At 33.2% G+C, this 72,089-nt stretch overlaps 1 pseudogene; it reads left to right on the plus strand.

Annotated features, from left to right (window-relative positions):
* Nucleotides 1–19,495: 19,495 nt before the first annotated feature.
* On the plus strand, nt 19,496–38,946 carry LOC105874024 (zinc finger CCCH domain-containing protein 14 pseudogene; annotated as a pseudogene).
* Nucleotides 38,947–72,089: the final 33,143 nt, after the last annotated feature.

Raw genomic sequence — 72,089 nt, forward strand, 5'->3', positions numbered from 1 at the left:
TCCTTCTCCTGGAAGGCATCCCACCCTGAATGCCCTGGCTCTGTTGTCAGACATAATACCCAGGAACTACGGGAACCCTGTGTTTCCTGCAGTCCAGGCTGCAGTTGGAAAATATTAGTGTGGAAATGAACAATGAAAACTGACGGGCTGAAGTCCCACGTGGAGGACAGAGGTGTACATTTTGGGGAGAAGCAATGTGGTGCCTGCTGTCTTGGCTCAGGTTTTTAGTGACTAGAAGTGCCCAAAGGGATCTGACAGCCTGATGCTTTGTCCTCAAGAAGCTCCCAGTTCACCGGTGGCAGCAGCTTTTGGGCTCATGAGGGTAGAAAGCCCCTGCAGCAGCACAAGAGCTTGCTGACTACTGGAGATGTGAAGGAGGGAGAAATAAACCGCTACTCCTAATCTTTTTGCTTTAGTTCAAGCTTTTCAGGTGTTGACCTCTGCCAATATCTTGCTCCTTATTCTGCTCTGAAACTTCTTCCCATGAAGTCTCTTGCATGTTGTAGCACTTTTCCCTCAGAATTATGTTTGTTTTCTGTTTTCTCTAAAACTTTTCTCTCTTTCTGACATGATCTAGCATCTGGTGTCATTGGTTAGCCATCTTATCTCTCCTAGTATTTTGACTTTTTTTACATTGTTTTTCAACGATCAGGAATTTTTACTTTTTATGAAGTTTAATAATCCTTTTGTTCTTTTATGGTTTGTACTTTGGTGTCATATCTATGAAATTTTTTGCCTAAACAAAAAACACAAAGATTTAATTTTATATTTTCTTTAAAAGATATTATAATTTTAAATTATTTTTAGATCCATGATCCAGTTTAATTAATTTCATATAAGGTTTGATGTATACATGAAAGTTTGTATAATGTGTATTCTTCCTCTACCTTACTGATTTGTACTTTCAGTGAAAAGTGGTTATTTATTTCTGTATGGATCTACTCATAGATTCTCCATTCTGTTTAATTTATATTTTTCTATGCTTACATCAATATCATACTGCCTTGCTTACTTTAGGCTTATATAAATTTTAAAACAAGTACAGCTAGTTTCTAAATCTATTATTCTTTTTCAACCGTTATGTTTGTTTTGTCTGTTCTAGGTATTCCCATAAGGCACTTACTTATGATATTTAGAATCACTTTGAAAATCTCCAAATAATCACCTGATGGGATTACAGTGGGGATTGAGTTGAATATATGAGTCAATGTGGGGAGAATTTACATCTTAACAATACTTAGTCTTCTAACATAGGGACATGGGATGTCTCCCAATTTATTTAGGTCTTCTTTAGTTTCTCCTGTCCCTTTTTATAGTTTTCAGTATGTATCCGTCTTTCACATTTTTTGTTAGATTTATCTCTAAGTAATTCATATTTTATAGTATTACGAATATTATTGTTTTATATTTTCCTTTTTTGACTGTTCTTTGATATGTAAGATAGGAATATCAGGCCATTTTTATAAACTTATTTTATGTTTTTCAACCTTTATAAACATATTTATTTCTAGTAGACTTTTATATTTAATCATATTTTATATATGGAAAATCATATTCTCTGCTTAAAAACATGATAGTTTTATGCCTTTCTTTCTAATCTAGGTTCTTTTCATGGCTTTACCTCACCTTATTTCAATATCTAGAATATGCCATTTAATGTTGAATAGAAGTGTTAAGAATGACATCCTTCAAATTTTTCTGATGGGGGAAAAATTCAGTATTTTTCCAACTATGATTTTATTTGTAGGATTTCATAGATGCCCTTTATCCAATAGAGTAAAATCCTTTTTAATATGAATCTATTGACCTTGGATTCTGTCAGATGGTTTTTCCTATTTCTATTGAGATGGTCATATGTTTTTCTCTTTTAGTTTTCTTTTACTTTTTTATTTCTTTAATATATTAAATTATACTGATTATTATTTGAAAGTTAAACAACCTTACATTTCTGAAATAAACTTCATTTGGTCATTCTGCATTTTATACATTTACATACATGCATATAATTGATGCATATATGTTAGATTATTTTTAAAAATTTGTTGAGAACTTAGGCATCTATTGGTAAGTCTTCAAACTCATTAATATATTTTTTGTGTGACATCTTATCTGCTGGTAAGCCCATCCAGTGTATTTTTCACCTCACACATTGTAGTTTCCATCTCTAAAATTTCAATTTAGGTTTTTTTTAAATGTCTTTCTGTATTTTTGTGAACATATAAAATATAATAAAATAATTGTTTTAATATCCTGGTACGCTAAATACAATATCTGTCAATAGTGGTTTTGTTTTAGTTGACTGACAATTGCCTTTATTATGAATCATATATTCCTGCCTTTTTCTATTCCTGGTAGTCTTTTATCAGTTTTGCCTAATATATATTTTTGTATTGCTATTAGTATTCTTTAAATGTGTTCTGTGATTAAGTTAACATTCTTTGAGAGAATAAACCTTTCCAATATTGTTTTTATGATTTGTTTAACAGTTTCAAGGCAGGTTTAGTCTAGAAAAAATTGTTTTTCCCTTCTAAGGATTTTCCTAAGTACTTTATCCAGGCTGTGTAATTTAAAAGTGCTAGTTTGGCTGTTGGGAACAGACATAGTTTCCAGCATTGTGTGAATACGAGTTACTGTTCCTTTAAATCCCATTTAGTGGTTTTTACCTCAGTGTTTGGTAGCTGCATCATGCACATGAACAGATCAGTACCCTGCTTAGGGTGGCGAGTGCCACTGCATATTTCCAGGCTTCTCTGTCCTGTGTTCTCCTCCCTATGTTGTTCTGTCCTGTGAACTCTATCTCCTTTGGTGTCCTCAGAATGTCAGCTCCATCTCCTAAATTCAGAGAATCTTCTGTGGATTTCTTTTCTTGTGTTGACTGTTAACAGCTTTAGCAAAGTGATTCTGTCTTCTCTCTAGGTGTCTAGGTGATCTTCTTTTACAATAGAAAGTTAAAAGAAATAAACTCCCAAATTTATTATATGCACACCTTAACACATTGACTGCCATACTAAAAAAAAAAAAAATTTCCTTGTAGCCATGGTGTTTCATTATAAAAATAGAATAAAATTTTTTTTTTTTTTTTTTTTTTTTGAGACAGAGTCTCTCTTTGTTGCCCAGGCTAGAGTGAGTGCCGTGGCGTCAGCCTGGCTCACAGCAACCTCAATCTCCTGGGCTCAGCGATCCTACTGCCTCAGCCTCCCCAGTAGCTGGGACTACAGGCATGTGCCACCATGCCCGGCTAATTTTTTGTATATATATTTTTAGTTGGTCAATTAATTTCTTTCTATTTTTTGGTAGAGACAGGGTCTCGTTCAGGCTGGTTTCGAACTCCTGACCTTGAGCGATCCGCCCGCCTCGGCCTCCCAAAGTGCTAGGATTACAGGCGTGAGCCACCGCGCCCGGCCTAGAATAAAATTTTTGAAAACAAAATGATCCTTTCTAATTTTATGAAAAATTTGTTATATTTTATTCTTTTCTATGGTTTTTACAATAAAAAGGTAATATAAAAACTTTAAAATTAGTAATTTAAAAAGTAATGAGAAAACTTGAAAAATAGCTCATAGGGTAAAGTGTTTTTCTTGACTTGTCAGGCTTAAATGTAATTTAAAGGTAAACATAAATAAAATAATGAAATGTATTGACTTCTATTCATTTAATCCACATATTTAGAATTAAATTGTCAATATTAATTGTACCAATAAGAACATTAACAAGTATTGCAGGACTTTGCCCAGGGGGCCACCCATCATGTAACGTGTATGTGACAGCATGGCAGTGTGAGTTGCCTATGCACTGCACTGCTCCCAACGTAAAGAAATATGTGAGTTATATATGCTTCACAAGGCCCTGGGCTCAAAACTATCCTGAGTTAAATACAACTTATATGGTAGTTAATGTGTTAAGAAATAATAGTCTTACATATTGTTCTGGCAGGTAATCAAGTTACTAGAAGATTACTTTTTTTGAAATTTGTTGTTAAGTTTTAATAGGGAAAATCTGGAGTAACCTTTAATCTAAAATTAGTTTAGCCTCACTCCTAAGATGTGGTCATTCAACAAGGTATTCAACCATGAATTCAACAAAATATCTCTACTGTAGCTTATGAGAATTTATATCACTGCCAGTTCTGTGTGATTTCTGGGAAGTGACTTTAACTCTATAAATGTGCAGATTGGTTTTTCTTGAAGAAACAGTAGGACCTATATGCAGATTTGTAAACATCATTCTCTTCATTTACCCTTTCCATATGGTAATCTGCATGGTATGTGTAGCTAACCTGTCCCATTCAAACAGTTTCTATCTTTTTGATTGCATAAGACCATTGGGCTCTGTTTGGATTGTTCCTTTCTTTTTTTTCTTTCTTACTGTCTGGACAATGACTCTAAGCAATGACTCTAATGACTCTAGGCTAATTGTATAGCCACTTCATTTTTTCCCCTTTCCTTCAGGATTATAGACCAATATTATCTGTTTTCATTGTATGAAAATTATTGTTTAATGTATTTTTTTTTGTTAGTGTCCTAGTTGTTTCCTTATGGCATAAAGTAGACATCATTTTCCAGCACAAAACCTGACATTAAGCTAATTATTCGCCTAAGTCAGAAGATGGTTTTTATACTCTCTATGGCATCTTAGTGGAAAATAACACCCAAATTAAAGAATTTTTCAAATATGTAAAATCTAGGGATCACAGATGTCTACTACAATAAGTTTACATAAGTATACTTTATATCAAATAATGTACGCACTGATTTTATACTCTTAGTATTTTGAGGTGTCTATATTCAAGTGAGGATTGAAGTTACTGATTTTATTATTGTCATATTACTAATATCTCTGCTGCTGTTGCCACTGCTGATACTATTAATACAGAAATGCTCATATTTCTTTCTCAGATGTGTAATCAGTAAAATCTTTACAACTGATGATTTTCCCCAACATAATATCTTGTTTTTTCCTCAAATTTACAATTATATTTTCTGTCAAACTTGATCCAGACACTTTCTATGACTAACATGTTTCTTTACTCAGTAATGGGAAAGCCACTCTTTATAGGCAAGGAGATAATCTTTAATATTAAAAAAGTATAGAATCTAGTTATTTCTCTCACAGATATAAAAGACTTATTTGTGAAACATCAGCTTAAATTGTATAGATTTATAACATTTTAAATGTTTAAGAAGAATATGGATTATAAACTTTTTCTTATTATTAAATTTGACAGCCCTAAGAAAATGCTTTTAATTGTCAGCTGGAATCTTCCTTGTTTATTAAGTTCAAGTGAATCTAATTTTGTGTAACAAGTAATTATTTTTTTCATATTTTAAATGTTTTTACATCTACATTCCTGCTGTTACAGAAATCAAGTCAGTTGGGGACCAGAAAGAAGAGATGTTATGAGTATTCAGAGAAGTTATGGCTTATAATATTATAAACCTAATGATTTTACATTTTTAAAAAATAAAGATCAAAGCTAAGAGGATATATATATATATATATATATGCTCAAACATTGAAATGAATCTAAACAAAGTTGCTCTGTTTTCCCTCTATTTTCTTCCCTACATATTTTTGTCATTCCCTATGTACCAGATAAAAAAATAAGAGCAAACTAACAGGAGAAATCTGTTGAAAAATATATAGTTGGATTCAGAAAATAAGAGCTGGATCTCCCTATGGTATATGTTTTCTGGTGGAACGTGCATTCCATAAGGACAAGAATCTAGCTGTTTTGCTTATTAATATATCACAACTGATAATAATGGGTGTTAATATTTATTTATTTATTTATTTTTGAGACTGAGTCTCACTCTGTTGCCCAGGCTAGAGTGCCGTGACATCAGCCTAGCTTGTAGCAACCTCCAACTCCTGGGCTCAAAGGATCCTCCTGCCTCAGACTCCCGAGTAGCAAGTACTACAGGCATGTGCCACCATGCCGAGCTAATTTTTTCTATATATTTTTAGTTGGCCAATTAATTTCTTTCTATTTTTAATAGAGACAGGGTCTTGCTCTTGCTCAGACTGGTTTTGAACTCCTGACCTTGAGTGATCCTCCTGCCTCAGCCTCCTAGAGTGCTAGGATTACAGGCGTGAGCCACCAAGCCCGGCCGTGGGTGTTAATATTTATTGAATGAATGAATATACTTTACTGAACATGATTTTTCATTCTAAAAGAATTCACAAAAATCATCAATCTTCCCCTTGCCCCACCACACCAATTTTTATGATTACCAAACCCAAGTTTCAATGAGGTCATAATCTTGCCTGGTGTCATTAAAGAAGAATAGAGATACCTTGCTTAACATTGTGAGATCTTTTTTCAATAACTTTATGTAACATAGCAGTGTTGTCATTTGGTGAAAAGATTATCTGAAAAACATGTTCCTTGTATATTTTCCAAAGAACCAGAGACATATATTCATAATATAGTCTTAAAATTGTATCTTTTTGAAAAATTAGATAAACTACATTTTATATAGAAATATAAACACACATAATATTTACTATCTGTATTTATACCTACTTAGCTAGAGCTACCTAATTTCTTATCCATTATCTCTCCATCTAGATATAATTTTCACAGTAGGTATAAAAGTTAATCCATTCTTACATCTTTGTTTGGCCATGGTTGTGTTTTGGGGGTGTTGGTTTTTTGTTTTTTGTGGTTTGCATTTATTCTATTCTGAATTATTTTTTTGCCTTGTATTGTGCAGAAGAGATCAAATATTATAACATTAATTGACTGGTTTCATTATTTAAAACTATATTTAACAAAAGGTACCTTTTAGGCTTTGGACACATATAGAACAGCTATCAGTATAAGCACCTTTTCCTTCTTTGTGATATAGGCAATGAATAGAGGAAACCTTTAGAAATAATAATAGTGAGAAATTGTGGTCTATTAGGCAACCACCTATGCAGTTCTAGTACTGGATTACTTATGGATTGGACAGGAACAAGTGGAAGATCCCTTCCCTTCCGTGCCCTGACCCCTTTATTTGTATAATCAAAATGACACTTGACTTTCAGGCAAAGTAGCTGAGAAATTTTGCTTTATAATTATAAGTGCTAAATAGTATGTTTTTATAGTGAGATTCATTCATGATTTTGAATTTTGCTTGTGATGACAGTCACAGACTTCTTTTCTTTCTGCCAACTAGAGAAGTCTCTGTGTGTCAAATAGCACATTAGGGAAATAATATAATAATAATAATAATAATAATAATAATAATAATAACTAACCTTAACGGTGGAATTACAATTAAGTTAAGCAGAGGTTTGAGATGCAAATGAATAACCTCTTGGCCTTCTTTCCTGTCTCAGGGAAGCTAAGGGCATGCAATTGAGCTCCCTTTCCAAACCATCCAAAAAATAAATTTTAGTTATAAACTCCTATGTGATCTCACACTGCTTAAAATATGCAAGTACATAATGTTACCTGGCCATTGGTATTGAAAGTATAAAGTTTCCAATTTATCATTTTTCTTGGCGATAACAATTTAAGAAAAATGCCAGAGATCTTGCTGCATAAGACTATGCAAGCTATATTGTACTGTGGTCTAGAAAAATATGAAATCATACACTAAATATTTTTGATTTGGCAATATAAAATTAATTTTTATTTTCAGAAAAAGAGAAATGGTTACTTCTTTAGTCCTGACACACTTAATTTTTTCACTGTAGATTTTTTGTAACCATATTAATATGTTTCCAAATTTTAAGTCACTGAGAAATACCTTTTCCAAAGGGTAAAGGAAGAAAGAAGATATCTAATGATCAAGGGAAGCAAAAAGATATACCATTTTAAATATTTATATTTGAAAACACTAATGATTTAAAGATTCGGAAGGTATGTCTGAAGGTGTGTTTTAATATTTAAAAGATTGGAGTGCTTGATCACCCATATGAATATGCTGTGAGTATCATTATCTGGTCCTAGAAAAGGGAAGATAGTTTCTCCTGTACATGGACACTGAGAATTCCCTAGGCTATTTATCAACAGGGCATAACTAGGATGAAGCTCTCTGGCCACCATATGTTCCAATATGCTGATTACAAAGTTGTGCTAATAATTACCCTCCAGAGGAGAAAGAGGTGACTGTTGTTTTGACCATCTACTGAAGTGCTCTGAGCTCTGAATGAGGTCATCACAACGGAACTAACTACAGTGCTATAATGGGGCGGGAGCCACCCAAATCATCTGTCTATTCTTTAACAATCATATCTTTCTTCTGAAATACATTTCCAGCCCCAAAATATGTCTCTTGCTCATGCACTGATGATCTTTATTATAAATTTAGAAATAATCTAATGATATTAATTAGATAAAACTAATCTAATTAATTTATTATGCTTGATTAGATTACATTAATCAAATTAGTTTGCAATACTTAAGTATGATATGGTATTGAAGTATGGTATTGAAGTCTTATCTATCTGTTATTTACCCTTGGACTATATCTGGCTAGATTAAAAGCACTTTCATTTATTTATTAGTTCATCAAATGCCCATGGAATTCCAACTAAGAATTTAAACTTTATCAGATGGTAGCTGAGGAAGATGGATGATCAGAGACGATAGCTACCAGATCACATAAGAAAGAAAGAAAAGTTTTAGATGAAAAATAAACAAACAAATAAATAATCATAGATCAAGTATAATTCCAAGGTAAAAGTGCTAGAACCTAAAAGAGAGTCCATGAGAAGTTGTGGAACAGAATAAGAAGGAGCAAGATATCTGTAGGATTCAACTCCCAAAAGGCTTGGAGTCCAGAGAAAAGATGGGTCCAGTGGTTTGTTTCTCTCTCCCTCACATCTTTGGCAGTCAGCAGACTCCTGAGGTGCTGAAGAGCCTTTCTATGCTCATGAGCCCAAAAGCTGCCGCCACCAGTGTACTGGAAGAATCCTGAGGACAAAGCACTAGCCTGCCAGGCCCTGTGGGGTGGGTGTTTCCCATCACTACAGACCTGAACCAAGACAGCAGGCACCACATTACTTTTCCAAGAGCCATGTACCTTTGTCCTTCCCATGGAGCTTCAGCTTCTGTTTTCATCTTGCTTGTTCCCACACAACATTTCTTAATTGTAACCCAATCTATGGAAGACATGGAGGGTCTATGGGTCCCAGGGAATCTATGTGACCAAAGCACATGGGCATTCTGGGTGGGCTGCCTTCTAGAAAGAAAGACACAGACAACCAGAGTCCTAGCTGTCATCTATTCAGACACTTTCCTTCCCTGCCCATTCCCCACCCATGGATGTGAATAGAAACATGTGAGCCAGGGTTCTCAGGAGCTGCAACTTCCCCCCTTTGGGTCTTCCATAAAGAGTAGTGATCAAATGTTCCCCTTGAAGACATTCAGAGGAATAAAGGGTGCTAAGACTATGAGCTCCTTGCTCACTAGCCCTCCCTGGTGCTGCTTGCCAGGCTGCTTGATCAGAAAAGGGCACACCTCAAAGAAGAGGGACATCAAATCTGCTTTGGAATCCTATAGGCAACTTGAGACCAGCACACTTCTGCCTGATATTGTCAGGGATTGATCATTAGTGATCTGGCACAGGCCCATGGGCCTGATTCTGGACACCCAGGACCCAATTGTGTTGCTTGGGGGCATGGAGGGGAGATTTGTGAACTAATCTTGGAAGGTGAAAAAGCTCAGGTAGGCAAAACAGAAAAAAGAGTGTAGTGTGGGTCCCAGCCACAGTGCACTCAAGGAACACCCCTTCCCCCACAGGAAAGCCATGTTCCTAGCCCAGAAGCTCACAATGTGCTGCACCACCGTAGGGGAGCTCAGCTAGTTTGAGCTCCTGCCTGCTAGCAGATACTGAAGGAAGGCTACAGAGCAGGGGTGGGGGAGAAGAATGAAACATGCTCCCAACAACCAGATTGTGAATCTCAGATGGCCCTGCCTCCACAAACAGATTTCCTGTCTTGGTAGGGTCAACTCAGTTCCTCCACTGAAGTTTTCCCCAGAAGATTGGGAACAGACCTATGATCCCTACTGAAATAATCACCTTACCAGCTTTTGTGGAGCCTGGGGTCAGGCTTAACCAATTCAGGCCTACCCAGCCTTACTCTCCCATCTGCCTCTGCTGTGGCAGAGAATAATTACTCACCTGTAAGTTCTAGGGCCCTGCCCACTACCTGAGACATTTGAGTGCTTCTCCTGAGGGGCTAGAGCTGGTCACAGGCCCCCAAAACAACATTTCAGCTTGTTCCTCCTGACAAGTACCACCCATTGACAGGGAACTCAATTTGTGTAGCCCTGTGTAGCATTTACTTACTCATTCTTACAGGATGTGGTTGATTCTTACCTACAGGTACCACTTACTCTCTCAGAGATTAATTTTGGCATGCCAATACATTTCAAGACCTCAGGGCTGTGGGAAGGGAAGGGATATCAAAGATCTCTATCCTCCCTCATCTGAGAGAGACAGGTAATCTTCCCACACATATAGCTCACTACTGCTACAGCCTACAAACAACTAGCAACTGAGAGAGCCACCGCATCAAGGATATCTATAACCAAGGCATCTATCCAGAACTTAGGTTGCCATCAAAGAACCAACAATCAAGGCCAAAGTTTCTTACACAACATATGCTAAAGACACTCCCATATGAGTGCAGGGAAAGCCCCTTATAAACAAAAGAAAGTCCAAAAAGAAGAAGTATCAGATGCCCCACATGAGAAGGAATCAGCAAAAGAACTCCAGAAGTATAAAAATCAGAGGTGAAGGATGTCCCCCAAAGGGAACACCAGCTCGCTAGTAACGGAAACCACCCTAAATGAAAATATTGAAATGATAGATAAAGAATTCCAAATATGGATTATAAAGAAGCTCAAACAAATCCAAGAGAAAATGGAAAACCAACCCAAGGAAACCAGAAAAACAATTTAGGAAATGAATCAAAGATTCATTAAACAGTTCAACATATGAAAAAGAAATAGAGCTTCTGGAAATAAAAAATTCATTTCAGAAAATACAAAACACAGTGCAAAGTTTTAAGAACAGACTAGACCAGGCAAAAGAAAGAATCTGAGAGTTCGAAGACAATAATGTTGAATAAAATCAGTCAGTCAAGATCAGAGAATTAAGAGGAATGAACAAAGCCTATAAGAAATATGGGATAATGTAAAATGACCAAATATAAGAATTAAAGGCAACACTGAGGGTGAAAAAGAAAACACACAAGAGCTGGAAAACCTATTTGAAGGAATAAATTAGGAAAATATCCTTGATCTTGCTAGAGATATAGACAATCAGATACAAGAAGCTCAACACCTGGGAGATTCATTATAAAGAGACATTCACCAAAACACACAGACATCAGACTAGACAAAGTCAACATGGAAGAGGAACTCCTGTGACCTGTGAGCCCAAACATCAAGTAACTGAAAAGATAAACTATCAGGCTAACTAGAGACTTCTGAATTGAGATCTTACAAGTCAGAAGGGATTGGGCCCTCATATTCAGCCTTCTTAAACAGAACAATGGCCAGCCTAGAGTTTTGTAACCTGCAAAACCGAGTTTCATTTATGAAGGAGAAATAAAGCCCTTTCCAGACAAGTGAATACTAAGGGAAGTTTTCAAGACCAGCTCTGCACTACAGGAAATAATCAGAACTACACTGTACATGGATCAGCATAATAGACACCAGTGTAACACCACAAAAAATCTAAAGATCAGAGCTCATATAAACCAATAGCACAAAAGGTAAAACAGAGCAATAAGGTACTACCAAATTTGATGAAAAGAAACAGCACCCCACATATCAATTCTGAAAACATGAACAGTCAGAATGTGCCACACAACAGACACAGACTAGCTGAATGGATAAAAAAATGTAACCCATTTATATGCTGCCTCTAGGAAACACATATAACTCATAAGGACTCATATAGCCTAAAGGTTAAGGGGTGGAAAAAGAATATTCCATGCAAATGGAAACCAAAAGAAAGCAGGTATAGCCATTCTTATATGAGTTAAAATTGACTTGAAATCAACAATAGTAAAGAAAGACAAAGAGGGTCATTTTAAAATGGTAAAGGGAACAATTCAACAAGAAGATATAACATACTAAATATTTATGTACCTTACACAGGAGTATCCAGATTCATAAAGCAATACCTACTAGATGTAAGCAAATAGATAAAAAAAAACAGCATTGCAATTGCTGGGTACATCCACACCCCACTGACTGAACTGGACAGATCATCCAAATAGAAAATAAATAATGATATACAGGACTTAAATGGGACTCTAGAATAAATGAGCTGATAATTTTTTACAGAACATTTTCCCTGAAAACTTCTGAATACACATTCTTCCCATTAGAAAATGGTAAGAATTTGATCATATTTTGGCCACAAAACATGGCTCAACAAATTCAAAAAAAATAGAAATTATGCCATATATTTTCTCATATCACAGTGGAATGAAACTAGAAATTGACTCCAAGAGAAACAATCATTTCTACACAAAGCTATGGAAATTAAACAACCTGCTGCTGAACAATTATTGGGTCAGTAATGAAATTAAGATAGAAATCAAATGATTCCTTGAACTGAATGTCAAACAGGACACAAACTACCTAAATCTATGGGATTCCGCAAAAGCAATCATGACGGGGGAAATACATAATCCTTAATGCCTACATCTAAAGACAGAAAGATTGCAATTTAACAATCTGATGTAACAATCAGATTTAACAATCTGACACACATGATGGAACTAGATAAAGAAGAGAAAACAAAACACAAAGCCAGCAAAAGACAAGGAATAACTGATGTCAGAGCAGAACTAAACAAAATGAAAAAAAAATAATAATAATTTAAAGAATCAGTGTAACAAAAAGTCGGTTCTTTGAAAAGATAAACAGAATTAATAGATCTCTTGATAGATTAAACAGGAATAGAAGAGAACTGACCCAAATAAGCTCAATCAGAAGTGAAAAAGGAGATATTAAAACTGATAACATATAAATACGAAGTGTCATCTGTGAAAACTATGAAAATCTCTACATACATAAATTCCAACATAGAGGAAATGTACATATTCCTGGAAACACATAACCTCCCAAAACTCAATCAGGAAGAAATAGAACTATGAACAGACTAATAACAAGCAATGTGATTAAAGCAGTAATAAAACAATCTGCTAACAAATAAAAGCCCCAGACCAGATGGATTCATCAAACTATGTGAATTTTACCAGACCTGCAAAGAAGAGCTGGTACCCACACTGAAGAAATTATTCCATAATATTAAGAAAGAGGGAATCCTCCCCAATGCATTGTATGAAGCCAGTATTACCTTGTTACCAAAGTCAGGAAAGGACACAATTACAACAACAACAAAGAACCTACAGACCAATATCTCTCATGAACATAAACATACAAATCCTTAACAAAATATTAGCAAACCAAATCCAAAAGCACATCAAAAAGATAATTCTATAAGATCAAGTAGGTTTCACACCAGAAATGCAAGGATGATTAAACACATGCAAGTCAATCAATGTGATTCACCACATAAACAGAATTAAAAACAAAAACCATATGATTATTTCAATAGATGCAGAGAGAACATTCAATAAAATCCAGCTCCCTTCATGATAAAAACAAACTCAACAAACTATGCACAGAAAGAACATACCTCAAGTTAATAAAAGCCATATATAACAAATCCCTACCCAATAAAAAAATATCATGCTGAATAGGGAAAAGTTGGAAGCAATCCCCCTATGAACTGGAACAAGACAACAATGCCTACTTTCACCACTTCTATTCAACTTAGTACTGGAGGTTCTAGCCATAATTAGGCAAGAGAAGGAAATAAAGTACACCCATATTGGAAAAAGGGAAGTCAAACTATCTCTGTGTGTTGATGATATGATCTTATACCTAGAAACCCCTAAAGGGAAAATATCCCTCCACCAAAATACTCCAAGATTTGATAAATGAATACAGGTCACAAAATCAATGAAGGAAAATCAGGTTTTGTACTCTCTTTTACAAAAACCAAGCTGAGAATCAAAGCAAGAACTCAATCCCATTTGTAATATATTAGATACAAATAAAATACCTAGAAACATACTTAACCAAGGAGGTAAAAGGTCTCTACAAGGAAAGCTACAAAATACTGATGAAAGAAATTGAAGATGACACAAACTAATGGAAAAATGTCCCATGCCCATGGATTGGAAAAAGCAATATCATGAAAATGACCGTAATGCCCAAAGCAATCTATAGATTTATTGCAATTTCTATTGAACTACCAACATCATTTTTCACAGAAGAAAAAATCAACCTTAAAATTCATATGGAACCAAAAAAACTCAGAATAGCCATAGCAATTCTAAGCTAAAAGAATAAAGCTGGAGATATCACATTACCTGACTTCAAATTATACTAAAAGTCTATAGTAACCAAAACAGTATGGTACAAGTTTAAAAGTAGACACATAGATCAATAGAACAGAATAGAAAACCCACCTACAATAAACTGATCTTTGACAAAGTAGACAAAAAACCTACACTGGAGAAAGGACACCCTATTCAATATATAGTACTGGGAAAATTGGATGGCCACATGCAGAAGAATAAAACTGGTCCCTATCTTTCAACATAGACTGAAATTAACTCAAAATGGATTAAAGACTTACATACAAGACCTGAAACACTAAAAATTCCAGAAGAAATCCTAGAAAAATCTCTCCTGGTCATTGGCCTATTCATGATTAAGACCCCAATAGCAAATGCAACAAAAACAAAAATAAATAAATGGACTTAATTAAACTAAAAAATTTCTGTACAGCAAAAGAAACAATCAACAAAGTAAATAGATTACCAAATGGGAAAAAATATTTGCAAACTGTACATGAGACAAAGGACTAATATCCAGAATCTACAATGAACTCAAACAAATCAGCAAGAACCAAAAACAAATAAGTCCATTAAAAAGAGGGTAAAAGACATAAACAGACATTTTTCAAAAGAAGATATAAAATGGCCAAAAAACATGGAAAAATGCTCAATATCACTAATCACAACAGAAATGCAAATTAAAACCCACAGTTAGATACCACCTTATCCCAGTCAGAACAGTAAGAATGGCCATTACCATAAAGTTAGAAAAGAACAGATGTTTGTATGGATGTGGGAAAAAGGAAAGGCTTATGCACTGTTGATGGGAATGTAAATTAGTACAACCTCTATGGAAAAGAATATGGAGATTCCTCAAAGAACTGAAAGTAGATCTACATTTGATCCAGCAATCCTGTGTATGCCTGGGTATATACCCAAAGAAAAGAAGTCATTATGTCAAAAAAGACACTTGTATTCATATATTTATCACAACACAATTCATAAACTGCAAAGATATGGAATCAAACTAAGTGCCCATCTACTGAGAAGTGGATAAAGAAAATATAGTATACATATACCATGGAATACTACTAGTCATAAAAAATATATTGAAATCATGTCTTTTGCAGCAATGTGGATAGAACTGGAGACCATTATCCTGAGTGAAACAATGACAGATACTACATATTCTCACTTATAAGTAAGAGCTAAGTTATGGGTACACAGGGGCATACAGAGTGGTACAACGGAAATTGGAGACTCAGGAGATAGGAAGATAGAATGGAGTGAGAAAAGGAAAACTACCTATTAGGTGCAATGTAGACTGTTTGTGTGATAGGTGCACTAAAAACCCAAACATCATCATTATATAATTCAACCATGCAACCAAAAACCACTTATACCCCCAAATTTATCAAAATAGAAAAAAAGAAATGCTATTCACCAAAAATATAAAATATTGATACATTTTTGACATGATTTTCAAAATTATGCAGAGTGAACAAATTCAGGCAAAGATTAGGTATACCATATAAGGTATGATTGCATTTTTATAAAATGCTACAAAGTACAAACTAATATCCAGTAACAGAAAGCTATCAGTACTTGCCCGGGGATAGAAAGGGGGAGCAGGATGCAGGGATGGGCAGGAGGAGGGATTACAAAGAAACTGAAGAATATTCTGGTAGTGATATATATATATATATATATATATATATTTAGTGTCTTGATTTTGGAGATGGTCTTACAGAGGCACACAAGTGTCAAAATTGTATACTTTAAATATATGCCATTTATATATCTATCATGAAAAACATTAAATTTTGAGTTCCTCAATTACATGCTGAATTGAATATATGCATTTATCTCTACTTTCTACTGAGATACCAATAAAATGAGAGTGAAATATTCAAAAAGATACATGCCCACAATGAGGATATGACAGGAGGTATGGTGATGTAAAAATTTTTTGAAAGGTAGAAATCAGGGTCTGTTAATTAAGAGAAAGACAAACCTAAATGCTCACAAAGAAAAATCAATAGAAAGCCAAAAATTTGTTTCTGTTACAGAACCCTAACCCCAAATGCTCAGGAAACAACGCAATAGGAAAAAAGCCAGAATAAGGACGAGTGCTAGAAATAAGCAAATTGTTTGAAAAAAATAATAGTGTAATTAGACCTGACTTGAGAAAGCTAAATCTTTCTCTCACTGTCACAAAAACAGGCACCTAACCTTTCTCTAGCTTAGCACACAGATCTGCTGTAGGCACACTTAGACCCATCAAGAAGACACTGGAGCCCTTGCTCCTGGGGAAATGTCTGTCATGAGAGGAAAGATTAACAACTTCTGATATTCGAATATTCTTCTCTTTATCATTTTGAAATGAAGCCTACCCATCTAAATCTCAGCTTCTCACACAGAAATTCCAATGAGCAATTTAGTACTTCAATCTCAAATGTAAACTGGTAGCTATCTATTGCTAGATACATGAAGAAAACCTACATAAAGAGGATAGTGCCACTGTATAAATAGTTAAGAGATTTTGTGTGTATAAGAGACAATATTGCACTATGAAATAAGAAGAAGGTGTTATTTAGAAAAGGATCAATTGAAAACAAGGAAATCTTCTTGGGAATTAAAATTATGAGAACCCAAAATTAATGTGTGATAAACTAAATTAAAAATATTGTAAAAGAAATGAATGTTTAGGCTAAGGAAATTTCTCAGGAATAAGATTTTGAAAAAGCTATATGGGCAATATTAGAGAAATATTAGAGAATACACTAGAGGTTCAGTTTAGAAAGTACAAAGTCCATATAAAAGGAACTCCAGAAACATTGGGTGAGGGAAAAGGAGAGGAAGAAGTTAACAAAAATTAATAGAAAAAACTTCCCAGAATTGAAAGATATATGTTTCTATATTTTTAAAGGGTTCATTGATATATAAGATACACACCTGAATATAATCTTGGGAATTTTTTGAGCATAGAGGAATAGTCTCATAATTTTTGAGAGAATATATGAGTTCATATATAAAGAATTGAAACTGTAATGCCATTAGAATGTCCAGTGAGAGTAGAATACAATGGAGGTAATACCATTTCAATTTCAAAGAAACATGAGGTTCTTTCAAATATTCTATACTCAGCCAAACCATCAGTCAAATATGATTTTAAAAATTTCCATCCCATGCACTCCTTAACAATCATCTGAAGGAAAATGTAGACATGAGATCTATAAAAGTGATCTAGGGAAGAACTCTGAGGACAGTTAGAAATAACCTGATCAAAACAGCTATTCCATCTTGGAGCAGAGGAAACAAACATCTAGAAGGGATGTCTCCAAATGGCAAGAAAAATTCCTGACAAGTTGGACTGCACTGACTTGGATTTTAAACTTCTCTTGAAGGAGCATGGAAGAATTATTGAATGGCAAAGAGAAATGTAATCAACATAAAAATGCAATTACTAACCCTAGGAATAACAAAATGCTGTACAACAAAAGCAATGAATTTGTTAAACATTACTTAGCTCATCTGATCCTTAATAATCTTAAGAATATCTTTTTAATATTCTTTATATATTTAGTAGTCTTAAGAATGTAAGAAAAGTATTTTCATTTATCCAATTCTTTATTATTTCATCAATTATTAGATCTATTTTTTCCTATTTTAACATCTCTGTAATGAGAATACAATTTTATTAACCAAACAACAGCATTTTTGCAAAAGCTTTTGACTAGGCATCCTTTGTGACATAGTTGTCCTTGCCTGTACATGAAGAAATACAGTCATTAATTTTAGTGGCATGCCTGGACAAATATAACACCTGGATTTTTCAGGCAATACACTATTTACCATTTAAGGAAGAAACAAGAGCACCAGTTGTGGTCAAAAAAATGGCAAGAGGTTAGAGACTTGGAAAAAAATCAAGAGATATTAGTGAAGCAGTCTTTTACAATATGCTGTTTTCAGCACTAAATAGTACAGAGGACAATAATATTGTTTTTGAAAACATAAAAACAACCTCATGTTCAGAAGTGATTCATAAGTCAGATTATTAATAGGAAGAAATTTTCTCAAAGCCTTTGCCAATTTATTTCTATTATACTTTTCTATAGGCGGAATTATGAAATGCCATTAAAATGCACGTCTAAATAAGTCAAAAAGGGCCTCAAAATAGGAATAACATAATTTTTAATGATAAGAAACCATGTGTCATAGTTTAATTAGAAACATTTTGTTTTTCTAAGTAGTAGCATAAAATAATGATGCATCTTATAACCAGGGGCAGCTCAGACTTAAGTGAATCAATATCATAGTGGAGAAGTAGGGATAGGGAAGGCTGCTCTTGGCGGAGCTGGAGCAAGATAGAGGGTCTCCATTACTTTGCACAACTCAGTGGATTTTATTCATATTCCAATCTATGTATATTGTGCATCGGAATGGCAACCCAGAGTGAATCGAGTTCAAATGTCACATTTCTAAGGGGGAAGTGAAAACAAAACATTTAAAATTAAAATGTTAGGGAATTATAATATAAACACAATATTTTTAAATATGAAAGAAATTAACAGAAGAAACATCTAAAATACTTGAAAGGCTTCACTTATAGGCACTAAAAAGTCAGTCATTAACCTCTGGTTTTTAATTGGAAGACTTGTAATTTATTTATTTTAAGCCAAGTACATGCAGTCCTTTAATAAATTTAAAAGTACAAAATAATACAATTAAATAATTTTAACAGGACCAAAGATATTTGAATGCTTATTACATTAGACAGAATGTAGGAAAAGATAATAAACACCCATGTTTATGTGGACTGCCTCTGTTTCCTATGAGTTTTGTTTTTGTTTTTTCTTTTGGTGAAAACTTAATTGATAAAATTTCAGTCGGTTCACAAAATGCCTTATCTGCAAAGTAATCTGTATAGGACACTTACACATTTGGTATGCTATTAATGCATAACAGTATTTTATGAAAGAATAACTTTAAGGTGTTTTATTGTTAATATTAAAGATGATTTTTAGACCTTGGTAGCATGCGGAACAACAAACAAAGGCTTCAGCAAAACTGGGTGAGGCAGGATGGAGAATGAGAAGGCAGAAGAGTCGTGAAGATGTGCCGGTAGTTGATGAGAGACAGCCAGGGACAAGGACTCCGGGATGACATTGTTAGGAAATTGTCGGAGAAGGAGACGACTGCAGATTTCCCTATTTTAAAAGCAGAGCATGCTTCAAATGCCCAGAGGTCTCTTACCTACTGTAAGAGAGAGTTGGATGATCACTTTTCCTTTCCTGACAAAATTGGAGGCTGTTCGAGTGATTATCCGCCATCTGTTGTCTACAGCAGTTCAATTGTTGAAGGGTCCTCTAGAAGAGGGGAGAAAGAGCTCATTCTCGATGGAAGGTTGAATGTACATTCAGAGGTAGATTCAGCTGAGTAAGTGCCCAGCTAATCCCCTTTGCACACAGGGACAAGGCTGCCACCAACTCTAATTGATTCTGAAATGAATCTGTATAGAAAATTAGAAGGTTTTGGATTCCCATGTGAGCTTCAATAAAGAGCCAGGATGTAAGCCTGACAGCTGAATGGATTCAGAAATGAAAATCTGATAAGCGGCTTAAAACTGTACTTAAGTCCAGAAATGATTTGAATGCTGTTGTTAATGGCACATTGTATGTTGTCACCTAGTTAATTATCTCTGAAGATGAGTTCTTGCAGAGGAGAAGATATGCCATTCTTCCACAGCTTTTCCTCATCACATATTTATTAACTTCCCCCCCTTTCCCAGCTATCATTACTGGAAGGCAGAAAAAAAGGATTAGGCCACTGCAGCTCCTCTGTAGCTGTCAGTTCACTGTGCCAAACTTCAAATATGAACTGTTGCATGTACTGTCACCGACATTTCCTTTTACATCTTCATTTGCAAATGAGGAGCTGACATTTGTTAGGCCTTGTATTTGCACACAGTTCCACCACATGAAAAGCAAACACTGTCACTACTGGCTACTTTGTTTATTCCTTTGCAGATACTATATGGCCTATTTAGAAATTTTCTTCAGATTTTTTTTTTAACTAACTGAGATAGATAGTCTCAGAGCTACATGTCCTCATATTTTATTCAGGAAGCCCTCTGCAGTTTATGGAGCGTGCACTGCATTTGATAGCTATTTAAAACTGTATTTTTAAAACCGATTTGCACTTTTCTGGTTTATATTCTTTGGGTTTATTTTCCCTAGATAAATGTAGGTTCATTTCATGATTTAAGAGTTCAGGTTTCTTACTCATTGATTTTTTTAATATTAGGAAAATATTTCCCACCTAATGAAAACAAAGAAGGAAATTTTAAAAGCATAATAAATTTTCCAAATATTGTTCTTGGTTTATTAAAGTTTCATCCTTTCAAAAGTAGCTTGATAATGTCAACATACTTGAAATCATTGAGACAATCATCTGCTCATCTGTTGCTATTAAGGCTTTTTTTGTGAAACAGAGAGTTAAAAGCAATCTTATAAAGCATACATATGCCTGCAGGAGAGGTATATCCCAGTCTAGACAAGTGGGTGTCTTATTTCTTAAGGGGGCCACCTATAGGATTGCTTCTGTGCTTAATTCCCAATTAACTGAAAATACTGTAAGGGCAAATTTTATGTCTTCTAAAAACAACAAATCAAGATCACCTATTAGGACAGAGGGTGTCAACTAAGAAGAGGAAAAATGGAAGAGGTATTTCATAGTGATTAGATTATATCAATACATGCATAAAAGGCATCTGACAAAGTTCAACATCCTTTTTTGATAAAAACTCTCAACAAATTGGGTATAGAAGGCATGTTTCTCAACACAATAAGGGCCATATATGACAAATTCACACCTAATATACTGAATGGAAAAAGCTGAAAGTTGTTTCTCTAAGATCAGAAACAAGATAAGGATGACCAGTTTGACCAACTCCTTTCAACATAGCACTGGAAGTCCTAGCCAGAGCAATTAGTAAAGGGAAAGAAATAAAAGTCATCTGAATTGGGAAGGAGGAAGTCAAAGTGTCCCTGTTTGCATATGACATGACCTTATGCATAGAAAATCCTAAGAACTCCACATAAAAACTGTTAGAACTAACACATTTGATAAAAGTGGAGGATACAAAAATAGACATACAAAAACTAATAGTGATTCTGTATGCTTATAGTTAATTATATGGAAAAAGAAATTTAAAAATCCATTTATAATAGTGTCAAAAAATAACTAGAAATAAATTTAACCAAGGAAGTGAAAGATCTGTATACTGAAAATTATAAAAGAGTAAGGAAATTGAAGAGGACACAAATAAATGGAAGCATCTTATATTCATGGATTGGAAGAATTAATATTGTTAAAATGGCCAGACTGCTCAAAGTGATGTGCAGATTTAATGCAATTCCTTTCAAAAGGCTGATTGTATTCTTTACAGAAATGGACAAAAAAAAATCCTAAAATTTATATGGAACCACAAAAGACCACATATAGCCAAAGCGATACTGAGTAAAAAGAATAAAGCTGGAGACATCACACTACCTTACTTTGATACATACTACAAAACTATAGTAACCAAAATAGCATGATGCCAGTATGAAATCACACATAGACCAATGGGACAGAATAGAGCCCAGAAATAAATTCATGTACCTACAGCCAACTGATTTTTGACAAGGTGCTAAGAACATACATTGAGAAAAAGATATTCTCTTCAATAAATGAAGTTGGGAACATTGGATATCCACATTCAGAAGAAAGAAACTAGAGACACCTACCCCTTATCATAAAAATCAACTCAAAATGAATTAAATACTTAAATGTAAAGCCTTAACCTATGAGATTACTAGAAGATACCATAGGAAAAATGCTTCATGACATTGAGCTAAGCAAAGATTTTTAAAATTAGATGTTAAAAACAGAGGCAACAAAAGCAAAAATAGAAAAATGGGATGGCATCAAACTAAAAGGCTGTTGCACAGCAAAGAAACAACAGAGTGAGGAGCCAACCTACAGAAAGGGAGAGAATATTTGCAAATTGTACATCTGACAATGGGTTAATATTCAGAATATATAAGGAACTTATAAACCTCAACAGCAAAAATAAAATTGAAAAAATTCTCAACATCTCTAATCATCAGGGAAATGCAAATCAAAACCACAATGAAATATCACTTAACTCCAGTGAGAATGGCCTTTATCAAAAAGTCTCCAAATAACAAATGCTGGCGTGGATGCGGAGAGAGAGGAACACTCCTACACTGCTGGTAGGACTGCAAACTAGTTCAACCTCTGTGGAAAGCAATATGGAGATACCTTAAAGCGATACAAGTGAATCTACCATTTGATCCAGCAATCCCAGTGCTAGGCATCTACCCAAAAGATCCAATGACACTCTACAAAAAAGATACCTGCACTCGAATGTTTAGAGCAGCACAGTTCATAATTGCAAGGCTGTGGAAACAGCCCGAGTGCCCATCAATCCAAGAATGGATTAATAAAATGTGATATATGTATACCATGGAGTACTATTCAGCTCTAAGAAACAACGGTGATATAGCACATCTTACATTTTCCTGGTTAGAGCTGGAACCCATACTACTAAGTGAAGTATCCCAAGAATGGAAAAACAAGCACTGCATATACTCCCCAGCAAAATGGTATTAACTGAGCAGCACCTAAGTGGACACATAGGTACTACAGTAATAGGGTATTGGGCGGCAGGGGGTGGGGTGGGGTGGGTGGGTATATACATACATAATGAGTAAGATGTGCACCATCTGGGGGTTGGTCATGCTGGAAACTCAGACTTGTGGGGGGAGGGAGGTAAAGGGCATTTATTGAAACCTTAAAATCTGTACCCCCATAATATGCCGAAATAATAAAAAAAAACATTGGCAAAATACTTCAATAAAAATTTCCCAAAAGGGCAACTTCCGGGGGTCCCTCTCTTGGGGCCCCAGAACCTTGTCCACGAGTGTATAATAAAGCCACATGGTTTGGCCCCCCCCAAAAAAAATTTCCCAAAAACCAACATAGGTCAACAGGTATATGAAAATGATAGTCAACATCACTAACTATAAGGGGAATGGAAATCAAAACCACAAGGAAATGCCTCCCGTCACTCCAGTTAGAACGGTTATTATCAGAAACACAAAAGTAAGCAAGTGTTGATGAGGATGTAGAGAAAATGGAGCACACCCACTGTTTTAGGGAATGTACATCAGTACAGATGTTATGGAAAAAAGTATAAAGTTTCCTCAAAAAATTAATGGAACTAGCATATAATCCAGCAATCCCAGTACTATATATATATATCCAAAGGAAATCAAATCAATATATCAAAGAGATATCTGCACTCTTGTGTATGTTGCAGCACTATTTACAATAGTCAAGATATGGAATCAACCTAGTTGTTTAAAAATGGATGAATGGATAAAGAAAATGTGGTATATATACACAATGAGATAATATTCAGTCATAAAAAAGAATGAAATCTTCTCCTTTGCAACAACGTGGATGAATCCAGAGGACAATAAGCCAGACACAAAAAGACAATTACTGCTTGATATCCCTCATATGTGGAATCCAAAAAAGTGGATATTATAGAAGTAGAGAATAGAATAGTGGTTACCAGAGTCTGGGGAAAGGTGAGATGAGGAGAGGTTGTTCAAAGGATACAAATTTAGTTAAATAGAAGGAATAAATTCTGGTGTTCTCTTGCACAGTAGGATAGCTATGATTAAGAGTAAGTTAATGTATATTACAAAATAACTAGAAAAGAGGATTTTAAATGTTCTCATCAAAAGAAATGATAAATATGTGGGGTAATGGATATGATAATTTCTCTGATTAGATGATTATATAACATATACATGTATAGAAATATCAAATTTCACCCAATAAATATATACAATTATAATATATGTAATATATATTAAATATAATATGTATGTAATATAAATGTATATGTAATATATACATATAATGAGTAATATATAAAATACATACAGTGTATCATAGCAGTTGTACTAATTTGCAGTCCCACCAAGAGCATGTAAGTGTTACTTTCTCTCTGCATCTATATCAGCATCTATTGTTTTTGGACTTTTAATAAAAGCCATTCTAAAGGGTGTAAGGTGATCATGTGGCTTTAATTTGCATTTCCTTGTTGATTAGTGATATTGAGCATTTTTAAATATGTTTATTGGCCATTTGTCTATCTTTTTCAAAAAAGCTTGTGTTCAGGTCTTTAGCACAGTTTTTAATGGAGTTGTTTAATTTTTTCTTGCTGATTTGCTTGAATTCTTGGTAAATTCTGGTTAGTAGTCCTTTATTAGAGGCATAGCTCGTGAATATTTTCTCCCATTCTGTAGGTCACCTATTTTCTCTGTTGATTATTTCATTGGCTGTGCAGCAGAAGCTTTTTAATTTAATCCAATCCCATTTACTTGTTTTTGCTGCTGCTATGATTATCATTGGGGTCTTCTTCATAAATTCTTTAACTGAGGCTGATATCTAGAAGTTTTTCCAAAGTTCCAAAGTTTTCTTCTAGAGTTCTTATGGTTTCATGCCTTACATTTAAGTCTTTTATCCATCTTGAATTAATTTTTATGAGTGGTGAGAGATATGGAGCATGTCTCATTCTTCTGCATGTGGCTATCAAATGTTCCCAGCACCATTTATTGAACAGAGCTTCTTTTCCCCAATGTATAATGTTGTCTGCTTTGTCAAAGATTGGATGGCTGTATGTGGATGGTTTCATTCTGGGTTTTCTGATTTGTTCCATTTGTCTATGTCTCTATTTTTGTGTCAGTTTAATGCTGTTTTGGTTACTATAGCCTTGTATTATATTTGAAGTCTGGTATTGTGATGCCTCCCAATTTGTTCCTTTTGCTTAAGATTGCTTTGTCTTTTCAGGTTCCAAAGACAGTGTAAATTTATATTTTCTAGATTTGTGAAATATGACATTGGCATTTTGATGGGGATTGCAGTGAATCTGTAAATCACTTTGCAAAGTATGGATGTTTTAACAATGTTGATTATACTGATCCATGAGCATGATATGTTTTTCCATTTGTTTGTATCATTAGTGATTTCTTTCCTCACTGTTTCATAATTCTTTGCACAGATCTTTCCCCTTCTTGGTTAATTATATTCCTAGATGTTTTATTTTATTTATAGCCTTTGGGAATGATATTGAGTTTCTGACTTGACTCTCAGCTTGACTGTTATTGGTGTATAGGAATGCTACTGATTTGTGTGTGTTGATTATATAACCTGAAACCTTGCTGAATTTGTAAAATAAAAAATCCTCATCCTGTTTTTATCAGATCTCTATTTAGGGTTGTTTTGGTCATTCCCTGTAACATGTTTCCCACAAATAGCATTTGTCCCACATTTTTAACCATCACTACAACCCCATTTTTATCATCCCAATTTGATGGCTACTCCTCTTTGCATTTCACTGGATCCTACTAGTCCACCAAACAGAGCTAGAAAATTGCTACTCTTTGCCTCTAACCTACCCTGAAGTCATGAGTTTAAAAACAAATTAAATATTAACAAGACAGCGCATTATATTAAGTCAACACTCTATGCCAAAGATGATAGAGAGAAATGACTAACATACTAGGTGATATGTATGTTCCTGGCCAGGTGGGTGGAGGGGCTCAGGAGCGAGAGAATTAGTCTATCCTTGTATCTCATACTTGCCATTTCTCAGAACTAAATAATGATCAGCTTACTTGCATTGAAAAAATAATCTAAACATCAATTGATTATTTTTAAATGTTTCCTTTTATTTTATATTGCTCTGCTTTTTCTACTTATGAAAAAAAAGTACAGCTTCTAAAATAGTATTAGGTTGATGTTCAAAATTACAAAGAATGATAAATGTCCAAGTGAATATCTGCCTGGATATCATGTCAATGACAGAAAACTAAAAATGGTAAGGAAAAGCCAGAAGAATAGCAAGTGAAGTTTATTGGAACTCACCTCAAAATTGTCTCAATTATTTCTTTGACTCAAATTGGTGCAAAAAAGGAGTACAAACTAGGTATGTGGAAAGAAACTCCTTCTTTGGTTTACCTGTCTCATTGTGATTTATGTGATTTATTCACTGTTTTTCTCATAAAAAAATAAGGAGCTTGAATCAAGTATTATAGAACAAGTATGTCCATAAAATATGCCTGTGATTTAGATACAGTGTTTAATGAAGATAGGTAACAGAAAATCAAGTCTGAAAAATAAACTCTTAAAAATATCCCTTGGTATGAGTGTTTTCTTTCACTAATGAAAACATTTGTAAATGGCGTCACGTTGTGCCTTTCTACTAAGCATTCAAATATTTCTAGTAATCTAAACAGTTTACACATCTATTATCTCTGGTAAAGCAAGGCAAGCTTAATATCAGTGAAATGAAGAGGCAGATACCTCATTAAAATGCCACCCTTCAACAAGATACCTGGGCTGATTAGACTAAGCCACATTTGAAAGTACTGTGCAAAGTATCAATTAATTTTTATCTTTCACCATACTTGATTATTTATTTACTCATCAACTAATTTGTTACCCCTCCATGTTTTTTCATTCTAATCTTAATTTTACATCATTTTATTTTCAATAATTGGGCAATAGCTATATTATTATCATTATGACAATAATAAAAGACTGTCAATTTTACTAATCACTTACTTTTCATAATTGCTTAGGTAATTTGTTTTTATGTTTGCATAAAATACCTTTTTAACATTATAAAAAACAGAATTTTATATTTGGTCTTTCACACAATACCTGTTCTATAATTTTAAAATTCTTTTTATTTCTCTTTTTTATTAAAACATGATTTGTGATGGTATATATATGTATGAGTGTATATAGATATGTATATGTATATTTATATATGTATGTGTGCATACATATGTGTATATATATGTATGTGTGTACATACATATATATTTGTGTATATATGCATTCAATACTTGCCTTAATAAGTATAAAGAAAACAAACCAGGTCCTTTGTTTTGAAAATTATTATAAAATTTAATGATCCAGGCCTTTCTTGTATTGGATATAATACTGTAAGAAGTAGCCAATGGCATAGCTTGTTCCCAAACAAACAGATAAAAGCAGCTCTTACCACACAGGAAGCCATAATTTGTACAACATGACCTCCACCCAGACCACAATTTATTGGATTAGGAACCAAAAAGTGACTGCTAAAAGTAGGTTGGATAGTGGTTCATGAAGTAAAAGCATGAGAGCAGTGGCTAGCAATGTTATAAAATGCTAATTATTAACTGATGGGCTAATTATTAGCAGATCTTATTCCTTATGTAAAGAGTGTAGTTTTAAAATGCAGAAAAACCAGGAATATCTAACAGTAAGAGAAATAATTGCTTAGAACCAAAAGATGAGTGGTACCATAATAAAAAAGAAGGATCCTTCCACAGAAAGAAGACTGAATGACCAGTTCATTAGAGCTTTACCCATAGCTTATCTGTGTCTCTGCTAATGTTGTTTTCTGTTCTTTAACCTCGTTGTATCCATTCAATAAATATTAGTTAATGGAGTTAATATAAACATGTTTCTTCTTTTGTAATATAAAAGAGGCCAATAAAACAGGCACAGAAAATATGAAAATTCAAAAAAATGGAAAGAACATATATCTGCAGCACTCAATTTTAGAATTTTTTTCTAAATTTTGATCAGTAACATTATTGTTCATGAAAAATAAAGGGTAAAAACACTACATAAACAAAAGAGCTAAGTCACTGACCATTAAGGTTTTAATATATATGATGGCTAATTTTATGCGAGCTTGGCTAAGCCAAGGTACCCAGATCAAACACCAGTCAAGATGTTTCTGTGAAGGTATTTTTTTTAGATAAGATTAATATTTAAATCAGAACACTTTGAGTAAAGTAGATTATACTCCATAAAATGGGCGGGCCTCATAGAATCAGTTCAAAACATTAGGAGAAAAAAGACTGAAGTCCTCTGAGAAGAAGGGGATTATGCCTCTAGACTGTCTTCAAACTCAAGCTGCATCTTTAACTCTTCCCAGTCTCCAGTCTTGTCTACCTTTGAAGTTTTAGACTTATCAGTCTCTGCAATAGTGTAAGCCAATTTTTAAAATTAAATCATTTATATGATATGTAAGCAGAACCTATATATATATGTGTGTGTGTGTGTGTGTGTGTGTGTGTGTGTGTATAAAGAGAGAGAGAGATAGAGAGGGAGACAGATTCTGTTTCTCTGGACAATCCATGACTAATATATCATATTTGTATAAATAATTTTTATTGTTATTCATAGTTGGTATTACATTGATATTTAAGAATTTATAGAGCATTAATGATAAACATCTTTGAGAATTATTAAGGATTAGGATGGTTATTTTGTATTCAAAACCCCCGTTAGTTAACTAAGAGACATTGCTGCTACCTCTGTGTAGCTCTAGGGTTCCCCATGAAGGAAACAGTAAAGTCCCGGTCACCCAAGGTAATCAGAACTTCCGTGTTCCTCACGCTATAGAAACCTGAGTATGATATTTACCTCTATCAACCATTATATAAGCAGCAACAAGTGCCAATATTTACATGTGTTCTTAGTTTCAGAGAGTTACATGCCAAAAACCAAGCTTGACATGTTTATGGATCCCATTTGTTCCTGGTTATACTTTTGTAATTATGGTCACAAGCAATAATGAGAAACTGAATTTTTAAGTTCTGAAGAGTATCTTCTCTGCAAATTGAGTGAATTTTCCCTTCCCTGTTACAGAAATTGCTATTTTTTGCTCTAATTCCCATTATTCTTAAACTCACAGCTCACAGAATGTTTAAAATAGAGCCCTCTTCCCTCCTTTAGAGAAAATAAAGCATTTAGTCATAAAGCAATAAGCAAAGAAATGATCCAAACTAGATAGAGTGTCAAAAAATATTTCACATGCTAGAATGAGCAGATTACATTTTCCTTAGTGAAATCTTAGAAGGGGTTGGTAAAAACTTTTGTATCGTTAGTGTCAGTCCAGATAGGCTAGATTATTTCATGATTATAAAAGACTCCCAAATAAATCTTAATGGAATTTTAACAACAAAGGGTTCTATCTGGCTTATACTGTGTGTCCAACACAGGGTCTTCTAGGGACTCTTCTCTATATCTTCTACTTCCAAATCTCAGGCTGAGAGGGCATCCATCACAGAGAAGATTTATTCTGCAGAGCAGGGGCATAGGAAGATGGTAAATCATTCACTGGCTTTTGCAGTATTTGTCTGGAAAAGGCACAGACACTTCCACTCACATTTCACTGGCCGAAGCATTGGCTATAACTAACTTCAAAAGATTGAAGAGGCCCAAACCTCTTGAAGAGACCCCGAAGATTGAAGGGTAATAATCAGAAATATTTGACAAACAGCTTCCATGATCACCACACTCTCCCTCCATATACTTAGTGCAGGAAGGTGGCTATAAACATTGTATTTGAAGAACATCACTGAGAGTGATCTAGACCACAGGCTCATTAATAAGCTAATACTAATGAAATATCTACTAGGCAATAAGAAACCATAGTAAATCACTTACACACATTTTCTAATTTATTCCTCACAGTTCCCTACAAAGTATTGTTTTCACAATTATATGGAATGATAGTTGCCTCCTAAATATTATAGTCATTTAACCAAAATCATACTCCTAGTGAATTATGGACTCAGAATTCTAACTCAAGACTGTTTGATTTGAGAATTAAAACTATTCTGCTATTCAATAGTGCTGTCAGTGTTCATAATGAAAGCTTGAGGATAAGAGGCATGGATTAAAACTATGACTGAAGAGTCAGGGAAGATAAATGAGAAATAATCAAAATGTAAAAACACATGGTGACCTAGATAAATGGGATGATGTGCTAGCAATTTTAATTGTTCTCAATGTAACTGGAGCTCAATGAGGCTTGAGCTCCATTGATGACCATTAAAATAGTACCAGTAAGAGTGAAATATAAAGTACTTCTTGTATATGAGAATTATTACTAATTGAATGACTCTGGCAAGTCACTTAATCTCTTGTTCCTTGTGTTCCTCAGTTTTCTTATCTCTCAATCGCAGTAATAATAAAATCTAATTTAAAGACTGGTAAATGGCCTAAATTAGATAGAGTGTTCTAAAACAGTTAAAACACAAGTGTTCAGTAAGTGTAAGGTAGTGTTATGTTAAATATCTCAACCTCTAATCTTATTTCATACACACAACAACCTATAAGTTAGATACTATTATTATTGCCATTTTATAATTGAGTAAAATTAGACTAAAAAGGGTTAAATAATGGTAGAATCAGAAGTCAAATCTAGTACTCTGATTAAAGGCCTTGTAGTCTTCACTTCAAAAGACTTCTCCTATAACAGGCAAAAAGAATGACAACATTTGGGTATCAAGTAAAGAGCAAATTGCTCATTTTATGTTTATGATATAGATCATTGATTTATACTGTTTCTACAACATCACATGTGGACACATGCCTAGAAAACCTATGGGAATATAGTGGAGAATCTTAACTGTATTTTAAGTCAATGCCCCATTTTGAAAAGGCATGAAGAATACCTCCTTAAAGATTAGAATATCCTCTATCTCTTTATACCACCTCTAAGAGCCATGTGCTTTTTTCTTTTTATCTCTGGTTGAGAATACCTGATTTAAGTTTTGACTACTTTAAGCTATACTATGGAAGGTATTTCACGAGAATCGTCTTATGGTCCATAATCTTTTCATCATTTGTTTGTGTTGATATCATGAGGCATTCATTTGCAAAGATTATATGGATTGCCTACCCTCCAACTTTCCCTGCAATAAGTACTGAAGAAACAGCAGTGAACAAGACAGAGAAGGAATATGTCCTCATGGATCTTACATTCTGATGGGGTGAAAACAGACCTGAAATTAATTATTCATCAAATTTATATATAAAAATATCAATTGAACTGACTTACAAATGAAAGGAAACGGTCATCCTGTGAAATTTGGGGAAATAAAGTCTAGACAGATGGCACATTTAGTAGAAAGTCCCTTTGGTGGAAACAATGGGTGTATTTGAGGGAAGAAAAGGTGGCTAGTTCTGATGGTGTGTTGGTGAGAGAAGGATGATGTAGAGAGTAAATCAGTAGCCAAATCACCATTGTTTTGAAAGTAAGGAAAGAAATTTGCATTTTATTTCATTTGTGAGATAAGTTGTGTTGGCAGAGTATATTGGCATTTGCAGGTCCACACTGAGAACAGGATGGCAGTATACCTACCAAATCCATGTCGCTTGGCTCTTGCTCTGCCCATTGGAGTCATTGCCTAGTAGGGCTTGTCACAGCAGGCATTGTACCTTTGTCAGGACAGGGAGATCTGGGGTCATTGTCTCTTATGTCCTCATTTTTCCTTTTCTTAATAAAGTACGGCTACTACAGACAGACTTTTACTTAGCACATCAATACATTTTCATTATGACTAGCAATTTATCGTTCTTTCAATATAATCATCAGTCACTTTAAAATACTCTCACATACAACACTATTTTTCTTTGGTAAAAGATTAAGATGAATGATCTGAACGGATATGCTGTAGTTCACACTTATAGGAATTTCTTGAGGGAACCTGAATTAGTTTATATATGCAGAAAACCACTGTAAAATTAACACTTACCTCACGTAGTGCTTATGGAAGAAATCCATTGTCTTGAAAACTTGCATTGAAAATCATAAAGTTTTCAGTCACAAAGGGAGTCATAGAATATTCTTCTGTGACTCAAGGAACCTTTTGGTGATAAAATAAACATAGCCTGGACTTTTTTCCTTCTCCTAAAAGAGGCAGCCACAGTTCCTTCTCTTTGATCTGGCATATATTCCAAGCTTGAAAAAAAGGCAAGGTGGAAAAAATATACTCAGGCAGGTAAAATATTGTTTATAACACTAATAAATTTAATATCTTATGTAAAAATAAGCATTATTGGAACATGCTAACAATTCTAAGGATGGGTTATGTCCTGAAATAGCTTTAATGAACAAAGTCTGTGGTATATATTAAAATTTATTGATTGATTTTTTTCATTAAAAATATTGCAATTATAATGAATTTTCTGTGCATGAACTGAGTCTGACCTCTCTATCTATATCAGAAGCCAGCAAATGCTACTGGGACAATATTTTAAGGAGTTACTAATGCACCCTGGCAAAAATCCAAAGTTAACCTATTTCAGTAAAGAAATGTCACATTTAGGGAATTAAAGCAGGTGTTTGAATTTGTTATTGGGTAAAAGGAAGAAGGGTAAAAGAAGGATCATAAATACAACTTCTATAAAGTCCAGAATTTAAGGGATAACCTTGAAAAAAAAAGTATTGGAATATTTGGTCAATTCTGTATTCCCTTAGTAGCATTTCAGTGTTTCAGTTCAGAATAAATTAGTTACTCTTATCTTTGTTTCAAGTAACAGTCACCAACTTGGAGTAGTTCAACCAATAAAGTATTTTGATAGAAGGGTATTGAGGCAATCAAAGCCAAGAGCAAAGGGTGTTCTTGGTGAATATGAAGGAGAAACTGAAAAACAAACAAGGACCAGAGAGTACTTTCTAGTCATCCTATGCGACTCTGCTTTGTATCTCTGATTCATTCTTTTTTCTGAAGATTAACTTTCTCTATATCTACATGCAAATTTATATTATTTTACTGATACCATTATCATGAAATTTGAACACCAATCCCAAAGTTTCTTTTGGGAGATTATCTGGTTGTTCAGTTGAGAGCAGGTATATATCTTTGTTCTAATCATTGATAGCCAAGAATTTATGGTCACATCATACAAACATTGGCAGGAGACTAACTTCTGTGGTAGAAGAGTCTTTTCTCATTGAAAAAGAGTCATAAAAATAATCTCACTTTCCTATATGCAGAAAAAGATGTTATTTTCTCATATCTAATATCAGAGCGCATGTGTCTCTATGATGATTATGTGGTCACAACCTCTCCTTAGTAGGTTGATTGCATGCAAATCAAGATGAGGATGTATGTGTCATTCAAGATTAAAAAAAAAAAACAACTATTCTCACATTTGTTATATTTTAATAAAATCTTAATCTAATAAATATTTGAGCTTGCTGATTTGTCCCTTTCCTCAGTTTTGGTGCCATGTCTCAACCAGTACCAGACTCCTTCTCCTCCAGCCTGATCTGCTTGGAAAAGGAACAGTGTCTCTGCCAGGTGAGTTCTGCTTCTGTCTTGCTAAGTCACAGTGTAGCGTGGGCATTTATAGTTATCATCCTTAATTAAATATACTTCACTTAGTTTTTTTCCTTCACTTTCTGAAACACTTTTAAACAGATAGATAAGTGTGGTGTTGACATTTTGAGACCTATATGTTCATGTGTATAATGATGCTAAAGGCACAGATATTTGAATATTTGGAGGATGCTCACTAATAAAATTTAGAATTAGAAGGACCACTTTATACTTCACAGTAAGCAAGTTCATACATTCGTGAGGCATCTTTGAACAAAAAGGAAAGCAATCCTCATGAGCAGATTGTCTTCTCTGTCTGTAAAAAAAAAAAGAGACAACTTGAGGAGTAGGCTATTTTATTTAAACCAAGTATAACAAATCTTTGGTATAGGTGTTGTATGTGTGTTAATGTGTATGTGTGAAAATGAATTTCCTGCATCTAATCTTCCTATTGAAGAAAGAAGATAATTGACTTTTCATAATGAAAATTGCCCATTTATCTGATGCTGGCTCCTTTTATTTTTCTTTGGCTATTTGTTTTTGTTTCCTTTCCTACTCCTTTCTCCATCCTCGTAAAAGATTTTGCTCGGTAATCGCATAAAAATATTTTTGTGGCATTATGTGTGCAATCTAAGAATATGTGGTTTAAGTAGATAGTAAACTTTTTAAAAAACTATGTAAAAATATTAAACTGAATTTCTTTTGCCTTAAAATGTTGGTTAAAGAAAGTTAAACCTACAACTCTAGTTGAAAGACTGATATCTTTCAAACATTATTTAAAAAATATTAGCATTGGTTTACTAAAATGTGAATACATGAATTTTTGTTAGGAAAATGCTCTTTTAATATTCCTAAAAATATATAAATTGTCAAAATCAGCTTATATTTGCTTAAAGTATATCTATATCTTTCTTGATTTTATTATAAAAATTAATTTCTATACAATATTCTACAATGGTTTATATGAGACTAATGTCAAACTTCACATAATTTTTAAATTTCTGCCATGGTTTTATGAGTCAAATAAGTTATCATTGTTTCTGAAATTTATTTCAGATTTCAAATATATAAAACTGTGTTTAAATGAAATTGTAATAATAGATGTCTTTTAAAGATGTTTAATCTCATTTCTTATAATGTCAAATAATAAAGGCCTTCATGTAGTTGTAAATCATAATTTTAATGTCCTTAATAAAATTTAATAACATGTACAATTATTAAATTATATTAATTAATAAATAATGTTTGTATAACTGGATAAGTTCAAAGTAAGAAAAAATTTAAAATATTAGAGACTAAGCCTAGTTTTATTAATAGTTTTTATCCTTATTCTTATTAATTGCAGAAGAGCTAAAGTTACCAGAATTTTCACATACCTTTGGGTAAACTATAAATGCATTTATGTATTTGTAAAGGCAATACAAAATAACTGCTCTTGAAGAAAAAACATGAAGACATTATGAATTTCCTACCTTCTAGTTTTAGCCTGGGTCTGGACAAACAAATGTAGGTTATTTTGATTAAAATTAATCGTTACCAAAAATATTTGAGATTATACAAAGTATAGAAATTACACATTCAAAAATATCTACAAGATAGTGGGAATGATTTGTTATTTTTTAAGGAACTCATCATATTTTAATAATATAGAATAATGAATATAAAATATATATAGTTTCATATGATATGTTGAAAATGTTAATTATATTTTAAAGCTGAGGTCAATGTTTAATTTTATTATGTACCTAAATAATTATATTTATATTTGTATACACTTATGCACATATAAATTTATATATAGAATAAGTGTGAATATGAATAATAAAAATGACTAAAAACAATAAAATATATTGAATGTTCTAACAACTGTAACTCAAGGTGAATGGTTTTATTTATAAGGTAAAATGTTTTTAGATACTTCCCTGAAAATGATTACTGGATAAATACTCAAAGTTAAATTAGATTTTTTTTTCTATAAAAGGATCAATTTCTTCTCTGTCCAGATAGAAAAGTTTTGTTTTTATCACAGAAATCTACTATTAACTCTCACTACTTCTGGCATATTCTTGACCTGGATCATTTTTAAATGTCCTGATTTTGAGGAGTATAATTTAAACTGCTAAAATCATTGTCTATTATTGATGTCCCCTATTTCTTACTGTGAATGAATATGATTTATCTCTATGGCTGTCATGTCTTCCTGTCAGGTATTCCTTTTTCATCTTTTCCAAATTCAGACACCAAGCTCAGAACAATAAATATCTGTAGATTTCTGGGAATGGCCACCAGGTACTAAAATGATTGCCTCATTCCCCTTATGAAAGAAAGATTATAAAATTAACCAGGTTTGTTTGACATTTCAATTTTTATAGTTCATTATGAATAAGTAAGGTATATTAATATAAATAACTTTTAATGATTGAATACTTACTTCAATGCATACTAATGTTCAAGCAGAAAGACTGATACAGTATTGGTATATGAACTGATTTATGTTTTAAAATTTTATACACTAACTGTTCAGGGATAATCAGTGACTATTGTGGTATGTCTTATCCTATAAATCAAAAGGCCCTAGACAATTGTCAATGTCCTCACGATGTATAATATGTTCTCACTACTAGGGCAATCATTGACTACCTGTTTTTAAACTAATTGTGCATTATCCCTTAAGAGATGTTTCCAATCTCTTTCATTCTGATAATGCTGGCCAATAATTCATTATCCAGAACAGTTTCATTTCATCACCATAGCATAGATAAATTATCTGTAATCTTAAACCAGCATCCAGAGGGCAATTTCACTCAAAATTCCCAATGTTATTTCTGGCATGTGTCTCATCTGCCAGACTTATAACCTGGCAAAGTAGTAACAGCAAGAGCCAAAGTTCTATTGGGATATTGAAAGATGGATTTGAAGCATTCACCTTCTTAATATGAAAATTAATATGCTCTTATCATTGTCTCTCTATTTTCTGGATGGCTTATTTTCATCTTGTAGACTTTGTATTTCCAACATAGAATATACCAAGTTACTCATTCAGTGACTGAGGTACTGATTTTATAGGGATGGTAATCAAGGAGCTTTGTAAGACAGTGCCTGTTATAAAGAAACCCCACATCCATATCACCTTTAGTCATCAATTAAAACTGAAAGAACAATGGCATTTTTATAATAAAGCTTGAAAATTATCTGAAGAATTATAATTCTTCAGATAATTTTCAAGCTTTATTACCAATGGGATACCTTACTACCTTTAATGCCAAAGGGTATTACCCATCAAAGCTAAGTGCATTATTAATGGGCTAGGGAAATATCCTTAGCTTTGATGTCTTTTCTGAACTTTGCCAAAGGAAATAAGAGAATATCACTGTGTAAAGTACTCACAGATCACCCCGGAGACTAGAATAACTCCTCCCCCTAAGTGATTGTAAATATTTACAGGTATAAATGATGCATTAGTCAGCTCAGGCTGCCATTAAAAAATACCACAGACTGGCATTTGTTTATGCCATAAGTAGCATAAAAAACAGAAATTTATTTTCTCACCATTCTGGAAGCTAGGCTAAGAACAAGGTTCAGGCTGATTCAGTTTCTGGTGAGGGCTGAGGGAGCCAGCACCTTCTAAAGATGTGGTTGATATTAAGTCAGAACCAAATGATCTCATTGATGAAGACCTCAATTTTGTGCAAAAGAATCCTTTATCTCACAAAAAAATCTACAGTGACATTTACATATGGTTCTTCTCACCTTTCTATTGATATTTACTGACCTCCTGAAAGTCAAAATGCACATAGTGGTCTATTTGAACAGGTTGCAATTTCAACAGCAGCAAAACAGTATTCACACTGCAAAGAGACTCAATGTGCAAATCAGATACATGAAAAAGGATGTGTGTGTGAACCAGATGTGCTTAACAGCTTAGAAGAGACGGTTTTTTCTTCAGGAACAGCTCAGGAAAAAAACGAGTTTTGTGGAAGAAAGCTTTTGAAAAACAAAGGTGGCTGTGGTAAGTTCATTTGTTAAAGTAAAACAATTTAATCATGATGTAGAAGAGGAGGAGGAAGGTGGTTTTTAATGGCTTCTGGGAAGGAGCCAGTGGTAGGTAAGTGTCAGCAAAGCCTAAAGGGAGCCCTTCTCCTCCATGTTCTAAACAAGTTAGCAATCTAATTTTGAAGGCTGTATCTGAATAACAAGAATCTGTAACAACAATAACTTTTCTACAGACTGACCAAAGTAGACACCTCTAGTTGCTCTCAGAACTTGAACTTCTCAAGAGGAAATGCTAGCAGGAGCAAGGTAGGAACCCCCAAATCAGTACCCCCTTAAAGAAGAGGAAACAAAAGGAGATAATACTGAAAAAAATCAAGGAACTCAACAGAAGCAATTACTATCTCAACTTCAAATTAACTCAGTAATGCAGAAACACTGCAGATCAGTCAAGATTACTATAGCATGGAATTCATTGTCCATGCAGACACAAGATAATTTATTCTAAAGAATCCAGAACTGTCTAAGGAAATAGCAGTGGCACCAAATCAAGAGCTGGGAATGAAGAGTTCAAATACTATTTGGGTAGTTTTAGGACACCTTAGGCAGACACAATCTCTTGTATAACCAGGTAAACCTGGAAGTCCCAAATTTATAGTGATGCTTGATGTGTCCCTAGCCTCCAATATTAGATCAAGAGGAGAATATGTGCTTTGAAAGAATAAAAGCCATAAACCAAATTCAGCCTCATGCAGGGAACTCAGTGGTCTCCTCCACTCACCCACAGCAGTTGCAGTTGACAAGCAGGCAGCTTGATGACCCAAATGGTAGCTTTTCCAGTGCTGAGATGAGTGAACTGAGTGTGGCCCAGAAATCAGAAAAGCTTCTGGATCCCTGAAGGTACTGGCCTGTTTATAAAAATGTGGATGAGTGTGCTGACCAGCATCCCATTTCACCTTGCAAAGCCTTCCCCAATTGCTGAAAAAGTTTATTTCTTCATCCTAATTGTAAATATGATACAAAGTGTACTAAACCAGATTGTCCTTTCACTTGTATGAGTAGAAGAATTCCAGTCCTGCTTCCAAAACCAGCAGTTACGACACCAATGCCACCTTCTAGTAGTCAGCTCTGCCATTACGTCCTGGGTTGTATAAAAATGAAATGTACCTTGTATCATCCAAAGCACTATAGATTTAACATTTAGTATATAAGACCAGACCTCACGTTTTACCATACCACCATTACTGTACTGCCACAACACACCTTCGAATGGATTCAATCTCAAACCAGTGAATGGCATCTACTCCTGCCCAGCAGAAGATTAGTTTGAAAGTTTCCATGTATTGGTGAAAAATATTCTATAGAACTTGTCGAATCTTTGAAACTTGGAATATATGGTTTTCATAATATGGAGCTTATTGCTATCTGAAGTGTTTTTTATGTTTCAAATTTGTAAGTTTATTAAGTTGTTTTAATGTGAGCTGTTTATTGTTTTGTTTTGTTTTTAGTATTAAAGACAGTTTAAGAAAAGCTAAATTCGAATGAAATATTTGAAGCATGTACACATTTGTTTTAAGTATCAGCATTTATAATATAATGTTATATTATTGTTAGTAATGTTACTCCATTATTGCTTTCTACATTATTTAGGATTACATTATTGCTTTCTGTAAAGATGTAGTGAGGCAAGTGTTATAGGTTGAGGATCCCTTATCCAATATGTTTGGAACTATATATGTTTTAGATTTTGAATCATTTTGGATTTTGGAATATTTGTACTACTCATAAGTTCAAAATCTCTAAACTGAAAATCTGAAATCTGAAATGTTTTTTTGAACATAATCTTTGAGCATCATGTTGGTGCTAAAAAATTTTGGATTTTAGAGCATTTCAGATTTTGGATTTTTAGATTAGAGATATTCAACTTGTATTATTCTAAAATTGAATTACTGCTTTTGCTTTTCTCAAAGATTATATAATATTCATAATCTACCATGAAAATAGAACTGGCCAAAAGTTCTGAGGTAGCTTAAAATAGTTATTCAATTCTGCTTTTTAAATTTTTTAATGAATATAGTTTGAAAAAAGTAATAATATAGGTCTTTTGGGTTGAATGCCACTTTGGTAAAATAGCTTCCAAGTCCCTCACCTTCTGTGAAAGGACAAGCAAGGTGGACATGTAGGGTAAATACAGATAAAATGGTAAGTGCAAAAAATATGAATAATTCTTTAAAATACTTTACTACTAACATATGCTTTTAAATTTACTATTAATGTGTGCTTTATAAATAATCTTTTGGGGAAACTACCTTATCACAAAGTTGTATAAAAATATTTACATGTGTATACATAAAGTATCAGAAAAGAGACTTTATAAACTTATGAGTTTATAAATATACATATATACTCCCATTATGAAAAATAACTTATCAGAAATAACTCTACAGAAAATATACTTAGTTACTACTGAAGGTAATTTTTGAAATGTAAACATTAGATTTAAGTAGTATATTTTTAAGTGGCAGAATTATATAATTATGGATGGGTAAACCCCAAAATAGAGTGAACCTTTTGGACTACAGTATTTATTGCAGAGTTTTGTGTGCATGACTTTTTAAATTTGTGCAGGCAAGAAGTGTCATATGCTTTAGAATTAAGTATCAAATGGATCAGTGATTTCAAAGACATGATAGTATAGTAGTATTTTTATAAATTACAGCTTAAAAGGTAGTTAGAAAGGAGTGAATTAATGCAACAAAGATAATAAAAACTCAAACATTTTTAGCACAAAATTAAACTAACTTTATGAAAAATGTAAAAAAAAAAAATAAAGTCTCTCTCATCACAGGTATCTATGTCTTCCTTTGTTCTCATATATCTAATTCTCTCTCCTGGTGAGGCATAGCCTCAGTTTAACCAGTGGCTACTTGGACAGCTCTGTTTCCTGCCTCTTCTTATCATCTTATATTCCCTTTCAGATTGTTTTTTGTATTTATACTCTTTATATTATAATATCTTCTCACCTGCTGGGTATGTGTCACTCCAATATTTGTGGCTTTGGAGATCCTGCATGTTAATCAGACAGCCTGCTCTTTTACAGGCATTCAGCAACACAAATGATTATTTGGGAAGTGTCCCTTGCCCCATACACCTCAAAAACTTTTTTTTTTTTGACAAAGGAAAAATTTCTTACTATAAATACTTCACTTCCTTCAAAATGAATAGTTATCTACTGTTGTTTCCTGCTATCCCCATTCCCCATTCTTCTTATAAAAGCGAAATAAAAGGTGTTGCAATGGTGTCTGTGGTTTGCAGGACTGGTTTTGACATTCCATAGTAAGTCTTGGGAAGAGGTTTCCAAGATCATCTGTTATGTCTGCTTAAAATTAGTCTGGAATATCTCTTTAAAATTAGTATGCAGTTAACATGGCAAGTGGCAAAGTCTATTCATAGCTTGTTAAATGTAGTTTATACACAGTTAATACTTTTTACTTTTGTATAGATTTATATGAAATTATAGACATTATATTTGCATTTGTCTCCAAAACCAATTAAAACTTTTTGAATTAGGATTAATTAATTAAAACAATTAAATTTACTAAGAATCGGCTAACTTACAGAGCCATAATATAACTCTGTAAAAAATGATAAACAAAATTTCGTTCATGGAAATTGGAGATGTATTTTAGGTTAGTTTTTTAACATCATTTGACAAGATAAAGTTGAATATCGAGAAGTCTCCTTGTTTGTGTCAGATTGGCATGTATCAGGCAGTGTCAAGCAGTAAAGTAATGAGCAGATTTCAAGGAAATATATAAATAATGCAGGTTCACTGTCATTGCATAGGGTTTTTTTTCTGTTTCTTCATCATTTTGCAATTAAGAAAAATATGCTTCTCAAGCAGGAGAAAGCTCAATGAAAACAAAAAAATGTTAGAATTGAAATTAATATTTTAAAAATTTGTTCTACATTTAATTAATAAAGCCAAATAATCACCAATAATACTTGCAGAGCTCTGGCATCAAAGTAAGTGAGCTTTAGTTTCAAATCTGGGATTTAATCCCAATTCTGTCATTTACTGGTCCTTGGAGAGGCAAAGACATTCCTTGGCCCATTCTTTTATCTTGTAACAGTGAGACAATGCTATCTACCTTGAAAAAAGACTGCAAGAATAACAGTTGATACAAGTAAGAAACATGGGACAGAATGGCAATTTCTAGCAACTTTTGGTATTGTTATAATTTGAAGGTTAGATTGATAACAGAGAAGAGAATCATTCAGGGAAAGAGCTGGAGGGTACCTGCTAGCAACTAGGAATGAAGTTATAAGCAGAGTCAGGAAGCCAAATAATGGCACTTTGGACATTAAATCCAGCTTCACTCCACATTAGTGTTACCAATCTAGTTTGACCAAGATGTGCTAGTACTAGTGTAAACTACAATGTGTTCCTGTTATTTCCAAAAGTACAATATTTCTATTATCAGACTATCAGGAGCACATCCATTTTTGTAGACTACTACTTTTATAGATACAACTATTCTTTAACAGTTTTTTTTACCACATTTTTGAACCAGTCTGAATGACAGGGATTAGAAAGTGGTAATAATGAATATATCATCTAAGAACACAGCTGTTGGTTTCATCCCCAAGTTACTTTGTAAATGGTTGAATTGTGGTTCTTTCCCAGACAAAGGCTAATTTCAGGGACTCTTCTTCAGTGAAATCAAGGAGAATACTGATGCTATTCAATAATTTTATCAACCACTAGTCTCTCACCCTCTTGGTGGGTTTAAATGAAACAAATGCATCATAGAGTGAAATTATTTGGACAGATGTCAGAGTAAACCCAAAGGAAAAACCCTAGCCCACTGTGAAGGACTCCTCGGTTACCAAAGGAGTGCACAGGAGGTGTGCAGACAAATCCTATTACTGGGTAATGGGATTTCTTCACGTGTCCAGACACCGGTTTGAAAATGTGATTCTGCTCAAGACATAAGCAGAAGAGTTCTTATATGGGACAAAATTCTGTCTTCAGGAAAGATAGAATATATTTCACTAAAATCAATCTGATTCTCCCTTTAATAAATTGCTTGAAGGAAAAGACAGTCTTTGCTGACACAGAAAATGCTGAAGCCTTCTGAGCTTAGTCCTTTGAAGTACAGTCTACAGCAGGGAGTAGGCGAAAGAATAATAGAATCTTGTGAGAGGTAGGCTGTGAAACACTAGGGATTTCTGACTAAGTGGCGTCCCTTATTCTTACTAAGCAAGTCCTAGAATATGAATAGTAGAGTATTTTAAAGTATTACATATTTTGTACTACACAGTGAATACAATATTTATAAGATGCAAGGCCAGAATCTATTTACCCTAAGGGGGGAAAAAAAAGCTATGGGACTGAGCATTAACATAGTTTTCTCATTACTCAACTGTTTATCCATAATTATTTATCTAAAAATTTTATTAGCTAGAATTATGCTGTATTAGGTTGGGGATTGGCAATTTTTTTCTGTGAAGAAACAGATAGTAAATATTTTAGACTTCCTTGCCCATATGACCCTTGTCATTACTACTCTATTCTGCTGTTGTCACGTAAAGTAGCCATAAACAATTCATGAATGAATGGCTTTTGCTGGATTTGGCCAGAGGGATATAGTTCGCTGATCCCTGATACTAGCCAATCAGCATCTTTATCAAGATAGCCCTAGCATCTATTATAGTTCCTGGCATCTAATATAGATTAACAAATAAATACAATATTTAAAAAACACTTATTTTCCTGGTAGTTCATCCTTTCTGTAGTATTTTCTATACTGCTTCTATGATTCCAGTTGATTAATACTGAGACCACCTAAACATTCCCAAAACCTTAACTCTAAAATATGTAATAAACTCACACTTTTTCTGGCATCACTGATAAAACAAGTTATAACCTAAATATAATTATGAGGGAGTATTAGAATAACCCAAAATGTCAGATCTGCTACAAAAATGTGAAGATCAAGAAAGACAACGGTGGGCTGATATAATGTTCCAAAATAAAGGAAAGTAGAGAAACATGGCAAATAAATACAATGAGTTGCTCTGGAGTAGATCTCAGACAAGGAGACAAAATAGCTATAGATGGCATTATTGGACATGTGACATAATTGGGATCTACGGTGTGGATTAAATAATAGCATTAAATCATTAAATTTCCTTAGTGGAATTATGAAAATGAATGACCTCATTCTTAGGTAATACACTGTGGAGTAATTTGTGATGGAGGTTAGGGAATGATGTATCCATTTTACTTTCAAATGGTTCAGATGAAATAATATATATCCATGTAAATTGATAGAGACAATGATAAAGCAAATATAGCAAAGCAGGATAAATATTATTATATAAAAAAGTGCCTTGTAAAAAAGTTATGTTAAAAGTACTGTTGTATGATCTCTCCTTCCCCCTGGATTCTGATACACATAAAATAGGAAACATCGATATTTTCCCAAATGAGTTTTGGTTCTTACTAATATGTTCTTCTTTGAACAGATAAATGGATAAAATGGTAGCCACTTGTTAAAGTAAATGAATGGATTCAATATTTGCCAGTATTTTCTAAAAATGATCTGTATGCAAGTTTTTCTGCTAAGCAATTCATCCTTAAAGAAATTCCAATAACTGAAATTATTTTAACTTTTAAACCTTGAAAGACTCAACCAAGGAAATTCTAAATAATTCTCAAAGTACCCAATCAGCAGGAAATACTTATTAATGAAATACTTTCTTTAGCTCTTTTCTTAATTAGATTATGTTTTGCCTGTAAACTGGATTAACAAGAACAAGAACACGCTGTATTTGAGCTGATGCTGAGTAAGGGCACAACAAAATAATTTAGTTAACCCAGAAAGCAAGTTTTCAAATTGAGACTGAAAGGAGAAGTTTTTGAGCAGATGGAGCCTGAAAGAATGAAGGAAACAACAGGGTATTCAAAATTCCCCAGGGGTCCAGCTAGAAGTTGGTTGGAAAGATAAAAGTTTTTCTGGATGTGTAACTTTGTAGTTCAGAAGAATATCTCTTCTCTGGGTGATTTTAGAAGAACTTTGAGTTCATTCTAAGTGAGCCTTGCTCTTAGACAGGTACACTTTGCCTATTTCTATTTAGTATTTTTAAATTATTATAGGGCAACAGAAGAAAATGCATAACATCTGAAGTCGTTCATGCTGTTTTATACTAAGCTCTTCTAATTTAGAATACTGAACACATATGGAAAGTCTTAAATTATTTGAAGCTACTTTTGTTTTTGAGATTAAACTCTGAAACCATGGGTACCATCCCTCTTTGTAAAATAAGAAAAATGGAATGAATCTTGAAGTACGTCACTAAGTTTAAAAGAAAATTTTGATTATCTAACAGGAGTGATTTGTATATGTTTTAAAAACATATTCATGATTATTATTTCTATATTTTTAATTATAAGCTGACCTGAGACTTAAGGTTCATTATTTAATGTCCTTTCAGCAAATCTGAGCAGATCGATTCTTCTACTTACATTTTTAAGGAGTCAATGCATTCTAGTCCTAGGAACATATCTGAAAACAACAAATAGTAAAGTTATAAGATTAGCTGTATAGATAAAGCAATTCCAAAGTGACTGGCAAAACAATTCCTAGGAAATTAAAGTATCCTCAAATTTTGATTTTCCAGAAATTGTGTTGATATATTTTCTGCTTTGCAGCAATATCAACTATTTTGATCTGAAATTGGCCAGCTGACCTCCATAAATTGCCATTTATCTTACTCCAGACCTTGCAACATTTCTTCCTCTACAAACTCTTTTCAAATTATAGATATTGTTATCACAGTGGAAGGTCATTTTAAATCTGTTTGTTGGTTCAAATAATGCTTAAAATCAATAGTATTTCCTGCATATCTCCACGTTCTACTTGATTCAATGGGTAAAGTGGCCTCATTCTACAGCACATAGAATTTTTGCAGCTGAAAGTCACCTTTATCAAAAGAAATAGCATTAGGGCCTTATTTATTTTTGTTTTGAAGCTTTGCTTTGATTGATTTATATCATGCCAATACCTATTTCTGACTGATGTTTCTTGAATATGAAACACACTAATATAATTATGGATTATAATCTGGTATAAAAAAATTTTTACAGATCTTATTGAATCCTTGAAGTACTTTTTTTTTTTTTTCCTGACAAAGACAAGTAGCTTGGGGAAATAGGAAATAGTCATCTATTAAATGTCAATCACAGGTACATTTTTACGCACACACACACACACTCACACTATGTATAACTGTTTGTAGGGAGCCCTATTTTCAATATTTCCTGCTCTCTTTCTCCAGCTCAAAGGCATTTTGATACTGCCTATGTGAAATGCACTATTTACAGCACCTGTGGTTTAAACCTCTGATTTGTCTTTTTTCACCACTAGCAGCAGCAGCAGTTATAGAATTGAAATGATTATTCTACTTTAATATATTGTACCAAACTATTTGTTTTAAATTGTATATATGTTTGCTCTAAGGTCAGAAAGGCACATAAATATGGAGTAACATTTCATCATTACAATTATTTCCATGAATTTTTACTGAAAAATCAATGTATATATTTTATCCTTTTTGATGACAGCTACTTCTCATGTCAAACATTCTGAAAAGGTTTTAACAGTTATGTTAATCGATTTGAACTTATCTTGAAAGATCTTAGATTTTTAATGAAAAAAAATGAACAATCATCTGATTTTATAATTACAGATTCCAAATCACAACATTTCATTTTTGTATAATGAACACAAGCATATATAGAGAAATATTTTTACACACACCATTATATGTAAACATTATATAGTATTAGGTATTATAATAATTTCTCTCATTTGTATCACAATACAAAGTGCATCCTAGTCAGACTGAAATTCTACTCTTCAAATCAAATCTGTATATATGTGTAGTTTTCTACATCCCACTGTTCCAATAGCTATGGTGATTTTTTTTTGCATGTGCTATTTTTGTATGAGATGAGATGATTTAATTTCACAATTTCCAACCAGGTGTCTGGGTGGTTCTACAAGTATGTCTGTCCAGATAAGCCTTTGGGGTCAGGTTGAGATTTCCAAACCCTTCACTCAGCTAGTATCAGGAGAATTAGTGCAGACAATCAAGATCAAGGACCTAATACGGAGTCTATCAATTCAATGGAGAATTCTGTAAGATAAGAAATCCGTTACCTCTGTCCAAGAGATTAGTCACCCAAAAAAGCAGCCCCAAATAAATTTTAAAATAGAACATTCAGTATGAAACTATAAAGTACATAATTAGGGCCTATTCTTTTAATCATGACTGTTTATGAAAAAAATAAGAAAAAATATTTGTTTTATAAAAAAATAAGGAAGAATATTTGTTTTATATCACTGAAATTCCTTGCTGTTCTGTAGGGCTTGGTTCTTATTTTCAAATGTATGTGTAAGCGTGCTCACACCAGACTATGTTTAGCATGTGGAAATTAGGTCATTTTGAAGGTCTCTTGAAGTGCATAAGGACTTGCACATTTGTACATAAATTGGCTGAAAAATATACATACATTTGCACAATTACTAAGTACCTTGCTAGGTTTTATTAATACATTTTTTATTGAAATTACATTATCAGAAGTCAAGAATATTGCATCTTTGCTCATAGCCCAGCTATTACCAAAGAGTCACACAAAATGGTAGTAAATAAATATGATCCAAAACAAATGGAAATAATGTACACTAACATCAAGCAAAACTCTATTAAAGCATGTAAAATTTATGTTTTCTATAATGCCTTCCACATAAAATCAATTAGGGCTTTGCTTCTAAACTAAATTATTATGAGTTATATATTAATTTTCAAATAATTCATTTTATGATTTTATATATTGTATTGATAATGAATGATAAGCAATAAATTGTCATTTTAAAGTAGACCACAAATGGCAGTACTATTTGGAAAAAATACAAAATATACATTTTTGCTAAAATATAATGGCTTGTTATTTTCTTAATTTATACTTTCATATGAGATTAATTTGAACATAATAAACAAGTGTTAGGTTTACTTAAAAAAATTCCTTTCAAGATTGTTTTTCCTACTTTGTTATAAGTAAAGTTGAATATATTTTAAGACAAGATATTAAATACCTAAATGGACCATAAAACCATGTTTAAATAATTGCCTTCATCCTCTAAATTTGACTTTCAAATTAATTTATTATTTGATGCCATGTGTAAAAATATGAAAGCTGTGTTTAACTGCTTTTCTGAATCTTTTAAAACATCTGTGTTTCTTTTTGTTGCTGCAGTTAAAAATATACATAGGAAACTTATCTTGCCTAGTTTTAAAATTTGGTAAAAAAAAATAATTCAGGAGAAAAACATGTGCCTTCTGTTGATCATTTAAGCTTCTGAATATATAATGCACATTTAGGATTAGCATAACAATATTAGCTAGGGGCAATGCAACTTAGAAGTTTTCATTTTAAGTCATTTATTTGAATTTAAATCAGATCACCAGTGAGGTATCGCTCAACATTACCAGTAAACTATTTCTGGACACAGAACACAAAATGAGAACTGAGTCATTTTTCTTTGCTAGCAGTCTCATTAAAGTCAGCACAAATAATGCTAGTCTGGGTTGAAATTACGACAGTCACAAATTCAAGTAGCCATAACTAGTATGGATGCTATTTACTGTTTATTTTATATTAGAAGGATTTAAACCATTTAATTGGTTAAAATTATTTAATTAATCTTAACCATAAATCACCTGATCTGGGGTAATTATAGTATGGGAAACAAAGTGACTGCTCATAAGGAGATCTCAATCCAATGAGTGAGGTAACATTTACCTGTCTACATGGAAATTCTATATGTTCTGTTAAAACAGTCACATATTGCTCTTTAGGATGTATGAATGCAATTACAACAACATTTGGCTACTATTGGTCAAATAACTTGTTCAGTTACAATTAGCTAAGACCTATGATCTAGGAATAATAAAACTTGCTAGAAGGAAAGAAGGAGTAAATCTGAAATATAGGTTTTTTCCTGGTTTTGTAAGGAGATGGCGTTTGGAGAGAGAGGTCAAGCCATAGGTAAAATAATTCCTGAACATCAAAGACAGAAAACAAATTAAACCAAAGAAAATTTTAGTATTGAGTAATATTCAGAGAATTAGCCTTAAGAACATGGCCTCAGGTTTTGCCAAGAATATGAGAATATCTACCTTATCATTTGTTTAAAACTGATTGTACTTGTGTTGACTTGAGTGACTTGTATTTTTGCTATTGCCTCCTTTTTCTTAAGCAAGAACATACTAATTCACTCATTTCATTAACATTTGTTATTTGTGTCAAGCACCTTTCTTTTCTAGATTTAGAAAGCCAAGATATAAAATATATAATGCTTGTTTTTAAATACCTTAAAAATGTCACAGACAGTATCATTTCTCTCCTGACCTATTTCTCATGAATGACTTGCAAACACATTTATAGACTACTTTATAAAAGAAACAAACAAATAAACAAACTATGTAACCAGGCAGTGACAGAACTACACTGAAGAGACCAGATAATATCCAAGGTTAGAAACAGACAATGGGAGGTGACCTTAGAATCATGACAGAATAGGAAGCTCCTGACTCACTCCATCCATGGAGACAGTGAATAAACATCTTTTTGCAGATCAGTTCTCCCTGACAGAAAGTCAGAGACCAGTTGAGAGTCTCCTACCCACTGTGCAACTACAAAAACATCCACATCAAATGAGTAGAAAAAGCTAAGACACCTGCAGCAGGGACCTCTTCTTGGTCACTGCACCATATAATTGGGAAAGGAATCCTCAACACTCAATTTCTCCCTGTGGAGAAATGTGTCTGGAACTCACATATACCATCATAACATAAGACTTTCTTAACTCTAAGCCCCTTAAATCATTTACTCTGTAAGCAGAGATTATTAGAAATATATGAGGCTCTGTAGACCACAGGGAAAAAAGTGGTGGTTCTATATGGGAACACAACTATGTTCAGGGGCTTCATCCCCTAGGAGTAGTGCAGAGAAGAAACTTTGAAAAAGCAGCCACCTGTTTCTCCCTAGATGGGGTTTTGACACACACTTCCAGGTTCAACTTGGTTGCCTGATTTTAACAAACTTTTATTAAGGAACTAAAAGGGCAAACAAGTAGTATAGCAGCCTTCTAGCAGCCTACACCAGAGATTGACACTCCACAAACCTTTCCTCCAGCTCACCCTAGTGATAAATCCAGGTCTATCCATTCATCCTGGAAGGAGTTTGGCCACGAGCTGAGTATCACAGCTTCTATAGCTCCCACCTAAGGGACTGTCTCCTTTATACACCTAGCTTTGGGAATCAATGGTGCTTCATATTCCTGAGTGGCCATACTCCAGAGTAAACAAAGATATGGACATACAATGGGCCCACTTCTAGCAGGGTCAGAGAGTGCACCCTGAATGTGAGTGCAGGAATTTGCCACAGCTCCTCTCTCTGGCTTAGTGCAGAACAAATGGGACATCAATATTTGTGTTCAGCTTCACCATAGAGATAGAATGATCTGGGACATACATAAAAGACCCAAACTTGATCAGATACATCTTGAGAATCTGCCTTTGACCCTACTGGCCTTGGGATACTGGGAGATTATGGCAGATCATGGGTTCCAGAAGGGCATCAAAAACAGAGCAGTCTGGGCAAAAACAAAGAGTTGAGAGGCACCTTAAAATCGCTGGCTGGATGGATTGGTGAGATCCTTCTTTTAGACAAGACAAGTATGACAAGACTGGGAGAGGTAGTTTTGTTATCTACTGTGTAGAAATCAACTCTTTATGAGTCAAGAGGAATAAAGAAGTAATGTACTATATTCCAAATAAAAGAATAAGATATATCTCAGAAACAGACCCAAGTGAAGTGGAGATATGTGATTTACTTAACAGGGAATTCAAAATAATGATCATTAAGATATTCACTAAGATCAGGAAAGCAATGCACTGAGGATTTCAAGAAACAGGTAGAAAGTACAGTTGACCCCCCCATTCATGGGTTCCACATCCATGGATTTAACAAATGATGAATTGAAAATATTAAAAATATAATAATAAAATAATAATACAATCATAAAAATGCAAATAAAAATAATACAATTTAACAACTATTTATATAATGTTTGCAGTATATTATTATAAGGAATCTTGAGATTATATAAAGCATACTGAAGGATGTATGTACGTTATATGCAAACTTTATACCGATTTAACTGAAGGACTTGAACAACTGTGGATTTTCAATCTGTAGGTGGTCGTGGAAACAATTCCCTGTTGATATCAAAGCATAACTGTAGACAAAAGTACCAAACAGAAATCAAAGAGCTAAATAATCCTATAACTAAACAGAAAAATTAAATAGAAAGTTTCAACAATACACTATATCAAGCAAAAGAATCAGTAAATTTGAAGGCAAGTCAGTAGAAATCATACAATCTAAGAAGAAAAAAAAAGATAAAATATAAAGATAGTTTAAGAGACTTATAGGACACAATCAAAATAGCAGCTACATTATCGGCATACCAGAAAAAAAAAAAAAAAAAGATAAAGAAAAGTTATTCAGAAAAACAATGGCAGAAAACGTCCTAAGTCTGAAGAAGGAAATATAAATTCATATCTAGGAAGCCCAATAGTCACCAAATAATATGAATCCAAAGAGATTCACACCAAGATACATAGTAATTGAATTGATGAAAGTTAGATATAAAGAGAAAGTTTTGAAAGCAGCAAAGGCAAAGGAAATTTTTATTTACAAGGTAACCTCTAGAAGATTATCAGCAGATTTTTCAACAAAAACCTTGCAGGGCAGGAAGGAGTTATATGATACATTCAAAATCCTAAGAGGAAAAAAAATGACAACCAAGAATACTATATCTAGCAAGTCTGTCTTTGTAATTAAAGGTGTGATAGAGACTTTATCAGACAATAAAAGCTCACAAAATTTATCATCACTACACAAAATAATCTGCCTCACAAAAAATGCTAAAGGGAGTTCTTCAAGCTGGAGGAAAAGGACAATAATTAGCCACATGAAAACATACGAAAGTATAAACTCACTGGTAAGTTTTATAAGTAAGTACTTTGTCAGATCCAAATACTAATACTGTAATGGCAATGGGTAAATTAATTATATCTGTAGTGTAAAAGTTAAAAAGCAAAAATATCAAAAAGAACTACAGCTACAATAATGTGTAAAGAAAGAGAAATTTTTTTAAAAATGTAAATTATGACCTCAAAAACAAAAAGATATAAAGTAAAAATGTAGACTTTGCGTATGTAACAAGTTTAAGTTATTAGTAGCTAAAAATAGCCCATTATAAGTACTAAGTACAGATATTTTATGTAAGCTGCAGAGTAATCACTAACCAAAAGCCTATAATAGATACATAGAAGATAAAAAGAAAAAAAATAAATCCGAAGCATACCATTACAGAAAGCCATGGGATCACACACACAAAAAAAACAAAAGAGAAAGAAAGAAACAAAAAATCAACTAAACAAGAAAACAATTAGCAAAATAGGATTAGTAAGTCCTTACCTTCCAGAAATTACTTTCAATATAAATGGATTAAATTTTCCAATCAAAGGCATAGAGTGGCTGATTAGATTGAATAACAAGACAAAACTGTATGCTGTCTACAAGAGATTCACTTCACCTAAAAGGACATTCATAGTCTGAAAAATGGAAAAGAATATTTCATGCAAATAGAAAACAAAAAACAGCAGTGGTAGCTATACTTGTTTTTGACTAAATAGACTTTAAATAAAAAATATAAAAGCAGTCAAAGAAGGTCATTACATAGTGATAAAGGAGTCAACTCATCAAGAAGCTATAGCAATTACAAATATATGTGTACTGAACATGAGAGCATTTAAGTATATAAAGCAAACATGAAGAGATCTGAAGGCAGACTGCAATACAATAATAGTAGGGGATTTTAATACCTTAGTTTTAACCATAGTCAGATCATCTGACAGAAAATCAGTAAGGAATGTATAGAACATTTCACCCAACATCAATAGAATACACACTCTTCTTGAGTGCAGATGGAACATTCTCCAGAATAGATCATATGTTAGACCACAAAACAAGTCTTAACAAATTTAGGAAGACTGAAATCATATCAAGTATTTTTTTCTGACCATAGCAGTATGAAACTGGAAGCAAATAACAGGGAGAGTCATGACAAATTAACAAATTTGTGAAAAATGAAACAATTTACTCCTAAACAACTATTAGGTAAAAGAAGAAATTAAAGGGGAAATTAAAAAAAAATCTTGAGACAAACAAAAATGGGAAAAAAAAAAACCATACCAAAAGTTATATAATACAATAAGAGCAGTTCTAAATTGGGGATATTTATAGCCATAAATGCCTAAGTCAAGAAAGAAAAAAGATCTTAAATAAATAACCTAATTTACTCTACAAAGAAATAGAAAAAGAAGAATAAGTTACTAAGCACAAAGTTAGCAGAAGAAAGAAATAAAAAAGATCAGAGAAGAAATAAAGGAGAAGTGGCTAAAAAAACAATAGACAAGATCAAAGAAATTCAGAGATGAATTGTAGAAAAAATAAATAAAATTGAAAAATCCTTAAGCTTCATGACATTGGTCTTGGTAGTGTTTTTTTTTTTTTTTTTTTTTTTTTTTTTTTTTTTTTTTTGATAAGACTTCAAAAGTACAGACTACAAAAGCAAAAATAGACAAGCGGGATTGCATCAAACTAAAAAGCTGCATAGTAAAGGAAACAATTAATAGAGTGAAGAAACAACCCAAAGACTGGAAGAATATATTTGCAAACCACACATCAGACAAGTGGCTAATATTTAAAATATCCAAGAAATTTAAACTACTCAATAACAAGAAAACAATTACCCTATTAAAAATTGAAAAAGGACTTGAATAGATATATCTTGAAAGAAGACATAAAAATGGCCAAGAAATATATTTAAAAAATGCTCAACATCTCTGATCATCAGAGGAATTTAAATTAAAACCACAATGAGATACCACCTCATACCTATTGTATTGACTGTTACCAAAAAGATGAAAGATAACAAGTATTGGAGAGGATGTGGAGAAAAGGGAACCCTTGAACACTATTGGTGGCATTGTAAATTAGTACAACCATTTTGGAAAACTTATGGAGGTTCCTCAAAAAATAAAATTCCTACATGATTCATCTTATTTCTTGGTATGTACTCAAAGCAATTGACATCAGTATGTCAAAAAGATGTCTGTATCCCATGTTCGTTGCAGTATTATTCACAACAGCCACAATATGAAACAACCTAAGTGTCCATCAACAGATGAATAGATTTTTAAAATGTGACATATATACACAATGGAATACTATCCAATCTCGTAAAAAACAAGAAATTCATCATTTGTGACAACATGGATAAACCTTAAAGACATTAAGCTAAGTGAAATAAGCCAGATACAGAGAGAAAAATATGAGATACAAGGTGATCTCATATATAGAATCTAAAAAAGTGAAACTCATAGAAGTAGAGTAGAATGGTGTTAACAAGGTGCTGTGGAAGAAGGGTGGATAGAGAAAGGGGAGACATTGACCAACTGGTAAAAAGTTTCAGTTATATAAGAGGAATAAATTTTGGGGTTCAATTGTACAACACAGTCACTATAGCTAATGATAATGTATTCTACATTTCAAAATAGCTAAAAGAAAGGATTTTAAATGTTCTCACTACAAAGAAATGATAAATATTTGAGGTGTTGAGTATGCTAATTAGCCTGATTTGATCATTCCATAATGTATACATGTAATGAAACATCACACTGCATGCCATAAATATATATAATTTTATTTGTCAATGAAAACAAAATAAAAACTTAAAAAAAGACAATGATCATTTTTCCTAACCTTCAAATATTGGGATATTGATTACTATTTTTAATTGTAAATTTATCAAGAATTTATGTTAAAAATTAATGTTGTTAGTAACTCTTAAGGATATTCTTATAGCCATTTCAACTGAAATTATTGAAATATTACTAGATGACTATGATTCCTTATGTATCCAAATAACAATGTTCAGTTCATGTGTGAAAGCTCAAGTTATAGGACCATATAGAGAACTTACTATTGGGAAGCTATGATGCTGTGACAGTTTATTAAAGCACTATTTAGTGGGAATGCTTTTGCCATTCCTCAATCTAGGAATTCTATCTCTTCAAGAAACAATTGAGCAAAAGAGGCCATTCCTTGCTCATTAATTTTTGTGAAGGTAAAGACAGTCATTATTCCCTACCCCCACTTCCTGCCAGAAGCACATATATCCAAACTAAAGTTTTGGAAAATTACAATTTTGAAACCCTGGAGATGATTATAAAAGTGTATTTTAAAATGTCTAATCCAGGCCGGGCGCTGTGGCTCACGCCTGTAATCCTAGCTCTTGGGAGGCCGAGGCGGGCGGATTGCTCAAGGTCAGGAGTTCAAAACCAGCCTGAGCAAGAGCGAGACCCCGTCTCTACTATAAATAGAAAGAAATTAATTGGCCAACTGATATATATTAAAAAAAAAAAAATTAGCCGGGTATGGTGGCGCATGCCTGTAGTCCCAGCTACTCGGGAGGCTGAGGCAGAAGGATCACTCAAGCCCAGGAGTTTGAGGTTGCTGTGAGCTAGGCTGACGCCACGGCACTCACTCTAGCCTGGACAACAAAGCGAGACTCTGTCTCAAAAAAAAAAAAAAAATAAAAAAAAAATAAAAAATAAAATGTCTAATCCATTTGTAGGAGAAGAGTAATACTTAGGTGGGATTATAAATTCTTCGTCTGTGTCAGCTTCACACATATATAACACTTAAACTATACACACATAATTGTAACATATATATGTAATTTACATGCATATTATAATAAAAACATATACATGTAATGCATACATATACATGTATAACATATAGTATAAATTACATACAACTATTATATATAGAGAGATGTAAAGTTATCTCATTTAATATTCATAATACACCATGAGTTAGGTAATAACATTATCCTTATTCTACAGATGATATTCAATAATGGAAATGAGGGACAGAAAAGTTGTTATTTGCCCATAATTACATAGTTAAAAAGATTAAGAGTCAGGATTCCTTGCAATTACAGCTTATACTTTCAGCATATGCTTATGCTAAAATGTCTTCTCTATTTGCCATCTTTTATCTATTCATCTATCAATATAAAATACATGTGTAATGTGTGATGAAGTAGGAGATTTGGTTAAGAATTTATAATATATAGTTTATTTATATTAATATATTATATAGAAAGATGCATGATAACCACATTATCAAATATCAAGCAATGAGAGTTATAACTCAGAGTTATAAATCACTTCATAAATGTTTAAATGTCTTCAAAACTCTATTTTCCTATAAATACATTGAGATCTTGATTCAATTCCTATCCTCCACTACCTCTGCGTAGTGGTAATCAATCACCCTTTCATCGTTGAAACACTTTCCTCCCTTGGCATTAACTGGAGTGTACTTTAGAGTTTCTCCTCTGATCATTCAAGTCTTTGTCCTTCACCAGTGCACACCTTGAACTTCTGTGCTTTTTCTATACTCAATGCTTTAGAAAGCTTATCACTTTCCCTCAATCTTCTCTGTGTCAATAGGATCTCTAAAACCTTTAAATTCACCTGTCTGTAGATGACAGGTATATTTATTTATTCGTCATTGCTAACAAATCAAAATGTCCAAAAGAAAATTTATCTTGCCTTATGATGGAATTCCCTTCTTAGCTAGGATCTTTATCTTTATCATTAATACTCTAATTTTCTTGGTTCCCTACCCTCTAAACCTTGGAGTTAATTTTCTTTCTTTATTCCATCATCCTTCATAAAAGTCCACCATTTATCTTCATTTTCTCAGTCATTCTTCTTATATGTCCACCTTAAAATTCTTCATGCCCTTCTTTTTCCTCTACTGCCCCCCTCCCTTATTTTCTTGTGTGTTATTGCTGATCTTTCATTTTCCTAATGGATTGATGTGTCAAAAAACTTTTGATATAACCTTTTATAGAAAATTCACTTTGTGGCTCTATTATTCCTCGGGGGAAACAATTGCTTTTTTTCATACAATACTTAAGGCACTCCATAATATCACCTTAATTTTATTAACTCCATTTATGTCCTCCATTTGAGTTAAGCCGCCTTCAGTGCTGTGCTTCTTTTGTTAATTTCATCATCAGAAATGTTCCCATGTCTATTTCAAGCTGTTCCATAAGTTCACCAATACACAGTCAAGGCTCACTCTGGTTTATGCTATTCCCTGGCTATATTTCTCTGTTTTCAATTCCTTCAATATTTGGAAAACTTTACATATTTTTTCAACATTTAGTTTTGAAATTAAACTTCAAGTTTATTGTGTGTGTATGTGATATACAGTATTTGCATGTGTACAAGGACTCTAATTTTTCTTAGGACTATAACTGCTTTTTCTATTTTTCCTGGAAACTTTTCAGGGTTTATAAGAGAGCTAGGTCATAGTAGGTATTAAAAAAATCAGTACAATATAATTATTGCTGATAAGAACCTATCATTTACATTTCAGTTCTATGAAGATCATTTTCCTCTTGAATTCATGTTACTATTTTGTATTTTCCTCTGATTTTTGTTTGATTTTGTTTTTAATTAATTACTGACTCATAATTAAAACACAGGGAAAAGAAAGGAAAGGCTGTAAGCTCAGCTCCACGTCTAATTTGTACTTACTGGCATTTACAAGTCCAGAATACTGAGACCCATCAGTGACTTCATAAAATAACTAACTGGTCAATATTGTTTATGGAATTATTTGAAATAATATTAATTCTAATAGTCCCTAGTACATTCTCAATGCCTACTAGGTTTTTTTAACATAAACTATTAGATTGAACTTAAGGTTTGGATATTTTTTTTTTCTTTTTAATTACTATTTGTGAGGAAGGGTTTGGATATTTTATGGATTTCTTTGCTCTATTTTCCTCTTACATCATTTATACATCTTCTTTATAACAGCAAGCACATACCTATAGGGTCTTCCCTCAGGGCAAAATGCTATTCCTTTGCCGTGACTGAGAAGATTTACCTGCTTTGTTGCCACTTACTGATGTTGAAGAGAGAGAGAGTGAGTTACTATTCTCTATTTACAATGCCTAATTGTTTTCATCTCCATTTTATCTTTTCCCAGGTATTTCTGCTTCCTTCCTAGGTACTCTGGAAAGAGATAATAGAGCCATTGTTTAGTATTCTTCCAAATCTCCTGAGCTGGTAGTACTAGTGAAAAGTAATTATACAAATACAAATCTACAAATCCTAATTATAGTTATTTGGTTTTGAGCTATTTTCAGAGACAGAAGGAAAATGAAGAATAACTGTATTTATATATATGACATATATCAGGTATATATGGTGTGATATGGAGTTTCTTGTATGTGTGCTTAAATAAAATAGAGGATGAGAATAATAGCAAACACTATTGGTTGGTATCTTGGTCTTGCTTCTTACAATTGTGAAGTTTAACTAATTGCTACCTCGGTTGACTCATATATATATATATATATATAGGTCCAATACATACAGTACTTTTAGAATATTAGACAATATGATCCATATAGACTCTAGGACAGTGATTAGCACATATAACTAAGTTGGTATTATATTGTCATTGTTTTCATTGTTATTAACTTGCTAGAAGATTGATACATGATGAAACAAAGATTTATATAATTTTCTCAACTCCTTCCAATTCATTTACAGGATTTTTTATAGTTATAAGGTTGAGCAAATTTTAAATGAGTAATTACAGTTAGCTCCATTCTACCAAGAAAACAGAAGGAAGCTGGTGCAGTGACTGGGAAAACACATCTCTCAACTGTATGCCTCTATTTCTTTGCTACATTATCTATAAGCCATACTCTTATCTGCACATCCTTTCAGCCTCATGTAAGGATGTGCAACTAATGTGATGCACACACAGCAGGCATTCATACACAGATGTTTGAGTTGTGTTGATGGCTGTTCCCATATGTTGCCCATTTCACCAGGGATATACAAGCCCACTTTGCTTCACACAGTGGGAATAATTGAGTTCAGTGGGAAGCATGGCTCCTGAGATGGTGCATCTTTTCAGGTGAGAATGCAAATGAGCTGTAGCTAAAAAGAAATCACTTTGACGGCAGAGATGTCAGACAGAGGAGAACACACACTAATTGTAGTCAGATTGTGTGACAAAAGACAATTAGAAATAAATAAGCAAGGCAAAGGAAGGAGTAAGAACACTCAGGGCAGACTAATGGAAACACTTAAATTGCTTCAAAATTAAATATGGCATCTTTGGAAAATGTTATGAAATGTTGCCTACCGATTTACCTGAAAATTATAGTTTGGCACTGAAGACCGTTAGAATAACTAAATACAGTGAGCAATATTCAAATTACTGATTCATATACAGGAATTACAAAAGTCAAATATTAAGGAAGTATAGACTGGAAAGAAGATTTTTAACAGGAGTCTTGTTAGGGCAGACCTGTGAATAGATAGATAACTACTGATATCCATTGACTTCCTTGATGACAGTTGAATATTAACAAGGGGAATCCTTACCAGGACCCAGCAGGGCCATAATTATGCATTACCCATTACCCATTATGCATTGCCCATTACTTAGTTATTCAGAGATATGTCTAAGAAATTGGATTTCTGAATGTATATATAACACGTTAATTCTGAGATTTATTTGGTATGTGTGTCTAAAAGAAGTGACCAGATTTATAATGTATATAGAAAATTATTCAAATTCTCAGAAGCTATGGCTAGTCACCACACCTGTGCATCATTCCTGGCTGAGCATTAGTTAAGGATATTTATAAAGCAAAACACATCACCCTTGATCTGCAAGAAAGTTTCTGGTCTCATTTTTTTCCTAAAGAGGGCTTTTACAATTTTCATTCATGTTTTATTTGACTGATAGCAAGCAAATGCAATAATTTTCAAAAGTTTATCTATGTTTTTTGAAAGTCCATGATATGCAAGTATGAATATGCAGGAGAGTGAATTTACTTTGCTTTATTTTAGATTATGGTAACAATGCCATCTTGCATTAAGTTGAATATATTAGCATACATCTTAACTGTCATTGGCAGTGGAGGTAACAACGTTGCTATAAAACAAGCCCACTGCCTATTTTTGTGGGCTTGAAAGCTAACAAGAGTTTTTAAATTTTTTAAAAGGTTGAAAAAGATTAAAGGAATAATTATTTTGTGAAAGGTGGAAATTATATGACATTCACTTTGCGCCCTCAAGTAAAGTTTTATTTTAATCCAGCCACATTCATTCTTTTAGGTATCATCTGTGGCAGCTTTATACCACTACAATGACAAAGTTAATTAGTTGTGACAGAAACTAATGGAAAAGTGTACCAACTGTACCAAAAGTGTACTTAGTTACCAAACTAAGTGGAAAAGTATACCACTTTACCACTACAATGACATAGTTAATTAATTGTGACAGAAACCATAGGTCCTCTCCAGAAAACGTTTACTCATCCCCATTATAAGGCAAAATAGAACAGCAGACTGTTTTTACCTTATCAGGTTTAGTATCCAAAGAGCTGACTCCAGCGGACAGTAAGGGTGTGAGGATTAGACTAGAGCAGCTAGGTGACTGGATTGTCAGGAAAAGACCAAGCTTAAGAGTAAGGAGTTCATGGCATCACCATTTAGGATCTTCTCTTCCTACCTTTGTTCACATATGGGTAGCCAGAAACTGCTATGATTCACTTTGAGTCCTCTAGGGCCTCTCTTGGTTTTATTTTTTCTCATTTTTAAATGAAAATTAAGAGTCAAAGGTAAATCTATGTATTTTATAGTAGGATATTTGTGTTTGTTTAAGGATAGGAAAATAAGAGTGTGTCAACTCCTCTGATGAGCAGAGGTCATCCGTCACACTCCTGTTACAGTGAAAGTCCATTAGTGCCAGGGTAAGGATGCAGGGCAAGACTACATCATCTTCGAGGTGCCTTCAGTCACTTACCCTTGACCTGTGGCAAAGTTGCTTTGAAAAAAGGGTGAAAGTTCATGGAGAAAGGTTATATTTACATGCCCCCATTGCCCAATTAGTGGGGAATGGTGCTGAGATTAAGGAACAATTATAAGAAATAGATGGACTTCCCTATCCCTGAGACCCTTCTAACAAAGAGCACTGATGGAATAACTGATCACAAAAGTCACAAGAAAGGGACGTATCAAAAGATCATAATGTGCTTAAAGCAGCTGCTTTAAGAGAACTCAGAGAATGGGAGATGCAATCTTTTGGATATGGAGTTAAGATTTATTTAAACCTGGGTTCATGAAATTTATTTTTTTGTTCCTTTGGCTTGAAAGTTTGTAATCCCTAATACAGGAGTTGTTTCCCAGTTTTCTATGTTGTTCATTCACAAAGATCTGAAATGAAAGAGAAGGAAGCAAATTCATTGTACAGTATGCATTCTTGAGCAGTGATATGTGCTCATGATGGGCCTATTAGTAAGGACATCTAGTGGCAGTCATTGTGGTCTGACGTGGAGCCTCTTAAGATATGTTCAATGGTAAGAGCTTATATAGATCATTTTCTAAGAATCTAAGAGGCTCATCTAAGGTCACAATGAATATCATCTGACCTATCAAGTATTCATTAACTGCTCAGTCACTTGAGTATTTTTGGTGCAATTGAACAAAATACTTCACTTTTTTATATTCTATCCGTTGGTCAGTTATAAGTATTTTGAGGCCTTGTCAGAATTTAAAGTCTTTCTTTAAAGTCTCTTGATATACAGTAAAGGATAAATGATTTGGATCTTAGCTGCCCGACATTTTACTTGATTTTGTCATATTGACAACAAAGGGCATATTCTGAAACAAACATAAAATGAATCCTGTCTTGTTAAATGTATCTAAAGTTTAAAAAGAGAGCTCACAACAGATTCCTTTTGAATGGGCTACATCTACTGTTTTACTAACAGTATTGTTATATTTATCTTCATCGATAGTTTAGTGAGGCTTCATATATGATTACCCAAAAGAAATAAAAATGGAGAAAAATTAAAAGGTGATTACTTAAAATTAAAATCCCTAAGATGAAGGCTGTCAAATTAGTAAGTACCTGCTTGTGATCTACATATTATAGCTAATACTTCATTCCATGAAAGATAAGTTCACTTCCTAAAGTATAAATAAAAGTAGACAATTATTCATCATATGTAAGTGGATAAGGGCATTTCTTATATTTGAGAACCTGGAAAATTTTATTTAAAAACATATGCAAATACATTTCTTTATTATACTTTAACTCGATATTTGATACATTTATATAACATGTATGCAATGTTATACAATTATTATTAAGAATAACAATATAGTGAACTCCCAGGAACCCCCTGCCAAACCCAATAAGAATATTGCCAAATAATATCTTTTTCCTGTATATTCTTCCCCTATGCCTCATTGCCTCTACCACAGAGGATACTTCTATCCCAAATTGCATGTTTATTATATCTGTGATTCTTATAAATTTATTATATTTATACACATACTTAATAGCATAATATTATTTTACTTCTGATCTTTGTTAAAAATATGTTTTACAATAGATAGTCTCTGGAAATTACTTTGCTGCCCAGTCAATGTGAGTTTAAGATTTAGGCATATTGTTTCAAGGAGTTGTAGCTTAGTCATAGATTTTTACATCTGTAAAATAGCCCAGTGTTTGTTTATACCACTATTTATCTGCCTACACCTTGTCAGCATTGTTTTGGTTGTTTGTAGATTTTTGCTATCACAAAAATTGCTGCCATGGACATTGCCTTCAATATCTCCTGGAACAAATGTGGAAGAGTTTCTTTAAGGCATATAATTTATAATAAAAATGCTTAATCTAGGAATATGTGGATATTAATTTAATAGCAACTATTTTTTCATTCTCACCAGATTCCTTAATCTACACTCTCTACTATTTTATATTTTCAGGCTACTTGAGAGTTGACAATCTAAGGAAAATAAAATGGTATCCACTGTGGTTTAAATTTGCATTTCCCTGGTTATCATGTTGATCATGTTGATATTCTTATGATATGTTCAACATGATATGACAATCATGTTGATATTCATTTTATAAATCTATTTTAAAAGTATGTCTTTTTTCTTCCATAGAACAACTACTGTGGTTTTCCCTCCACTTTATACTGTATTGTGTTTTTATGAACTTTTCCTATCTTGATGTCTTAAAGCATATGTTCTTCCAGGATCTAGTTATATTGCAGCAGGAAGTTCTCTCAGAGTACCATGCCAGATGCAGTCGCAATAGTTTTAACTATGTATAAAGGATAAGAATAGCATGTAAGTTCAGAATTAGAATTTTTTTACTTGCATGCCCAAATTTTACATATAATAAATATCAAACCCCAAGGGAGGAAAAAATAGATTAGATTAGGGCTGGGGTTGGGTGGCAGTTAGTTGGGATGATTATAAGTTAGTATTTGAGCTGGGAATTTATAATCACAGGTAGCAGAAGATGCCAAAATCAGAAAATCAAGCTTAATCAAAAACCAAAAGAGAAGGACAAATCTCATAAATCCAAAAAGGTTTCTAAAAATTACCAAGTGGGAAACCATTAAACATATATAAAAGCCAGGATATAGACTCCATTGACAAGGATTAGTACAAGGACACAATTCCAAGTGTGAACTATTGTAGGGTAAGTGGAAAGATACAGGACGAACTGCCTGGAAATCAATGTTCTTGTCAGAGAGCCCAACAGAATTAAAGGGCCCTAGAGAAGATGGGCATCATATTACAGTCTGCATAAACTTTCATGGCTTATGCAGAGCCAACTCGGGAGTCAAAGCAACTCATTACTAGTCTAACAATCTTCGTTTGGGCTGCAAGGAAGGCAAAATGTAGATTTTGAGAAAGCTGTGCTAGTTTCTAGAGTTTTACACAATGCTTAACTCTAGGGGAAAACTGGGGAGGTAGATGGAGGTTTGAGAATTCTTTAATGATGTGCAAATGGCAATGACACTCTGGGTGAGAATTTGAAAAACTGAGGCCAGGGATTGGAATCTCCATGGAGAGAATGTGGCAACAAAGGAAATATGAGCTGGTAGTATCTGCTAGTAGTCACTGTCTCAACTAAAAAATATGACATATGAACCTAACTCTGGCCCGTGTGAGAATTGGGGATATTAAAAATTTCCCAAAATACCATCCATCTTGAATAATCTAATTTTAAATCCCATCAACCAAAATAAAGAGAAATTCCTAGATCTCTATTTTTGTTCCTATATTTGTCCTGGGAAATACAACATCTTAGCAGATAAACTTGAGGTGCTCCTTTTCCACTTAGTGGCTGTGAAACAGAAAGGACACATCCATATAATTTACCAGTCATAGTGAATTTAAATCTTGACAATGTCATGCTATGGTTGATGTTTTCAACTTATCATCCTGGATATTATTAAAAGTGTTTATTAATCTTAATCATCATGGTCTCTACACAAACAAAATCACAAAACACTTCATTCTTAGTTACAAGTATTGCTGAGGAAATGTCAAATGCATCAGGTCTCTTTATTTCTATACTGCCAAACCATGTTTTTATTTGCATGAAGCCACTGAATTAGGAAAGGAGGTAGAGTTGATTTATGTGTGTAATGTATAATCATTAAGATAGGTACCAATAATTAAAAAAAAAAGATCTATTTAAAATTAGTAATCTTATTCCACCAGCAAGAGAATATGGGAGATGAGATGGAGACATTTCTTCATCATCCACATTTAAAATATTATTTTTAAAATTGATTTCAATAATAAAAACAGAGAACAAGAGTAAATGAGAAGAGAAAATTTAGAGAAAAGATTGGTGCTAATAATTGACTGCTTAATATTATATTTGTGTTCAAGTTTCTAATTCAATAAAATGTGCTATTTAAAAGATCTTTTTCTAAGTTTTTTTTCTGAATCTTATAAGAGATAATCATTCAAAACATAATGTTTTTCAATTGATCATAATTGATAGCAGAACTTTTTTAGAAACTCTGGATGTATGTATAACATAGTCTTCTCAAGCAAACATATCATTTTTACCTTGCTGAGACAGTCTTGTTTCCTTGAACATTTGTAACTTGCTTTCTTTCTATTAATACATCGTACTTACTGTCTTCCTATTTTGAATTAAGAAGAGAGCAAATTGCTAGCACAGCCTTGGAAAATCTGTTCTTGTGAGCAAAGGAACTTATTTCTTCATTGTTACTCTATTATCCCATGCAAATTCTAATAAGGTCACTTTATCCTAGGATATTCTGTCTCTTTCTACTCTGATTTTAAGTTCAGAACTGCACTTTCTTTGTGTGTTTCCCCTTTTGTAGAACAAAAAATATTAACCAAAATAATAGCATTTATCAAAAATAACTACTATCTTCCTGGAAGTAAACACAATTGCATATATCACAATTAGACCTGATATGTTTATGTTTAACGTCTAATGATCATTTTAAGCTTTCCACTAAAATAAACTTTTTTCCTAATTAATCACAAAATACTCATACAATGCACTTAAACATTTTAAATCCGTTTAAAAGAATTGTTATGCTTCAAAATATAGTTTGTTATTATAATCAATTCATACCATACTATCAAAAATATAAGTAATTAAATTTTATTAAAGAGAAATTTTTATTTGTAATATATCTTAAATGAGGCCATGGCTATATTTAAGAAAGTCACGTGTACGTAACTGTATTTCCCATTTTAAAGTGCCCGCATGCAAATCTTTGAAATTGTATTTGGAGAACCAAATATTCAGTCTCCCACTTAAATCAATGCCCATCTATGTACTGAAAATACCAGTCTTATAACAAAGCTTTATCTAATTTATCATCATAAAATATGAGAAAAAGACCTTTTAAATATTTCAAAATTACTGATAATTAAAGTATCAGGAATTATGTTGTAAAATAACATATAAATCAAAAAGCTGTAATCTGAGTAAGTGTAGATGAAAAATACAAATCCTGAAACTAAGGTTAACAGGTTACTCTCTGGGTAAAACTGATAACATTAATCGTAGAGTAATTTGATTAATGTTCAATTTGCAATAGTCTTACTTTGTATAAAATTTGTGGTCTGTTAAAGATTGTTCAAAGTTTATTCTCAAAGAATAACCTGTGTTTTTAAAGATCTCCTTCTCAGTAACTTTTACTTGGCCTTTAAAAATAAGGGTTGAGAGCTTTCTCCAGTATGGCCATGGCACTTTATTAACCCTTTATTTGCCCTTACAGGTCAGTGCTACAGCAGATAGAAGAAATGTTTACAAGGGATTTCAAGCAAATTTTGTTAAAATATTTTCAGGGGAATGGCTTGATAAACTTCATCAAAGGCATAGGAATTTTACTAGTTATTTTTGAGCTGCACATTTTTAATTTTTACATACATTTTTGTAAAGAAAGTCATAAACTTTATATTTTTAGTGTTAAACTTTATATTATTAATTAATTATGCAAATACTTACCATAATCTACTGTCCTTCCCATATAAAAATCATACTATTGTCCCCGTGCAAGGAAGAGTGATAGATTTGAACTGAGATCAATATTCTAGCAAGCAAATGTCACTGAAATATATGCACACATAGATTTGGAAAGGCAGAATAGGGATTAACTGGTTTTCTTGAAAAAGAAAACCGTTTGGATGATGGAGAAAAGAACCACAGGTTAGTTAAGAGATCACTCTCAACATTGTGTCTACCTTTCACCAGAAAAGCATAGTGCTGTCTATTGGAGCCTACCTGCTAAGGCAAAAATCTCTAATTATTCAAGTAATATTTGAAGATTTGATAAGCCAACTCTATCATCTAGATAAAATCAAAGTACTTAATCTAACTGATATTAGAGCTAGCAATCATGTTAGTGACTCATTTCTATGGCCCGCCTTATTCTCAATATACTATTTGCATTTCTTTAGGAGTACATTTTTGTTCAAACAGCAAGCACAAAATTTGTGATACTTGATTATCTACCATATGTGGTAAACTAATAGTATATAAAATTACATAATATCTGATTCCTGATCAGTTTCATATCTTCATAAAAATTTTAAAACATCAACTTTTGGTCAAGTAATTCAGTTTTGAAAAACACATACTGGATCTTTAATACTTTGGTTCTCTTTTCTTTATGGATTAAATTAATCAATACCACAACAAACAGAAAAATCTCTTACCATTTTCTACTTGGCTATGAAATTAAAACAATAAAAATAATAATAAACCAAACTTCCTTCTTGAAGTAGTCTCTTCTTTTTCTAACTATTCACTGTGTATCCCCCCTTGAAAGGTCCCTAGTCATTATACAATGAATATGTGTTTTAAGTGAGCCCATAGCTTTATTTGAAGTAGGGCTTCTTTCTACTAAAAAAGGATATCTACATAACTGTTTCTTTCATTTTAAGGTGGTAATGTGCACTTCTGTAAAATTTTAAATCACCACCTTACCCTACAAACTGCTCTCTATCTTTTATTTCTCTATCCAGCTGCAAAAACTAGAAACCGAGAAGTGAGCCAAGAATCCTTTGCACCCACCATATCCAACTTTTCGGTAATTCTGGCCATTTCATCATCATAATATCCTCAAGCATAGCCCTTCTTTACTCTCCCACTAAGAATATCTTATTTTCATATCGCATTCTTTCTTCTCCCTGTTTAATTTTCTTTCAATATATTCTGCACATTCTTATTCATCTTTCTAAAACAGACCTTTTTACATCACATTATATACATCTTGCAATGGCTCTCTGTAGTCCTAGGAAAAACCCCACACTTTAATAGGACATACAAGGATGGTGCCTTCCTCCCCAGCCTCCTTGCCCGTCTTCTACACAATGCACACCTCCATCACATTCTTTCACGCTTCGTTCTGCTCTCTGCTGCCCATCTCATTCTTTACTGATAAGTTTCTAATAAATTCTACTAGAAATTCTGCTTTACAGTCACCTCTCCAAAAATTCCTTCCTTAGTCTTCCTCAGTCCATACCCTCTAATGCCTTATGGCATTGCTATTAGTCTGTCAAAACAATCTGCTCTCCATCTCTACTGCCTCACATTTTACTGAGCATCTTGAAGGCTGGTACTGATTCTTCAGCATCTATCCCAATGACCATCTGATTTTTATTTAATGAATATTTGTTAAATGAATTCTCATCACTTGTCAATAATTATACTGAGTCCTGTCGCTGCGTCATTAGCCCCAAAATTCTTCATCAGATCACTAAAGCTGGTATTCTTCAACAAAGCGTAAGGAATAATTGTGGTATATTTAGATTCCAACTATAAATTGAGTTCATGACATAAAATCACTTTAGAAAAAATTATCTGAAGTAGTCATTCATATACATATACATACAAGGGTTTACTTATACAAGGGTTTACTACAATCACGATTTGCTTAAGGACAGGGACATGTTCTGAGAAATGTGTCATTAGGTGATTTCACTGTCCTGGGAACATTATAGAGTTTATTTACACAAACCTGGAGTGCATAGCACACTAAAGCCTGGAACTCCTAGGATCAAGTGATCCTCCTACCCCAGCCTCCCAAGTAGCTAAGACTACAGGGGCAAGTCACCTTATCTGGCTAATTATTTTCCCACATTGACTTCCTAAAGCTCTCAGATTATAGGCATGAGCCACCACACCCGGCCCTGGTTGTTAGGTTTTCAAGAGGTTTTCAAGAGATAGCATGCATCCCAAGCATTTCTTGGAAATAAAGACAGATAAAACAAACAACAAAAAGTAGATGTAAGAAAACTTCTAAAAAGTATGTACTTGGGGTATTAGAATAAACCAAATCAATATAAGCTCTAAACTCATAGCATTTTTAAAATATGTGAAAAATACATTTTAAAAAGCTATCATGCTTTAATATGAAAATATAGAGTAATAATCTAAGTTTAGTTCATTTTTCTATTCAAACTAATGTAACTTTAGACTACATTCCCATGTAAAAACATGGGAAAACATGGTTAGAATTATGGTTTATCACATATTAGTTATATTATCCTCTTTATGCCTCACCTTTTTCATTTGTAAATAGAGAAAGTGATAGGATATAGAGGAATATTGTGAAAAATAAATGAAAGAATCCACGTGAATAAACACAACGTCTGGCATTGTGTATTAGTCATTTAATATATATTAACTATTTTTTTTTATTTCAGCATATTATGGTGGTACAAATGTTAAGGTTACATACATTGCCCATGTCCCCCCTCCCCCCTCGAGTCAGAGCTCGACGTGTGACCATTCCCCAGACGTTGCACATCTCACTCATTGTGTTTGTATATACCCATCCCCTCCTCCCCGCTCCCACCCGCCCTACACCCGATAAAGGTTTTTCCTATATGTCCACTTAGGTGTTGATCTATTAATACCAATTTGCTGGTGAGTACATGTGGTGCTTGTTTTTCCATTCTTGCAATACTTCACTTAGTAGAATGGGATCCAGCTCTATCCAGGAAAATATAAGATGTGCTATATCACCATTGTTTCTTAAAGCTGAGTAGTACTCCATGGTATACATATACCACCTTTTCTTAATCCATTCATAAATTGATGGGCACTTGGGTTGTTTCCACAACTTTGCAACTGTGAATTGTGCTGCTATAAACATTCGAGTGCAGGTGTCTTTTTCATAAAGTGACTTTTGATGTTTTGGGTAGATGCCCAGTAGTGGAATTGCTGGATCAAATGGTAGATCTACTTGCATCGCTTTGAGGTGTCTCCATATTGCTTTCCACAGAGGCTGAGCCAGTTTGCAGCACCACCAGCAGTGTAGGAGTGTTCCTATGTCTCCACATCTACATCAACATTTATTGTTTGGGGACTTCTTGATAAAGGCCATTCTCACTGGAGTTAAGTGATATCTCATTGTGGTTTTGATTTGAATTTCTCTGATGATTAGAGATGTGGAACATTTTTTCATATGTTTGTTGGCCATTATTCTGTCTTCTTTTGAGAAGTTTCTGTTCATGTCCTTTGCCCATTTTTTGATAGGGTTGTTTGATTTTTTCTTGCTGATTTTCCTGAGTTCTAAACAGATTCTAGTTATCAGCCCTTTATCGGATGTGTAGTTTGTGAAAATTTTCCCCCATTCTGTAGGTTGTCTGTTCACTCTCGAGACAGTTTCTTTGGCTGTGCAGAAGTTTTTTAATTTGATCAGGTCCCATTTGTTTATTTTTGTTGCTGCTGTGATTGCCTTTGCCATCTTCTTCATAAATTCTTTGCCTAGGCCCATGTCTAGAAGAGTATTTCCAATATTTTCTTCTAGAATTCTAATAGTTTCACACACCTAATGTTCAAATCTGTTACTCAGCGTGAGTTGATTTTTGTGAGAGGTGAAAGGTGTGGGTCTTGTTTTGGTCTTCTGCATGTGGCTATCCAGTTTTCCCAGCACCATTTATTGAATAAGGATTCTTTTCCCCAGTGTATATTTTTGTCTGCTTTGTTGAAGATTAGTTGGCTATATAAGGATGGTTTTATATCTGGGTTCTCTGTTCTATTCCACTGGTCACTGTCCCTGTTCTTGTGCCCGTAGCAAGCTGTTTTAATGACTATAGCCTTGTAGTATAGTTTGAAATCTGGTAAATCATATATGCCAACAACAGTACAAGTGAGAACAAAATCAAAGACTCAATTCCCTTCAAAATAGCAACAAAGAAAATAAAGTACCTAGGGATATATTTAACTAAGGAAGTAAAAGACCTCTACAGGGAGAACTATGAAACACTGAAGAAAGAAATAGCAGAGGATGTAAACAGGTGGAAGAATATACCATGCTCATTGGTCAGCAGAATCAACATTGTTAAAATGTCTATACTACCCAAAGTGACCTACAGAGTCAATGCAATCCCTATTAAAATACCATAATCATTTTTCATAGATATAGAAAAAATAGTTTTACGCTTCATATGGAACCAGAGAAGACTCCATATAGCAAACTCAATCCTAGGCAATAAAAACATTTAATATATATTAACTATTTGTTTGCTTATAAACATGAATAAAACCTGAGCACTATTTGCTTTGATAACTTAATATTTAAGAAAAAGAAAAGAAATCTCTTTTGTTAATTGACTGGTATTAGACTGACATATATTGAAATCATATAGGTCTACTTTTCCTATGGTTTAAGAAAACTACCTTTATTGTAGTCTTTTATTTTCAACATTTAGTTTGGCATTATATAGCCTTGACTCTAGATCACTTTCTAAAATCTAAAAAGATTTATACTCAGCATATTATTCGAAGGAAAATTTTTATTTTAAGTAAATTTTGTTGTTCTTCTTGTTGTTTTCAAACACATATTTATTACAATATCTAATATAGAAATGTAACTACATAACTTTCAAAACAATATAAATAATTGGCATTGCATATGAAAAAATTGTTCAAAGTTCTATCATTTTGTTTTTATTGACCATTTGTAATAGTTAAGTTATATATATGTGTGTGTGTGTATATATATATCCCAAGGAGTTATTTTTACTATAGTCTTATATCAAAATCACAATGAATGAAAATGAATAAAAAGGTTCCTCATAAATTAAAGTCAGTCCATAATTTCTTTAAATTCAAATTTAGCTATTCCCAAAGAGAAATGCTGAAGTGTCACTTAAAAAAAAATCTCTAAGTGTTTGAATTAAGCTGCTTCATATTAATTTTTAAATATACAACTATTGTATGCATTCCATTTCAAGTCTTGACAATTATTTCCCTGTTGATTCTAAATCAAGAAATAGATGCCAGTAAGCTGAACTATTGTTATACTTCCAGCTGCAGCTAGCTGCACAATCTTAGAAATAGTGTTGAAAAATTAAAAACAACACTGTAGAATGGTTTTAAAAGGTACAGAAGTCATCTTACATTTTTAAGAAATCTCAGTAAAACCACTTACACCTGTGTTCCCAAGGGACATATTTTGCTCTAGATGACAATAGTATAGTTGAGAAATTTCTGTATCATGATTACGTAGAAGTGTATTTTAGCTTTTTAGTTTGTTGTTATTGTTGCTGTTATTTCTGTCTTATCTTTGAAGATAGTAAAGAAATTACTTATGCCTTTTGTTTGTTTTGGGTTCTAAGTTTAAAAGGTATATGTGCATATGTGTGTGTTTTATTAAAATCATTCTTGTCAAAGAATCTATGCTTTAACAGATAGTAGAAAAAACATCAAAATGGTTAAGCATGTTAGAATAAGGAAGAAAGAAAAATTTTGCTTGTAAATTTAGTGTTATGAGTCAGTCAATCAAATAACAGATTTTCATTAAATTTTTACTAGGTATGAGGCATTTGTTAGACA

The sequence above is a fragment of the Microcebus murinus genome, chromosome 5 (genome assembly GCF_040939455.1).
Source record: "Microcebus murinus isolate Inina chromosome 5, M.murinus_Inina_mat1.0, whole genome shotgun sequence".
Classification (NCBI taxonomy): domain Eukaryota; kingdom Metazoa; phylum Chordata; class Mammalia; order Primates; family Cheirogaleidae; genus Microcebus; species Microcebus murinus.